This window comes from Ranitomeya imitator, chromosome 4, assembly GCF_032444005.1.
Source record: "Ranitomeya imitator isolate aRanImi1 chromosome 4, aRanImi1.pri, whole genome shotgun sequence".
Classification (NCBI taxonomy): Eukaryota; Metazoa; Chordata; class Amphibia; order Anura; family Dendrobatidae; genus Ranitomeya; species Ranitomeya imitator.
The window spans coordinates 7,930,851-8,000,641 of record NC_091285.1 but is presented as its reverse complement, the minus strand read 5'-3'; the positions used below and the strand labels follow the sequence as shown (position 1 = coordinate 8,000,641).

Here is a 69,791-nt window from a genome sequence, read left to right as displayed (position 1 = left end):
AGAGCCCCCCGCACCCTCACTATAAGAGCCCCCCGCACCCTCATTATAAGAGCCGCCCGCAGCCTCACTATAAGAGCCCCCCACACTATAAGAGCCCCCCACACCCTCACTATAAGAGCCCCCCGCACCCTCATTGTAAGAGCCGCCCGCACCCTCACTATAAGAGCCCCCCACCCCCTCACTATAAGAGCCCCCGCACCCTCACTATAAGAGCCACCCGCACCCTCACTATAAGATCCCCCCACCCCCTCACTATAAGAGCCCCCCGCACCCTCACTATAAGAGCCGCCCGCAGCCTCACTATAAGAGCCCCCCACCCCCTCACTATAAGAGCCGCCCGCACCCTCACTATAAGAGCCGCCCGCAGCCTCACTATAAGAGCCCCCCACACCCTCACTATAAGAGCCCCCCGCACCCTCACTATAAGAGCCGCCCGCACCCTCACTATAAGAGCCCCCCGCACCCTCACTATAAGAGCCGCCCGCACCCTCACTATAAGAGCCCCCCGCACCCTCACTATAAGAGCCGCCCGCACCCTCACTATAAGAGCCGCCCGCAGCCTCACTATAAGAGCCCCCCGCACCCTCACTATAAGAGCCCCCCACACCCTCACTATAAGAGCCCCCCGCACCCTCACTGTAAGAGCCCCCCGCACCCTCACTATAAGAGCCACCCACACCCTCACTATAAGAGCCACCCACACCCTCACTATAAGAGCCCCCCGCACCCTCACTGTAAGAGCCCCCCGCACCCTCACTATAAGAGCCGCCCGCACCCTCACTATAAGAGCCGCCCACACCCTCACTATAAGAGCCACCCGCACCCTCACTATAAGAGCGGCCACAGCCTCACTATAAGAGCCGCCCGCACCCTCACTATAAGAGCCCCCCACACCCTCACTATAAGAACCACCCTCACTATTAGAGCCCCCCACACCCTCACTATAAGAGCCACCCGCACCCTCACTATAAGAGCCCCCCACACCCTCACTATAAGAGCCCCCTCACTATAAGAGCCCCCCGCACCCTCACTATAAGAGCCCCCCGCACCCTCACTATAAGAGCCCCCTCACTATGAGAGCCCCCCGCACCCTCACTATAAGAGCCGCCCGCACCCTCACTATAAGAGCCGCCCACAGCCTCACTATAAGAGCCCCCCACACCCTCACTATAAGAGCCCCCCGCACCCTCACTATAAGAGCCGCCCACAGCCTCACTATAAGAGCCCCCCACACCCTCACTATAAGAGCCCCCCGCACCCTCACTATAAGAGCCGCCCACAGCCTCACTATAAGAGCCGCCCGCAGCCTCACTATAAGAGCCCCCCGCACCCTCATTATAAGAGCCCCCTACAGCCTCACTATAAGAGCCACCCACACCCTCACTATGAGAGCCCCCTACAGCCTGACTATAAGAGCCACCCACACCCTCACTATGAGAGCCCCCTCACTATAAGAGCCCCCCGCACCCTCACTATAAGAGCCACCCGCACCCTCACTATAAGAGCCCCCCGCACCCTCACTATAAGAGCCCCCCGCACCCTCACTATAAGAGCCCCCCGCACCCTCACTATAAGAGCCACCCGCAGCCTCACTATAAGAGCCCCCCGCACCCTCACTATAAGAGCCCCCCACCCCCTCACTATAAGAGCCCCCCACCCCCTCACTATAAGAGCCCCCCGCACCCTCACTATAAGAGCCACCCACACCCTCACTATAAGAGCCCCCCGCACCCTCACTATAAGAGCCCCCTCACTATAAGAGCCCCCCGCACCCTCACTATAAGAGCCCCCCGCACCCTCACTATAAGAGCCCCCTCACTATGAGAGCCCCCCGCACCCTCACTATAAGAGCCGCCCGCACCCTCACTATAAGAGCCGCCCACAGCCTCACTATAAGAGCCCCCCACACCCTCACTATAAGAGCCCCCCGCACCCTCACTATAAGAGCCGCCCACAGCCTCACTATAAGAGCCCCCCACACCCTCACTATAAGAGCCCCCCGCACCCTCACTATAAGAGCCGCCCGCAGCCTCACTATAAGAGCCCCCCGCACCCTCATTATAAGAGCCCCCTACAGCCTCACTATAAGAGCCACCCACACCCTCACTATGAGAGCCCCCTACAGCCTGACTATAAGAGCCACCCACACCCTCACTATGAGAGCCCCCTCACTATAAGAGCCCCCCGCACCCTCACTATAAGAGCCACCCGCACCCTCACTATAAGAGCCCCCCACACCCTCACTATAAGAGCCCCCCGCACCCTCACTATAAGAGCCCCCCGCACCCTCACTATAAGAGCCGCCCACACCCTCACTATAAGAGCCGCCCACAGCCTCACTATAAGAGCCCCCTACAGCCTCACTATAAGAGCCCCCCACACCCTCACTATAAGAGCCCCATACACCCTCACTATGAGAGCCCCCTCACTATAAGAGCCCCCTACCCCCTCACTATAAGAGCCACCCGCACCCTCACTATAAGAGCCACCCGCACCCTCACTATAAGAGCCACCCGCACCCTCACTATAAGAGCCCCCCCGCACCCTCACTATAAGAGCCCCCCACACACTCACTATAAGAGCCCCCCGCACCCTCACTATAAGAGCCGCCCACACCCTCACTATAAGAGCCCCCCGCACCCTCACTATAAGAGCCCCCTACAGCCTCACTATAAGAGCCGCCCACACCCTCACTATAAGAGCCCCCTACAGCCTCACTATAAGAGCCGCCCACACCCTCACTATAAGAGCCCCCTACACCCTCACTATGAGAGCCCCCTCACTATAAGAGCCCCCTACCCCCTCACTATAAGAGCCACCCGCACCCTCACTATAAGAGCCCCCCCGCACCCTCACTATAAAAGCCCCCCACACCCTCACTATGAGAGCCCCCTACAGCCTCACTATAAGAGCCCCCCACAGCCTCACTATAAGAGCCCCCTACCCCCTCACTATAAGAGCCCCCCGCACCCTCACTATGAGAGCCCCCTACAGCCTCACTATAAGAGCCCCCCCGCACCCTCACTATAAGAGCCCCCCACACCCTCACTATGAGAGCCCCCTACAGCCTCACTATAAGAGCCCCCCACAGCCTCACTATAAGAGCCCCCTACCCCCTCACTATAAGAGCCCCCCGCACCCTCACTATGAGAGCCCCCTACACCCTCACTATAAGAGCCGCCCCGCACCCTCACTATAAGAGCCGCCCCGCACCCTCACTATAAGAGCCCCCCGCACACTCACTATAAGAGCCCCCTACCCCCTCACTATAAGAGCCCCCCCACAGCCTCACTATAAGAGCCCCCCGCACCCTCACTATAAGAGCCGCCCACACCCTCACTATAAGAGCCCCCCGCACCCTCACTATAAGAGCCGCCCGCACCCTCACTATGAGAGCCCCCTACAGCCTCACTATAAGAGCCCCCGCACCCTCACTATAAGAGCCGCCCACACCCTCACTATAAGAGCCCCCCGCACCCTCACTATAAGAGCCGCCCGCACCCTCACTATAAGAGCCGCCCGCACCCTCACTATAAGAGCCCCCCGCACCCTCATTATAAGAGCCGCCCGCAGCCTCACTATAAGAGCCCCCCACACTATAAGAGCCCCCCACACCCTCATTATAAGAGCCGCCCGCAGCCTCACTATAAGAGCCCCCGCACCCTCACTATAAGAGCCCCCCACACTATAAGAGCCCCCCACACCCTCACTATAAGAGCCACCCACACCCTCACTATAAGAGCCCCCCGCACCCTCACTATAAGAGCAGCCCGCAGCCTCACTATAAGAGCCCCCCACCCCCTCACTATAAGAGCCCCCCGCACCCTCACTATAAGAGCCACCCGCAGCCTCACTATAAGAGCCCCCCGCACCCTCACTATAAGAGCCCCCCACCCCCTCACTATAAGAGCCCCCCGCACCCTCACTATAAGAGCCGCCCGCAGCCTCACTATAAGAGCCCCCCACTCCCTCACTATAAGAGCCGCCCGCACCCTCACTATAAGAGCCGCCCGCAGCCTCACTATAAGAGCCCCCCACACCCTCACTATAAGAGCCGCCCGCACCCTCACTATAAGAGCCCCCCACACCCTCACTATAAGAGCCGCCCGCACCCTCACTATAAGAGCCCCCCGCACCCTCACTATAAGAGCCGCCCGCACCCTCACTATAAGAGCCCCCCACACACTCACTATAAGAGCCGCCCGCACCCTCACTATAAGAGCCCCCCCCCGCACCCTCACTATAAGAGCCCCCCGCACCCTCACTATAAGAGCCGCCCGCACCCTCACTATAAGAGCCGCCCGCAGCCTCACTATAAGAGCCCCCCGCACCCTCACTGTAAGAGCCCCCCCGCACCCTCACTATAAGAGCCCCCCACACCCTCACTATAAGAGCCGCCCGCACCCTCACTATAAGAGCCCCCCGCACCCTCACTATAAGAGCCGCCCGCACCCTCACTATAAGAGCCCCCCGCACCCTCACTATAAGAGCCGCCCGCAGCCTCACTATAAGAGCCCCCCACACACTCACTATAAGAGCCGCCCGCACCCTCACTATAAGAGCCCCCCGCACCCTCACTATAAGAGCCGCCCGCACCCTCACTATAAGAGCCCCCCGCACCCTCACTATAAGAGCCGCCCGCACCCTCACTATAAGAGCCCCCCACACACTCACTATAAGAGCCGCCCGCACCCTCACTATAAGAGCCCCCCCCCGCACCCTCACTATAAGAGCCGCCCGCACCCTCACTATAAGAGCCGCCCGCAGCCTCACTATAAGAGCCCCCCGCACCCTCACTGTAAGAGCCCCCCGCACCCTCACTATAAGAGCCACCCACACCCTCACTATAAGAGCCCCCCGCACCCTCACTGTAAGAGCCCCCTGCACCCTCACTATAAGAGCCACCCACACCCTCACTATAAGAGCCTCCCGCAGCCTCACTATAAGAGCCCCCCACACCCTCACTATAAGAGCCCCCCACACCCTCACTATGAGAGCCCCCTACAGCCTCACTATAAGAGCCCCCCACAGCCTCACTATAAGAGCCCCCTACCCCCTCACTATAAGAGCCCCCCGCACCCTCACTGTGAGAGCCCCCTACAGCCTCACTATAAGAGCCCCCTACCCCCTCACTATAAGAGCCCCCCGCACCCTCACTATAAGAGCCGCCCGCACCCTCACTATAAGAGCCCCCCACACACTCACTATAAGAGCCGCCCACACCCTCACTATAAGAGCCCCCCCGCACCCTCACTATAAGAGCCCCCCCGCACACTCACTATAAGAGCCGCCCACACCCTCACTATAAGAGCCCCCCGCACCCTCACTATAAGAGCCGCCCGCACCCTCACTATAAGAGCCCCCCACACACTCACTATAAGAGCCGCCCGCACCCTCACTATAAGAGCCCCCCGCAGCCTCACTATAAGAGCCCCCTCACTATAAGAGCCACCCACACCCTCATTATAAGAGCCCCCCGCACCCTCACTATAAGAGCCCCGCAGCCTCACTATAAGAGCCCCCTCACTATAAGAGCCCCCCGCACCCTCATTATAAGAGCCGCCCGCAGCCTCACTATAAGAGCCCCCCGCACCCTCACTATAAGAGCCCCCCACCCCCTCACTATAAGAGCCCCCCGCACCCTCACTATAAGAGCCGCCCGCAGCCTCACTATAAGAGCCCCCCACCCCCTCACTATAAGAGCCGCCCGCACCCTCACTATAAGAGCCGCCCGCAGCCTCACTATAAGAGCCCCCCACCCCCTCACTATAAGAGCCGCCCGCAGCCTCACTATAAGAGCCCCCCACACACTCACTATAAGAGCCGCCCGCACCCTCACTATAAGAGCCGCCCGCACCCTCACTATAAGAGCCCCCCCCCCCGCACCCTCACTATAAGAGCCCCCCGCACCCTCACTATAAGAGCCGCCCGCACCCTCACTATAAGAGCCCCCCGCACCCTCACTGTAAGAGCCCCCCGCACCCTCACTATAAGAGCCACCCGCACCCTCACTATAAGAGCCACCCACACCCTCACTATAAGAGCCCCCCGCACCCTCACTGTAAGAGCCCCCCACACCCTCACTATAAGAGCCCCCCGCACCCTCACTATAAGAGCCACCCTCACTATAAGAGCCCCCCGCACCCTCACTATAAGAGCCACCCTCACTATAAGAGCCTCCCGCAGCCTCACTATAAGAGCCACCCTCACTATAAGAGCCCCCCGCACCCTCACTATAAGAGCCCCCCGCACCCTCACTATAAGAGCCACCCTCACTATAAGAGCCCCCCGCACCCTCACTATAAGAGCCACCCACACCCTCACTATAAGAGCCACCCACACCCTCACTATAAGAGCCCCCCACACCCTCACTGTAAGAGCCCCCCGCACCCTCACTATAAGAGCCCCCCGCACCCTCACTATAAGAGCCACCCACACACTCACTATAAGAGCCACCCTCACTATAAGAGCCCCCCGCACCCTCACTATAAGAGCCACCCTCACTATAAGAGCCTCCCGCAGCCTCACTATAAGAGCCACCCTCACTATAAGAGCCCCCCGCACCCTCACTATAAGAGCCCCCCGCACCCTCACTATAAGAGCCCCCCGCACCCTCACTATAAGAGCCACCCACACCCTCACTATAAGAGCCACCCACACCCTCACTATAAGAGCCCCCCGCACCCTCACTGTAAGAGCCCCCCGCACCCTCACTATAAGAGCCCCCCGCACCCTCACTATAAGAGCCACCCACACACTCACTATAAGAGCCCCCTACAGCCTCACTATAAGAGCCGCCCACACCCTCACTATAAGAGCCCCCTACCCCCTCACTATAAGAGCCACCCGCACCCTCACTATAAGAGCCCCCCCCGCACCCTCACTATAAGAGCCCCCCACACCCTCACTATGAGAGCCCCCTACAGCCTCACTATAAGAACCCCCACAGCCTCACTATAAGAGCCCACTACCCCCTCACTATAAGAGCCCCCCGCACCCTCACTATGAGAGCCCCCTACAGCCTCACTATAAGAGCCCCCCCACACCCTCACTATGAGAGCCCCCTACACCCTCACTATAAGAGCCGCCCCGCACCCTCACTATAAGAGCCGCCCCGCACCCTCACTATAAGAGCCCCCCCGCACCCTCACTATGAGAGCCCCCTACAGCCTCACTATAAGAGCCCCCGCACCCTCACTATAAGAGCCGCCCACACCCTCACTATAAGAGCCCCCCGCACCCTCACTATAAGAGCCGCCCGCACCCTCACTATAAGAGCCGCCCGCACCCTCACTATAAGAGCCCCCCGCACCCTCATTATAAGAGCCGCCCGCAGCCTCACTATAAGAGCCCCCGCACCCTCACTATAAGAGCCCCCCACACTATAAGAGCCCCCCACACCCTCACTATAAGAGCCGCCCACACCCTCACTATAAGAGCCCCCCGCACCCTCACTATAAGAGCCGCCCGCACCCTCACTATAAGAGCCGCCCGCACCCTCACTATAAGAGCCGCCCGCACCCTCACTATAAGAGCCCCCGCACCCTCACTATAAGAGCCGCCCGCACCCTCACTATAAGAGCCGCCCGCACCCTCACTATAAGAGCCCCCCGCACCCTCATTATAAGAGCCGCCCGCAGCCTCACTATAAGAGCCCCCGCACCCTCACTATAAGAGCCCCCCACACTATAAGAGCCCCCCACACCCTCACTATAAGAGCCGCCCGCAGCCTCACTATAAGAGCAGCCCGCAGCCTCACTATAAGAGCCCCCCACACCCTCACTATAAGAGCCACCCGCACCCTCACTATAAGAGCCCCCCACACCCTCACTATAAGAGCCCCCCGCACCCTCACTATAAGAGCCCCCCGCACCCTCACTATAAGAGCCGCCCACACCCTCACTATAAGAGCCGCCCACAGCCTCACTATAAGAGCCCCCTACAGCCTCACTATAAGAGCCGCCCACACCCTCACTATAAGAGCCCCCTACACCCTCACTATGAGAGCCCCCTCACTATAAGAGCCCCCTACCCCCTCACTATAAGAGCCACCCGCACCCTCACTATAAGAGCCACCCGCACCCTCACTATAAGAGCCACCCGCACCCTCACTATAAGAGCCCCCCACACCCTCACTATAAGAGCCCCCCGCACCCTCACTATAAGAGCCCCCCGCACCCTCACTATAAGAGCCGCCCACAGCCTCACTATAAGAGCCCCCTACAGCCTCACTATAAGAGCCCCCTACAGCCTCACTATAAGAGCCGCCCACACCCTCACTATAAGAGCCCCCTACACCCTCACTATGAGAGCCCCCTCACTATAAGAGCCCCCTACCCCCTCACTATAAGAGCCACCCGCACCCTCACTATAAGAGCCACCCGCACCCTCACTATAAGAGCCACCCGCACCCTCACTATAAGAGCCCCCCACACCCTCACTATAAGAGCCCCCCGCACCCTCACTATAAGAGCCCCCCACACCCTCACTATAAGAGCCGCCCACAGCCTCACTATAAGAGCCCCCTACAGCCTCACTATAAGAGCCGCCCACACCCTCACTATAAGAGCCCCCTACACCCTCACTATGAGAGCCCCCTCACTATAAGAGCCCCCTACCCCCTCACTATAAGAGCCACCCGCACCCTCACTATAAGAGCCCCCCCGCACCCTCACTATAAGAGCCCCCCACACCCTCACTATGAGAGCCCCCTACAGCCTCACTATAAGAGCCCCCCACAGCCTCACTATAAGAGCCCCCTACCCCCTCACTATAAGAGCCCCCCGCACCCTCACTATGAGAGCCCCCTACACCCTCACTATAAGAGCCGCCCCGCACCCTCACTATAAGAGCCGCCCCGCACCCTCACTATAAGAGCCCCCCGCACACTCACTATAAGAGCCCCCTACCCCCTCACTATAAGAGCCCCCCCACAGCCTCACTATAAGAGCCCCCCGCACCCTCACTATGAGAGCCCCCTACAGCCTCACTATAAGAGCCCCCTACCCCCTCACTATAAGAGCCCCCCCGCACCCTCACTATGAGAGCCCCCTACAGCCTCACTATAAGAGCCCCCCGCACCCTCACTATAAGAGCCGCCCGCACCCTCACTATAAGAGCCGCCCGCACCCTCACTATAAGAGCCCCCCGCACCCTCATTATAAGAGCCGCCCGCAGCCTCACTATAAGAGCCCCCGCACCCTCACTATAAGAGCCCCCCACACTATAAGAGCCCCCCACACCCTCACTATAAGAGCCGCCCGCAGCCTCACTATAAGAGCAGCCCACACCCTCACTATAAGAGCCCCCCGCACCCTCACTATAAGAGCAGCCCGCAGCCTCACTATAAGAGCCCCCCACCCCCTCACTATAAGAGCCCCCCGCACCCTCACTATAAGAGCCACCCGCAGCCTCACTATAAGAGCCGCCCGCACCCTCACTATAAGAGCCGCCCGCAGCCTCACTATAAGAGCCCCCCACACCCTCACTATAAGAGCCCCCCGCACCCTCACTATAAGAGCCGCCCGCACCCTCACTATAAGAGCCCCCCGCACCCTCACTATAAGAGCCGCCCGCACCCTCACTATAAGAGCCCCCCACACACTCACTATAAGAGCCGCCCGCACCCTCACTATAAGAGCCGCCCGCACCCTCACTATAAGAGCCCCCCGCACCCTCACTGTAAGAGCCCCCCGCACCCTCACTATAAGAGCCACCCACACCCTCACTATAAGAGCCACCCACACCCTCACTATAAGAGCCCCCCGCACCCTCACTGTAAGAGCCCCCCACACCCTCACTATAAGAGCCCCCCGCACCCTCACTATAAGAGCCACCCTCACTATAAGAGCCCCCCGCACCCTCACTATAAGAGCCACCCTCACTATAAGAGCCTCCCGCAGCCTCACTATAAGAGCCACCCTCACTATAAGAGCCCCCCGCACCCTCACTATAAGAGCCCCCCGCACCCTCACTATAAGAGCCACCCTCACTATAAGAGCCCCCCGCACCCTCACTATAAGAGCCACCCACACCCTCACTATAAGAGCCACCCACACCCTCACTATAAGAGCCCCCCGCACCCTCACTGTAAGAGCCCCCCGCACCCTCACTATAAGAGCCACCCTCACTATAAGAGCCCCCCGCACCCTCACTATAAGAGCCACCCACACACTCACTATAAGAGCCCCCCACACCCTCACTATAAGAGCCACCCACACACTCACTATAAGAGCCTCCCGCAGCCTCACTATAAGAGCCTCCCGCAGCCTCACTATAAGAGCCGCCCGCACCCTCACTATAAGAGCCCCCCACACCCTCACTATAAGAGCCCCCCACACCCTCACTATAAGAGCCACCCACACACTCACTATAAGAGCCCCCCGCACCCTCACTATAAGAACCACCCACACACTCACTATAAGAGCCTCCCGCAGCCTCACTATAAGAGCCTCCCGCAGCCTCACTATAAGAGCCGCCCGCACCCTCACTATAAGAGCCCCCCACACCCTCACTATAAGAGCCCCCCACACCCTCACTATGAGAGCCCCCTACAGCCTCACTATAAGAGCCCCCCACAGCCTCACTATAAGAGCCCCCTACCCCCTCACTATAAGAGCCCCCCGCACCCTCACTATGAGAGCCCCCTACAGCCTCACTATAAGAGCCCCCTACCCCCTCACTATAAGAGCCCCCCGCACCCTCACTATGAGAGCCCCCTACAGCCTCACTATAAGAGCCCCCGCACCCTCACTATAAGAGCCGCCCCGCACCCTCACTATAAGAGCCCCCCCGCACACTCACTATAAGAGCCGCCCACACCCTCACTATAAGAGCCGCCCGCACCCTCACTATAAGAGCCCCCCACACACTCACTATAAGAGCCGCCCGCACCCTCACTATAAGAGCCCCCCGCACCCTCACTATAAGAGCCCCCCGCACCCTCATTATAAGAGCCGCCCGCAGCCTCACTATAAGAGCCCCCCACACTATAAGAGCCCCCCACACCCTCACTATAAGAGCCCCCCGCACCCTCATTGTAAGAGCCGCCCGCACCCTCACTATAAGAGCCCCCCACCCCCTCACTATAAGAGCCCCCGCACCCTCACTATAAGAGCCACCCGCACCCTCACTATAAGATCCCCCCACCCCCTCACTATAAGAGCCCCCCGCACCCTCACTATAAGAGCCGCCCGCAGCCTCACTATAAGAGCCCCCCACCCCCTCACTATAAGAGCCGCCCGCACCCTCACTATAAGAGCCGCCCGCAGCCTCACTATAAGAGCCCCCCACACCCTCACTATAAGAGCCCCCCGCACCCTCACTATAAGAGCCGCCCGCACCCTCACTATAAGAGCCCCCCGCACCCTCACTATAAGAGCCGCCCGCACCCTCACTATAAGAGCCCCCCGCACCCTCACTATAAGAGCCGCCCGCACCCTCACTATAAGAGCCGCCCGCAGCCTCACTATAAGAGCCCCCCGCACCCTCACTATAAGAGCCCCCCACACCCTCACTATAAGAGCCCCCCGCACCCTCACTGTAAGAGCCCCCCGCACCCTCACTATAAGAGCCACCCACACCCTCACTATAAGAGCCACCCACACCCTCACTATAAGAGCCCCCCGCACCCTCACTGTAAGAGCCCCCCGCACCCTCACTATAAGAGCCGCCCGCACCCTCACTATAAGAGCCGCCCACACCCTCACTATAAGAGCCACCCGCACCCTCACTATAAGAGCGGCCACAGCCTCACTATAAGAGCCGCCCGCACCCTCACTATAAGAGCCCCCCACACCCTCACTATAAGAACCACCCTCACTATTAGAGCCCCCCACACCCTCACTATAAGAGCCACCCGCACCCTCACTATAAGAGCCCCCCACACCCTCACTATAAGAGCCCCCTCACTATAAGAGCCCCCCGCACCCTCACTATAAGAGCCCCCCGCACCCTCACTATAAGAGCCCCCTCACTATGAGAGCCCCCCCGCACCCTCACTATAAGAGCCGCCCGCACCCTCACTATAAGAGCCGCCCACAGCCTCACTATAAGAGCCCCCCACACCCTCACTATAAGAGCCCCCCGCACCCTCACTATAAGAGCCGCCCACAGCCTCACTATAAGAGCCCCCCACACCCTCACTATAAGAGCCCCCCGCACCCTCACTATAAGAGCCGCCCACAGCCTCACTATAAGAGCCGCCCGCAGCCTCACTATAAGAGCCCCCCGCACCCTCATTATAAGAGCCCCCTACAGCCTCACTATAAGAGCCACCCACACCCTCACTATGAGAGCCCCCTACAGCCTGACTATAAGAGCCACCCACACCCTCACTATGAGAGCCCCCTCACTATAAGAGCCCCCCGCACCCTCACTATAAGAGCCACCCGCACCCTCACTATAAGAGCCCCCCACACCCTCACTATAAGAGCCCCCCGCACCCTCACTATAAGAGCCCCCCGCACCCTCACTATAAGAGCCGCCCACACCCTCACTATAAGAGCCGCCCACAGCCTCACTATAAGAGCCCCCTACAGCCTCACTATAAGAGCCCCCCACACCCTCACTATAAGAGCCCCATACACCCTCACTATGAGAGCCCCCTCACTATAAGAGCCCCCTACCCCCTCACTATAAGAGCCACCCGCACCCTCACTATAAGAGCCACCCGCACCCTCACTATAAGAGCCACCCGCACCCTCACTATAAGAGCCCCCCCGCACCCTCACTATAAGAGCCCCCCACACACTCACTATAAGAGCCCCCCGCACCCTCACTATAAGAGCCGCCCACACCCTCACTATAAGAGCCGCCCACAGCCTCACTATAAGAGCCCCCTACAGCCTCACTATAAGAGCCGCCCACACCCTCACTATAAGAGCCCCCTACACCCTCACTATGAGAGCCCCCTCACTATAAGAGCCCCCTACCCCCTCACTATAAGAGCCACCCGCACCCTCACTATAAGAGCCCCCCCGCACCCTCACTATAAAAGCCCCCCACACCCTCACTATGAGAGCCCCCTACAGCCTCACTATAAGAGCCCCCCACAGCCTCACTATAAGAGCCCCCTACCCCCTCACTATAAGAGCCCCCCGCACCCTCACTATGAGAGCCCCCTACAGCCTCACTATAATAGCCCCCCCGCACCCTCACTATGAGAGCCCCCTACACCCTCACTATAAGAGCCGCCCCGTACCCTCACTATAAGAGCCGCCCCGCACCCTCACTATAAGAGCCCCCCCGCACACTCACTATAAGAGCCCCCTACCCCCTCACTATAAGAGCCCCCCCACAGCCTCACTATAAGAGCCCCCCGCACCCTCACTATAAGAGCCGCCCACACCCTCACTATAAGAGCCCCCCGCACCCTCACTATAAGAGCCGCCCGCACCCTCACTATGAGAGCCCCCTACAGCCTCACTATAAGAGCCCCCGCACCCTCACTATAAGAGCCGCCCACACCCTCACTATAAGAGCCCCCCGCACCCTCACTATAAGAGCCGCCCGCACCCTCACTATAAGAGCCGCCCGCACCCTCACTATAAGAGCCCCCCGCACCCTCATTATAAGAGCCGCCCGCAGCCTCACTATAAGAGCCCCCCACACTATAAGAGCCCCCCACACCCTCATTATAAGAGCCGCCCGCAGCCTCACTATAAGAGCCCCCGCACCCTCACTATAAGAGCCCCCCACACTATAAGAGCCCCCCACACCCTCACTATAAGAGCCACCCACACCCTCACTATAAGAGCCCCCCGCACCCTCACTATAAGAGCAGCCCGCAGCCTCACTATAAGAGCCCCCCACCCCCTCACTATAAGAGCCCCCCGCACCCTCACTATAAGAGCCACCCGCAGCCTCACTATAAGAGCCCCCCGCACCCTCACTATAAGAGCCCCCCACCCCCTCACTATAAGAGCCCCCCGCACCCTCACTATAAGAGCCGCCCGCAGCCTCACTATAAGAGCCCCCCACCCCCTCACTATAAGAGCCGCCCGCACCCTCACTATAAGAGCCGCCCGCAGCCTCACTATAAGAGCCCCCCACACCCTCACTATAAGAGCCGCCCGCACCCTCACTATAAGAGCCCCCCACACCCTCACTATAAGAGCCGCCCGCACCCTCACTATAAGAGCCCCCCGCACCCTCACTATAAGAGCCGCCCGCACCCTCACTATAAGAGCCCCCCACACACTCACTATAAGAGCCGCCCGCACCCTCACTATAAGAGCCCCCCCCCGCACCCTCACTATAAGAGCCCCCCGCACCCTCACTATAAGAGCCGCCCGCACCCTCACTATAAGAGCCGCCCGCAGCCTCACTATAAGAGCCCCCCGCACCCTCACTGTAAGAGCCCCCCCGCACCCTCACTATAAGAGCCCCCCACACCCTCACTATAAGAGCCGCCCGCACCCTCACTATAAGAGCCCCCCGCACCCTCACTATAAGAGCCGCCCGCACCCTCACTATAAGAGCCCCCCGCACCCTCACTATAAGAGCCCCCCGCAGCCTCACTATAAGAGCCCCCCACACCCTCACTATAAGAGCCGCCCGCACCCTCACTATAAGAGCCCCCCGCACCCTCACTATAAGAGCCGCCCGCACCCTCACTATAAGAGCCCCCCGCACCCTCACTATAAGAGCCGCCCGCACCCTCACTATAAGAGCCCCCCACACACTCACTATAAGAGCCGCCCGCACCCTCACTATAAGAGCCCCCCCGCACCCTCACTATAAGAGCCGCCCGCACCCTCACTATAAGAGCCGCCCGCACCCTCACTATAAGAGCCGCCCGCAGCCTCACTATAAGAGCCCCCCGCACCCTCACTGTAAGAGCCCCCCGCACCCTCACTATAAGAGCCACCCACACCCTCACTATAAGAGCCCCCCGCACCCTCACTGTAAGAGCCCCCTGCACCCTCACTATAAGAGCCACCCACACCCTCACTATAAGAGCCTCCCGCAGCCTCACTATAAGAGCCACCCACACCCTCACTATAAGAGCCCCCCACACCCTCACTATGAGAGCCCCCTACAGCCTCACTATAAGAGCCCCCCACACCCTCACTATAAGAGCCTCCCGCAGCCTCACTATAAGAGCCCCCCACACCCTCACTATAAGAGCCCCCCACACCCTCACTATGAGAGCCCCCTACAGCCTCACTATAAGAGCCCCCCACAGCCTCACTATAAGAGCCCCCTACCCCCTCACTATAAGAGCCCCCCGCACCCTCACTGTGAGAGCCCCCTACAGCCTCACTATAAGAGCCCCCTACCCCCTCACTATAAGAGCCCCCCGCACCCTCACTATAAGAGCCGCCCGCACCCTCACTATAAGAGCCCCCCACACACTCACTATAAGAGCCGCCCACACCCTCACTATAAGAGCCCCCCCGCACCCTCACTATAAGAGCCCCCCCGCACACTCACTATAAGAGCCGCCCACACCCTCACTATAAGAGCCCCCCCGCACCCTCACTATAAGAGCCGCCCGCACCCTCACTATAAGAGCCCCCCACACACTCACTATAAGAGCCGCCCGCACCCTCACTATAAGAGCCCCCCGCAGCCTCACTATAAGAGCCCCCTCACTATAAGAGCCACCCACACCCTCATTATAAGAGCCCCCCGCACCCTCACTATAAGAGCCCCGCAGCCTCACTATAAGAGCCCCCTCACTATAAGAGCCCCCCCGCACCCTCATTATAAGAGCCGCCCGCAGCCTCACTATAAGAGCCCCCCACACTATCAGAGCCCCCCACACCCTCACTATAAGAGCCCCCCGCACCCTCATTATAAGAGCCGCCCGCAGCCTCACTATAAGAGCCCCCCGCACCCTCACTATAAGAGCCCCCCACCCCCTCACTATAAGAGCCCCCCGCACCCTCACTATAAGAGCCGCCCGCAGCCTCACTATAAGAGCCCCCCACCCCCTCACTATAAGAGCCGCCCGCACCCTCACTATAAGAGCCGCCCGCAGCCTCACTATAAGAGCCCCCCACCCCCTCACTATAAGAGCCGCCCGCACCCTCACTATAAGAGCCGCCCGCAGCCTCACTATAAGAGCCCCCCACACCCTCACTATAAGAGCCCCCCGCACCCTCACTATAAGAGCCGCCCGCACCCTCACTATAAGAGCCGCCCGCACCCTCACTATAAGAGCCGCCCGCACCCTCACTATAAGAGCCCCCCACACACTCACTATAAGAGCCGCCCGCACCCTCACTATAAGAGCCGCCCGCACCCTCACTATAAGAGCCCCCCCCCCGCACCCTCACTATAAGAGCCCCCCGCACCCTCACTATAAGAGCCGCCCGCACCCTCACTATAAGAGCCCCCCGCACCCTCACTGTAAGAGCCCCCCGCACCCTCACTATAAGAGCCACCCGCACCCTCACTATAAGAGCCACCCACACCCTCACTATAAGAGCCCCCCGCACCCTCACTGTAAGAGCCCCCCACACCCTCACTATAAGAGCCCCCCGCACCCTCACTATAAGAGCCACCCTCACTATAAGAGCCCCCCGCACCCTCACTATAAGAGCCACCCTCACTATAAGAGCCTCCCGCAGCCTCACTATAAGAGCCACCCTCACTATAAGAGCCCCCGCACCCTCACTATAAGAGCCCCCCGCACCCTCACTATAAGAGCCACCCTCACTATAAGAGCCCCCCGCACCCTCACTATAAGAGCCACCCACACCCTCACTATAAGAGCCACCCACACCCTCACTATAAGAGCCCCCCGCACCCTCACTGTAAGAGCCCCCCGCACCCTCACTATAAGAGCCCCCCGCACCCTCACTATAAGAGCCACCCTCACTATAAGAGCCCCCCGCACCCTCACTATAAGAGCCACCCACACACTCACTATAAGAGCCCCCTACAGCCTCACTATAAGAGCCGCCCACACCCTCACTATAAGAGCCCCCTACCCCCTCACTATAAGAGCCACCCGCACCCTCACTATAAGAGCCCCCCCCGCACCCTCACTATAAGAGCCCCCCACACCCTCACTATGAGAGCCCCCTACAGCCTCACTATAAGAACCCCCACAGCCTCACTATAAGAGCCCACTACCCCCTCACTATAAGAGCCCCCCGCACCCTCACTATGAGAGCCCCCTACAGCCTCACTATAAGAGCCCCCCCGCACCCTCACTATGAGAGCCCCCTACACCCTCACTATAAGAGCCGCCCCGCACCCTCACTATAAGAGCCGCCCCGCACCCTCACTATAAGAGCCCCCCCGCACCCTCACTATGAGAGCCCCCTACAGCCTCACTATAAGAGCCCCCGCACCCTCACTATAAGAGCCGCCCACACCCTCACTATAAGAGCCCCCCGCACCCTCACTATAAGAGCCGCCCGCACCCTCACTATAAGAGCCGCCCGCACCCTCACTATAAGAGCCCCCCGCACCCTCATTATAAGAGCCGCCCGCAGCCTCACTATAAGAGCCCCCGCACCCTCACTATAAGAGCCCCCCACACTATAAGAGCCCCCCACACCCTCACTATAAGAGCCGCCCACACCCTCACTATAAGAGCCCCCCGCACCCTCACTATAAGAGCCGCCCGCACCCTCACTATAAGAGCCGCCCGCACCCTCACTATAAGAGCCGCCCGCACCCTCACTATAAGAGCCCCCCGCACCCTCACTATAAGAGCCGCCCGCACCCTCACTATAAGAGCCGCCCGCACCCTCACTATAAGAGCCCCCCGCACCCTCATTATAAGAGCCGCCCGCAGCCTCACTATAAGAGCCCCCGCACCCTCACTATAAGAGCCCCCCACACTATAAGAGCCCCCCACACCCTCACTATAAGAGCCGCCCGCAGCCTCACTATAAGAGCAGCCCGCAGCCTCACTATAAGAGCCCCCCACACCCTCACTATAAGAGCCACCCGCACCCTCACTATAAGAGCCCCCCACACCCTCACTATAAGAGCCCCCCGCACCCTCACTATAAGAGCCCCCCGCACCCTCACTATAAGAGCCGCCCACACCCTCACTATAAGAGCCGCCCACAGCCTCACTATAAGAGCCCCCTACAGCCTCACTATAAGAGCCGCCCACACCCTCACTATAAGAGCCCCCTACACCCTCACTATGAGAGCCCCCTCACTATAAGAGCCCCCTACCCCCTCACTATAAGAGCCACCCGCACCCTCACTATAAGAGCCACCCGCACCCTCACTATAAGAGCCCCCCACACCCTCACTATAAGAGCCCCCCGCACCCTCACTATAAGAGCCCCCCGCACCCTCACTATAAGAGCCGCCCACAGCCTCACTATAAGAGCCCCCTACAGCCTCACTATAAGAGCCCCCTACAGCCTCACTATAAGAGCCGCCCACACCCTCACTATAAGAGCCCCCTACACCCTCACTATGAGAGCCCCCTCACTATAAGAGCCCCCTACCCCCTCACTATAAGAGCCACCCGCACCCTCACTATAAGAGCCACCCGCACCCTCACTATAAGAGCCACCCGCACCCTCACTATAAGAGCCCCCCACACCCTCACTATAAGAGCCCCCCGCACCCTCACTATAAGAGCCCCCCACACCCTCACTATAAGAGCCGCCCACAGCCTCACTATAAGAGCCCCCTACAGCCTCACTATAAGAGCCGCCCACACCCTCACTATAAGAGCCCCCTACACCCTCACTATGAGAGCCCCCTCACTATAAGAGCCCCCTACCCCCTCACTATAAGAGCCACCCGCACCCTCACTATAAGAGCCCCCCCCACCCTCACTATAAGAGCCCCCCACACCCTCACTATGAGAGCCCCCTACAGCCTCACTATAAGAGCCCCCCACAGCCTCACTATAAGAGCCCCCTACCCCCTCACTATAAGAGCCCCCCGCACCCTCACTATGAGAGCCCCCTACACCCTCACTATAAGAGCCGCCCCGCACCCTCACTATAAGAGCCGCCCCGCACACTCACTATAAGAGCCCCCTACCCCCTCACTATAAGAGCCCCCCCACAGCCTCACTATAAGAGCCCCCCGCACCCTCACTATGAGAGCCCCCTACAGCCTCACTATAAGAGCCCCCTACCCCCTCACTATAAGAGCCCCCCCGCACCCTCACTATGAGAGCCCCCTACAGCCTCACTATAAGAGCCCCTGCACCCTCACTATAAGAGCCCCCCGCACCCTCACTATAAGAGCCGCCCGCACCCTCACTATAAGAGCCGCCCGCACCCTCACTATAAGAGCCCCCCGCACCCTCATTATAAGAGCCGCCCGCAGCCTCACTATAAGAGCCCCCGCACCCTCACTATAAGAGCCCCCCACACTATAAGAGCCCCCCACACCCTCACTATAAGAGCCGCCCGCAGCCTCACTATAAGAGCAGCCCACACCCTCACTATAAGAGCCCCCCGCACCCTCACTATAAGAGCAGCCCGCAGCCTCACTATAAGAGCCCCCCACCCCCTCACTATAAGAGCCCCCCGCACCCTCACTATAAGAGCCACCCGCAGCCTCACTATAAGAGCCGCCCGCACCCTCACTATAAGAGCCGCCCGCAGCCTCACTATAAGAGCCCCCCACACCCTCACTATAAGAGCCCCCCGCACCCTCACTATAAGAGCCGCCCGCACCCTCACTATAAGAGCCCCCCGCACCCTCACTATAAGAGCCGCCCGCACCCTCACTATAAGAGCCCCCCACACACTCACTATAAGAGCCGCCCGCACCCTCACTATAAGAGCCGCCCGCACCCTCACTATAAGAGCCCCCCGCACCCTCACTGTAAGAGCCCCCCGCACCCTCACTATAAGAGCCACCCACACCCTCACTATAAGAGCCACCCACACCCTCACTATAAGAGCCCCCCGCACCCTCACTGTAAGAGCCCCCCACACCCTCACTATAAGAGCCCCCCGCACCCTCACTATAAGAGCCACCCTCACTATAAGAGCCCCCCGCACCCTCACTATAAGAGCCACCCTCACTATAAGAGCCTCCCGCAGCCTCACTATAAGAGCCACCCTCACTATAAGAGCCCCCCGCACCCTCACTATAAGAGCCCCCCGCACCCTCACTATAAGAGCCACCCTCACTATAAGAGCCCCCCGCACCCTCACTATAAGAGCCACCCACACCCTCACTATAAGAGCCACCCACACCCTCACTATAAGAGCCCCCCGCACCCTCACTGTAAGAGCCCCCCGCACCCTCACTATAAGAGCCCCCCGCACCCTCACTATAAGAGCCACCCTCACTATAAGAGCCCCCCGCACCCTCACTATAAGAGCCACCCACACACTCACTATAAGAGCCCCCCACACCCTCACTATAAGAGCCACCCACACACTCACTATAAGAGCCTCCCGCAGCCTCACTATAAGAGCCTCCCGCAGCCTCACTATAAGAGCCGCCCGCACCCTCACTATAAGAGCCCCCCACACCCTCACTATAAGAGCCCCCCACACCCTCACTATAAGAGCCACCCACACACTCACTATAAGAGCCCCCCGCACCCTCACTATAAGAGCCACCCACACACTCACTATAAGAGCCTCCCGCAGCCTCACTATAAGAGCCTCCCGCAGCCTCACTATAAGAGCCGCCCGCACCCTCACTATAAGAGCCCCCCACACCCTCACTATAAGAGCCCCCCACACCCTCACTATGAGAGCCCCCTACAGCCTCACTATAAGAGCCCCCCACAGCCTCACTATAAGAGCCCCCTACCCCCTCACTATAAGAGCCCCCCGCACCCTCACTATGAGAGCCCCCTACAGCCTCACTATAAGAGCCCCCTACCCCCTCACTATAAGAGCCCCCCGCACCCTCACTATGAGAGCCCCCTACAGCCTCACTATAAGAGCCGCCCCGCACCCTCACTATAAGAGCCCCCCCGCACACTCACTATAAGAGCCGCCCACACCCTCACTATAAGAGCCCCCCCGCACCCTCACTATAAGAGCCGCCCGCACCCTCACTATAAGAGCCCCCCACACACTCACTATAAGAGCCGCCCGCACCCTCACTATAAGAGCCCCCCGCACCCTCACTATAAGAGCCCCCCGCACCCTCATTATAAGAGCCGCCCGCAGCCTCACTATAAGAGCCCCCCACACTATAAGAGCCCCCCACACCCTCACTATAAGAGCCCCCCGCACCTTCATTGTAAGAGCCGCCCGCAGCCTCACTATAAGAGCAGCCCGCAGCCTCACTATAAGAGCCCCCCACCCCCTCACTATAAGAGCCCCCGCACCCTCACTATAAGAGCCACCCGCACCCTCACTATAAGATCCCCCCACCCCCTCACTATAAGAGCCCCCCGCACCCTCACTATAAGAGCCGCCCGCAGCCTCACTATAAGAGCCCCCCACCCCCTCACTATAAGAGCCGCCGCACCCTCACTATAAGAGCCGCCCGCAGCCTCACTATAAGAGCCCCCCACACCCTCACTATAAGAGCCCCCCGCACCCTCACTATAAGAGCCGCCCGCACCCTCACTATAAGAGCCCCCCGCACCCTCACTATAAGAGCCCCCCGCACCCTCACTATAAGAGCCGCCCGCACCCTCACTATAAGAGCCGCCCGCAGCCTCACTATAAGAGCCCCCGCACCCTCACTATAAGAGCCCCCCACACCCTCACTATAAGAGCCCCCCGCACCCTCACTGTAAGAGCCCCCCGCACCCTCACTATAAGAGCCACCCACACCCTCACTATAAGAGCCACCCACACCCTCACTATAAGAGCCCCCCGCACCCTCACTGTAAGAGCCCCCCGCACCCTCACTATAAGAGCCGCCCGCACCCTCACTATAAGAGCCGCCCACACCCTCACTATAAGAGCCACCCGCACCCTCACTATAAGAGCCCCCCGCACCCTCACTATAAGAGCCCCCCACACCCTCACTATAAGAGCCCCCCGCACCCTCACTGTAAGAGCCCCCCGCACCCTCACTATAAGAGCCACCCACACCCTCACTATAAGAGCCACCCACACCCTCACTATAAGAGCCCCCCGCACCCTCACTGTAAGAGCCCCCCGCACCCTCACTATAAGAGCCGCCCACACCCTCACTATAAGAGCCGCCCACACCCTCACTATAAGAGCCACCCGCACCCTCACTATAAGAGCGGCCACAGCCTCACTATAAGAGCCGCCCGCACCCTCACTATAAGAGCCCCCCACACCCTCACTATAAGAACCACCCTCACTATTAGAGCCCCCCACACCCTCACTATAAGAGCCACCCGCACCCTCACTATAAGAGCCCCCCACACCCTCACTATAAGAGCCCCCCGCACCCTCATTATAAGAGCCCCCCGCACCCTCACTATAAGAGCCCCCCGCACCCTCACTATAAGAGCCCCCCGCACCCTCACTATAAGAGCCGCCCTCACTATAAGAGCCCCCCACACCCTCACTATAAGAGCCCCCCGCACCCTCACTATGAGAGCCCCCTACAGCCTCACTATAAGAGCCCCCTACCCCCTCACTATAAGAGCCACCCTCACTATAAGAGCCCCCCACACCCTCACTATAAGAGCCCCCCGCACCCTCACTATGAGAGCCCCCTACAGCCTCACTATAAGAGCCCCCTACCCCCTCACTATAAGAGCCCCCCACACCCTCACTATAAGAGCCCCCCGCACCCTCACTATGAGAGCCCCCTACAGCCTCACTATAAGAGCCCCCCACACCCTCACTATAGGAGCCCCCCGCACCCTCACTATAAGCTGCTTCTCCGCAGGATTCTGTTCTGTGCTCTTCGGCTGTGGCAGAGAGAATCCGCGGATCGTGCGCGGTATGTGGCGTCCGGCTTTCTCGGTGATCGGCGCCTTTCTCGCACACAGGTGTCTGGGTCCCGGGTTAGTAGCGCAGTAGCTGTTCCCTGTAATACCGGCTGCGGGGAGGGAGCGGGATGTGATCTCACCGAGCACAGGAGGTCGCTGCCGGCTCAAGCTCCAGTCTTATGAATAGAACTTTGGGAAAAACCAACTGATCAATAAATATAACATGGACGAAAAAAAAAAATACTGCAGCATCGTCACTATGAGGAAAATACTAAAACCCTATGTGTCATTTGTCTATACCTATGGTAGATTTTTTTAGTCATATTTGTCTATACCTATGGTAGATTTTTTACAGTGTGCGGGAAATCAGCGATTCCGCAGAATTAATGAACATGTTGCTTTTTTTCCCGCGATTTGTTTTTTTTCGCGGAAAAAAATCACAACATTTGCACAAGTTTTGCGGATTACATTGAAATGATTGGGAACCATATGTAAGCGTTTTTTTCACGTTTTCATCGCATTTTTATAGAAAAAAAACCGCGAAAGATACGGAACGTGTGCACATAGCCTTACAACTCCCTTCTCTGTGTACCTGAACTGAGAGAGGGAGGGGGATGTTTTGAGTGAGATAATATTAAGGTTCTCATTTCGTTTTCGGGTGAGCGCACAGACAGCGTTGCACGGCGAAATTAACGCGAAATTAGCCATTTTCGGCACGCCTAGCGATGTGCCGTTCTTTTGTGGCGCGCCTCGGACGCTGCTTGCAGCTAGCGGGGACATTTAACGCGACCCCTAAAAAGACATTGCGTTAGCGCAATCCACTAGCGCTTAGCGCTAAACGGATTGCCCTGACGCAATGAGAACCTATCCGCCTAATATTGTCTACCTTGAGATAGTTTATAAACCTTCCTCTCACACATCCAGTACCCAGCAACCACAGAATGCAGAGTAACCATGATAACACTGTAGGCATAGGTATGGCAGAAAATGGCGCATAACGACTGAATCCCTAAAAAGATCTTAATGAAACTTGGAAGATAACGTTGTTGTACTAACATGAACATATTCCAATAAAAAAAACGGAGCTCAAAACCGTTATTCAGTTTCCAAAAAATTTGACCCCTACATTCATGTATTGCAACTTTATGTCAAATAAATACATATGTAAATAAATTGGTTACTCTGCTTCAAATGGAGTGAAGTGGAAAGGAAAACTAAATTAAGAAAATGAAACGGTAAAAAAAAATCTAAAATAGGCAGAGATGAATACGACTAAAATATCTACCATAGGCACAGGTAAATTTGCCACATAGGGTTTTAGTATGCAGCTCACTATGAGAATATTCAGCCATCGATTCTACGTGGGATCTCGGCCATCAATCACTCAGACGCCGCCCCGCACTCCTCTCCGCTGCTATTTCTGTAGATCTTCAGACCTCACAGCTCCCACCCGACTGTGGACACCGATTCACTGACCCCCTACAATCCTACATCCGCCGATCTGCGCATCATCCTGCACTGGAGAGCTAGAATTCCCGAGGGAGATCGTCCTTCTGCTCCCGGCACTTAGGGCATTGTACGTGTTTGGGGTCAGGCCTGCTGGGATCTCCAGGATTCTGCTCTAGTCACATCTCCTTTCACCCCTTCATGGATTCATTCATTAGAGCAGATCGGGGAGCGCTGGATGTATCAGTCCATCCCGCAAAGAGGAAAGTGTCTCCCACAGAATCCTATAGAAAAGACTCTGCTGCATCTAATCCTGTTACAATCTCCCCAGAATAATAATGGCGGCCGATCGCCGTGTTTGGGGGCAGACAGCTGGGAGGACCCGGTATTATCCAGCAGAGGGGCCGGTAATATCCGACGGACAAAGAACAGAGATTGAGCGGGAAATTCAAAACCACCAACGGATCTGTAATCAGCCAATGAGCGAGAGAGATCCGCAGGCGCCGACCAATCCCAGATACAGGATTATCCGCCTCCATTAACTCCTCAGTGTCCGTGTGTGCTGACCCCCCACTACACACTCGCTGTACAGAAGCGGCGACTTCCCCACCCGGGACCGGCAGCGTCACATCAGGCTCCGGGCAGAACATAGGATCAGCGCGGACACCGCAGGGAATCAGCACCGGATAATAAGCGGTGAGTGCGGAGCCTCCGCCTGTGCGGATGGAGGGAGGAGAAGCGCTGACCGGGATTAACCCCTCACCCGCCACACTGTCAGTGCAGATTGAGTGTCGCTCGCAGAACTCAGCCTCAGAATAATCTGCAGATGGCGGGAAATGAGCCCTGATGGGAGGAGGACTTCGTGCAGTGATTGGGGCAGATAATGGCGATTTCCCCATAGATCCAGGAAGCGGCTCGTCAGCGGTGCCAGGACCGTAAACCCTGCGGCGTGGAAGGCTGTGAATTCAGTGAGATGTGTCGGGAGGAGCCGGATCCCCCAGGAGCTTTGTCCCCTGTATACACTGCACTTATCCCCCCTGTGTGATCTCAGTAACATGAAGCCGGATCAGTCACTTCAGCCCTGAATCTGCTCTGTGGTGACCGCAGATCTCCTGTGCTCGGTCTGATTGATGGTCACATCCCGCAGCAGAACATTAGCGGCTCATTCCTTTGCCGGCGGAGGTTGTTTGTTCTCCGGCTTTGTATCATATCTGGCTAAAGCGACTTCCCCATTTCTATCTGTCCCCATCACAGCTGTGGGAGCTTCTGTGCGGCTCCTCGACCACTGGAGCAGCGCTTTCTTTAGCTTTGGACTCCTGTCCTCTCAGCTCTGGGTCCTAGTGCCGCTGCTCCAGGGTTCCACTCATAATGGCAGATTATTTCCCGGTGACGTTTCCCTCAGTCTCTCCCTGTGATCCGATCTCCGCACTACCGACCACTATTGCAGTACATGACGTACATTGTTTGCCTTTGTTGTTCTTTTAGGGTTGATTTTTTTCATTGTGGACACGGGGAAGGCAGTGTTCTATTCCATCAAGTTATGCACGATAAAACTGCACTCGTGTTACCCAAAAGTGTTGCAGATTAGTGGGAAATAGAGTCAGCACAGGATTTATGGGGGCTTCATCTGTACTTGCTGCAAAAGTGCAGCATCCAAGGTGAAGCACGTTCAGTTCTGCCGCGCAGATCGCCTCCAGATGACACCAACACGCCACTTTCACAAAGTGCAAACACAGATTTACTGCCTGAGAAAAAAGAGAGTCGGTGAAACCCATCAATGGCCGGACAGATGGGCCAGGTCGCAGGCTATAATTATAGCAATTAACCTCTGCTCTTTGGTGATCGAGCAATCGCTTGATTTTGTTGGGGCTCATCGGATTCAACCACAAAACAGTGTGACCGATTCGAATATTTACAGCAAACAATATTATATAATAATGAAAGTAACGGATAATGGGGGTAGTAGTGAGGACCAGACGGCGTCCAGTAGAAGATCCTGCAGGTGATCGGGGCCGGCCCCTCCTCACCGAATTCCTGGGAGCGAAGATTCTGTCCAGCGATGTTCTAACGACTTCACGTTGCTCCGCTGCTTCCATCCTTGTAATTTGGTAACACAATTTATGGCTGATAGAAGACACAAGTGCAAACTACAAATCAACAGAATATTTCTGCATTTCCTTCTGCTCCAAGACAAATATCTGTTTTCACCCCTAATCTAGTCTGTTCAAAACAAACGTTTTCTATTGGGTGAGAAACTCATTTGAGCAATGAAGCGGTAATAAGCTCCGCCCTCTGCAGCTCATTGGCTGTTCCTCAAGACTCTTCTCCATCGGCAGCTTCAGATCCGTCCAACCACAGGAGAGGAGGGCGGAGCAGCGGACTATATAAGGAGACACAGCGCAGTCTCTTCTCCACACGATTTTCTGGCTTTAGTTATCTGACATTATCGCCATCATGTCCGGACGCGGCAAACAAGGAGGGAAGGTCCGTGCCAAGGCGAAGACCCGCTCATCCCGGGCAGGACTGCAGTTCCCGGTCGGTCGTGTGCACAGACTTCTCCGCAAGGGCAACTACGCTGAGAGAGTCGGCGCCGGTGCTCCGGTCTATCTGGCCGCTGTGCTGGAGTATCTGACCGCGGAGATCCTGGAATTAGCCGGCAATGCCGCCCGGGACAACAAGAAGACCCGCATCATCCCCCGACACCTGCAGCTGGCGGTGCGCAATGACGAGGAGCTGAACCGGCTGCTGGGTGGGGTGACTATCGCCCAGGGGGGCGTCCTGCCCAACATCCAGGCCGTGCTGCTGCCCAAGAAGACCGAGAGCAGCAAGAAGAGCAAGTGAGCGCTGCCGCCAATCTCCTCTGTCCACGCACCCAAAGGCTCTTCTCAGAGCCACCACATCTTCTCATAAGAGCTGATATCGGCCGATGGTCTCCATCAGTGTCCGCTCACACCTGTGCCCCCGCGGTATATAGATCCGGGTATACAGATCTGTACTGCGGTCACCAGACAGGTGATCTCACAGCGGTTACTATTCCCACAGGATGTGCGGCTCACACCGGGGATGGCGGGAACTTTCTCCGGGGAGGAGGCACCGAGCTCTCACCAGCATTAGTGGGGAAGCCGGTTATCATATTAGTCGCCTCACTGAGGGTCATGGCCTCGGTCACGGGTCTGAAGTTGTTTTCTTATTCGGCAAATTTTCTGTTTTTTATAGGTTTAACAAGAACAAATAAAATAGCATCAAGGTGGGCAGTCAATTTTGGCGCATTGAATAAATGATGTTGGGCCACTGATCTCACCCTGATATCCTGCGTCACACAAAGGTCCTGTTCCCCTGGCTCTGATGATGGATGTGGGGGTCACTGTCCGCGCAGTGTCGCATCTTCCGCAATGATCTGCAGGTGATGTTTCCGCAGCAGGAGGCTCCTCATTCACCAATATATAAATTACAAAAGCGGACACGTGCCCAGAAACACGGAGACCGACCTGTTCTGTAGACTTGTATATGGGATCTGTTATATCTTTAGAGGCCGCCATCCACCCCAGAGGTTAGTGCCCAGGACGCGCTCATCTCCGAGTCTACACACAGAGTCCATCCATCAATCCAACCACATTCCCTTCCACTGTTCGCAGCCTTCCTACAACACACACGGATCTGAGCAGGAAAATGTAAAGATCAGAATCTCCTTTACTTCACACCAGGACTGTAGTATCAGCAGCATAATAGGGTCTGACTGTGCAGAGATGTCTATGTGCGGATATTTCCCCCTACGCTGCGGGGAGATTCCTGTTCTCTATGAGAATAGCAGCAAATAAGTCCAGAAACCAGAGACTGAACGAATCCCCCAATGTATGAAGCCTGCAGTGGCGGTCACACAGCACAGCAGGTATTGGAGCCTTTCATGTAAGATGTGGGCGGCTCTGATAAGAGCCTTTTGGGGGTGAGGACAGAGGAGAACACAATTAACCTCCGAAGCCGTAGAGAGTGCGGCCCTGGCGCTTCAGCGCGTACACCACGTCCATGGCGGTGACGGTCTTCCTCTTGGCGTGCTCGGTGTAGGTGACGGCGTCACGGATCACGTTCTCCAGGAAGACTTTCAGGACGCCGCGAGTCTCCTCATAGATGAGGCCGGAGATGCGCTTGACGCCTCCTCTGCGAGCGAGACGGCGGATGGCAGGCTTGGTGATGCCCTGGATGTTATCCCGGAGAACCTTCCTGTGCCGCTTGGCGCCGCCTTTCCCGAGACCTTTCCCTCCTTTACCGCGACCAGACATCTTCCAGCAGCCAGCAGAACACGATGACTGACCGGCGCAGTCCTCCTTTATATAGAAGGTGAGCGGACCGGAGCGAGAACCGCAAAGATGACGTATTTCCGGGGCGAGATTTCTAACAGCTAGCTCCTCCCTTCTTCTCTGATTGGCTGATCACAGAACAGTTGGTGATTTTGAATCTCCCGCTTATTGTGCTGTTATTTCCCCGCTTCTCTATTCTTCTCATCTCGATGTTAGTAACTTGGGGTTTTCCCTTCATTGTTGTTTCTGTTGCGATTTTCCAGCTTCTGTCAAATGTTAGAGAGTAGAATTAAATCAGCACAAGACTCATCTGATCCCCGGCAGTCACTGCACTCAGTGCTCGGCGGCCATTACAGGTCACTACAACGCAGGGAGCTGCAGGCAACCAGTGCCCGGGCGGCTCCAGCCCCGGAGAAGATGGAAAACTCAAATATACGATAATTACATAACGATCCTCCCACCACAAATGTGACCTGTAGCGACCCATAGCAGGGCACAGGGAGGGATCTGCTCCGATCAGTGTCAGGCACAATAGATTCACTCAAGACATAATAATACTTAGTAGAAAGGGGAGGAAGAGGCCAGCACCGATCTGGGGGGAAATAAGATTATAAACGCAGAGATCACCGATCAGAACTTAAAGCCGCAATACAGCGGGCGGCACTAGGACCCAGCAGATTGTGATCGGTTCTGATCATCCGGAGCGCGAGAAGCGACTGAGCGGGAAATTCAAATCCACCAACGGATCAGTAAATTACCGCGAAACAATGGGGGGGAAAAAAAACAATCAATCACCGATGGGTGAGAACAGAGAATGTGCGCAGCGATCACTGTATGTCGCTCGTCACCTAAAATATCGGACACGGCAGTCGCCGCCTATAACGGATCACTGCGCTCCGTATACAGGGAATACGCGCAGATGACGGACCGTTCAGGACTCAGCTCGTCTGTGGGAGGATTTGGTGGCTCTGAAAAGAGCCTTTGTGTTGTGGTCTGTGCCGGCAGATCTAGGCTCTCTCCCCGCGGATCCGGCGGGCCAGCTGGATGTCTTTGGGCATGATGGTGACCCTCTTGGCATGGATGGCGCACAGGTTGGTGTCCTCGAACAGCCCCACCAGATAAGCCTCGCTGGCCTCCTGCAGCGCCATCACCGCCGAGCTCTGGAAGCGCAGATCGGTCTTGAAGTCCTGGGCGATCTCTCTCACCAGGCGCTGGAAGGGAAGCTTACGGATCAGCAGCTCGGTGGACTTCTGGTAGCGGCGGATCTCACGGAGAGCGACTGTCCCCGGGCGGTAACGATGCGGCTTCTTCACTCCGCCAGTGGCGGGAGCGCTCTTCCTGGCGGCCTTAGTGGCGAGCTGCTTGCGGGGAGCTTTCCCTCCGGTGGATTTCCGGGCGGTCTGCTTGGTTCTGGCCATAGCTCTGGATAGAAGAGATGTGATGAGCGGAGCGGCGGGAGCAGGGTATTTATCCCCGTGTGCGCGTCCTCATTGGTCTCCGGTGGACACGCCCCCTGCACCCCACTGGTTCTCTGATGGAAAAGAAAAGGCCAATAAGGGCTTGATGTGTTTGACCAATCATTAACAAAAGAGGCAGCTCCGCCTCCCGCCCAGTAATCCCGCCCCCTGCAGACCCCGCCTCCTCCAGATGCTTCTTTCCTCCGTTCACACTCATTTGCCGCTGCTGTAACACAAATAGGGTCACATCATCTGTTACCCGCGAGAACTGCAGCAGCTGATGTCACTGCGCTGTCCCCGTGTATAGCGCTGTACAGTGATCATCAGATCACACCCATCCCCCACCCTGACACTGCGCCCAGCATCCAGAACTGATCATATAGCTCTGCAGAGAGGAGGTGGTGGCACTGATCATACAGCTCTGCGGGGAGGAGGTGGTGGCTCTGATCATACAGCTCTGCGGGGAGGAGGTGGTGGCTCTGATCATACAGCTCTGCGGGGAGGAGGTGGTGGCACTGATCATATAGCTCTGCAGAGAGGAGGTGGTGGCACTGGTCATACAGCTCTGCGGGGAGGAGGAGGTGGCTCTGATCATACAGCTCTGCGGGGAGGAGGTGGCACTGATCATACAGCTCTGCGGGGAGGAGGTGGTGGCTCTGATCATACAGCTCTGCGGGGAGGAGGTGGCACTGATCATACAGCTCTGCGGGGAGGAGGTGGTGGCTCTGATCATACAGCTCTGCAGAGAGGAGGTGGTGGCACTGATCATACAGCTCTGCGGGGAGGAGGTGGTGGCTCTGATCATACAGCTCTGCGGGGAGGAGGTGGTGGCTCTGATCATACAGCTCTGCGGGGAGGAGGTGGTGGCTCTGATCATACAGCTCTGCAGAAAGGAGGTGGTGGCACTGATCATACAGCTCTGCAGGGAGGAGGTGGTGGCACTGATCATACAGCTCTGCGGGGAGGAGGTGGTGGCTCTGATCATACAGCTCTGCAGGGAGGAGGTGGTGGCTCTGATCATACAGCTGTGGGGGGAGGAGGTGGTGGCTCTGATCATACAGCTCTGCGGGGAGGAGGTGGTGGCTCTGATCATACAGCTCTGCGGGGAGGAGGTGGTGGCTCTGATCATACAGCTCTGCGGGGAGGAGGTGGTGGCTCTGATCATACAGCTCTGCAGGGAGGAGGTGGTGTCTCTGATCATACAGCTGTGGGGGGAGGAGGTGGTGGCACTGATCATACAGCTCTGCGGGGAGGAGGTGGTGGCACTGATCATACAGCTCTGCGGGGAGGAGGTGGTGGCACTGATCATACAGCTCTGCGGGGAGGAGGTGGTGGCTCTGATCATACAGCTCTGCGGGGAGGAGGAGGTGGTGGCTCTGATCATACAGCTCTGCGGGGAGGAGGTGGTGGCTCTGATCATACAGCTCTGCGGGGAGGAGGTGGTGGCACTGATCATACAGCTCTGCGGGGAGGAGGTGGTGGCTCTGATCATACAGCTCTGCGGGGAGGAGGAGGTGGTGGCTCTGATCATACAGCTGTGGGGGGAGGAGGTGGTGGCACTGATCATACAGCTCTGCGGGGAGGAGGTGGTGGCTCTGATCATACAGGTCTGCGGGGAAGAGGTGGTGGCTCTGATCATACAGCTCTGCAGGGAGGAGGTGGTGGCTCTGATCATACAGCTGTGGGGGGAGGAGGTGGTGGCTCTGATCATACAGCTCTGCGGGGAGGAGGTGGTGGCTCTGATCATACAGCTCTGCGGGGAGGAGGTGGTGGCTCTGATCATACAGCTCTGCAGGGAGGAGGTGGTGTCTCTGATCATACAGCTGTGGGGGGAGGAGGTGGTGGCACTGATCATACAGCTCTGCGGGGAGGAGGTGGTGGCACTGATCATACAGCTCTGCGGGGAGGAGGTGGTGGCACTGATCATACAGCTCTGCGGGGAGGAGGTGGTGGCTCTGATCATACAGCTCTGCGGGGAGGAGGAGGTGGTGGCTCTGATCATACAGCTGTGGGGGGAGGAGGTGGTGGCACTGATCATACAGCTCTGCGGGGAGGAGGTGGTGGCTCTGATCATACAGCTCTGCGGGGAGGAGGTGGTGGCACTGATCATACAGCTGTGGGGGGAGGAGGTGGTGGCACTGATCATACAGCTCTGCGGGGAGGAGGTGGTGGCTCTGATCATACAGCTCTGCGGGGAGGAGGTGGTGGCTCTGATCATACAGCTGTGGGGGGAGGAGGTGGTGGCACTGATCATACAGCTCTGCGGGGAGGAGGTGGTGGCACTGATCATACAGCTCTGCGGGGAGGAGGTGGTGGCACTGATCATACAGCTCTGCGGGGAGGAGGTGGTGGCACTGATCATACAGCTCTGCGGGGAGGAGGTGGTGGCTCTGATCATACAGCTCTGCGGGGAGGAGGTGGTGGCACTGATCATACAGCTCTGCGGGGAGGAGGTGGTGGCTCTGATCATACAGCTCTGCGGGGAGGTGGTGGCACTGATCATACAGCTCTGCGGGGAGGAGGTGGTGGCTCTGATCATACAGCTCTGCGGGGAGGAGGAGGTGGTGGCTCTGATCATACAGCTGTGGGGGGAGGAGGTGGTGGCACTGATCATACAGCTCTGCGGGGAGGAGGTGGTGGCTCTGATCATACAGCTGTGGGGGGAGGAGGTGGTGGCACTGATCATACAGCTCTGCGGGGAGGAGGTGGTGGCTCTGATCATACAGGTCTGCGGGGAAGAGGTGGTGGCTCTGATCATACAGCTCTGCAGGGAGGAGGTGGTGGCTTTGATCATACAGCTCTGCGGGGAGGAGGTGGTGGCACTGATCATACAGCTCTGCGGGGAGGAGGTGGTGGCACTGATCATACAGCTCTGCGGGGAGGAGGTGGTGGCACTGATCATACAGCTCTGCGGGGAGGAGGTGGTGGCACTGATCATACAGCTCTGCGGGGAGGAGGTGGTGGCTCTGATCATACAGCTCTGCGGGGAGGAGGTGGTGGCACTGATCATACAGCTCTGCGGGGAGGAGGTGGTGGCTCTGATCATACAGCTCTGCGGGGAGGAGGTGGTGGCACTGATCATACAGCTCTGCGGGGAGGAGGTGGTGGCTCTGATCATACAGCTCTGCGGGGAGGAGGAGGTGGTGGCTCTGATCATACAGCTGTGGGGGGAGGAGGTGGTGGCACTGATCATACAGCTCTGCGGGGAGGAGGTGGTGGCTCTGATCATACAGGTCTGCGGGGAAGAGGTGGTGGCTCTGATCATACAGCTCTGCAGGGAGGAGGTGGTGGCTCTGATCATACAGCTGTGGGGGGAGGAGGTGGTGGCTCTGATCATACAGCTCTGCGGGGAGGAGGTGGTGGCTCTGATCATACAGCTCTGCGGGGAGGAGGTGGTGGCTCTGATCATACAGCTCTGCAGGGAGGAGGTGGTGTCTCTGATCATACAGCTGTGGGGGGAGGAGGTGGTGGCACTGATCATACAGCTCTGCGGGGAGGAGGTGGTGGCACTGATCATACAGCTCTGCGGGGAGGAGGTGGTGGCACTGATCATACAGCTCTGCGGGGAGGAGGTGGTGGCTCTGATCATACAGCTCTGCGGGGAGGAGGAGGTGGTGGCTCTGATCATACAGCTGTGGGGGGAGGAGGTGGTGGCACTGATCATACAGCTCTGCGGGGAGGAGGTGGTGGCTCTGATCATACAGCTCTGCGGGGAGGAGGTGGTGGCACTGATCATACAGCTGTGGGGGGAGGAGGTGGTGGCACTGATCATACAGCTCTGCGGGGAGGAGGTGGTGGCTCTGATCATACAGCTCTGCGGGGAGGAGGTGGTGGCTCTGATCATACAGCTGTGGGGGGAGGAGGTGGTGGCACTGATCATACAGCTCTGCGGGGAGGAGGTGGTGGCACTGATCATACAGCTCTGCGGGGAGGAGGTGGTGGCACTGATCATACAGCTCTGCGGGGAGGAGGTGGTGGCACTGATCATACAGCTCTGCGGGGAGGAGGTGGTGGCTCTGATCATACAGCTCTGCGGGGAGGAGGTGGTGGCACTGATCATACAGCTCTGCGGGGAGGAGGTGGTGGCTCTGATCATACAGCTCTGCGGTGAGGAGGTGGTGGCACTGATCATACAGCTCTGCGGGGAGGAGGTGGTGGCTCTGATCATACAGCTCTGCGGGGAGGAGGAGGTGGTGGCTCTGATCATACAGCTGTGGGGGGAGGAGGTGGTGGCACTGATCATACAGCTCTGCGGGGAGGAGGTGGTGGCTCTGATCATACAGCTGTGGGGGGAGGAGGTGGTGGCACTGATCATACAGCTCTGCGGGGAGGAGGTGGTGGCTCTGATCATACAGGTCTGCGGGGAAGAGGTGGTGGCTCTGATCATACAGCTCTGCAGGGAGGAGGTGGTGGCTTTGATCAAACAGCTCTGCGGGGAGGAGGTGGTGGCACTGATCATACAGCTCTGCGGGGAGGAGGAGGTGGCTCTGATCATACAGCTCTGCGGGGAGAAGGTGGTGGCACTGATCATACAGCTCTGCGGGGAGGAGGTGGTGGCACTGATCATACAGCTCTGCGGGGAGGAGGTGGTGGCTCTGATCATACAGCTCTGCGGGGAGGAGGTGGTGGCTCTGATCATACAGCTCTGCGGGGAGGAGGTGGCTCTGATCATACAGCTCTGCGGGGAGGAGGTGGTGGCTCTGATCATACAGCTCTGCGGGGAGGAGGAGGTGGTGGCTCTGATCATACAGCTCTGCGGGGAGGAGGTGGTGGCTCTGATCATACAGCTCTGCGGGGAGGAGGTGGTGGCACTGATCATACAGCTCTGCGGGGAGGAGGTGGTGGCTCTGATCATACAGCTCTGCGGGGAGGAGGAGGTGGTGGCTCTGATCATACAGCTGTGGGGGGAGGAGGTGGTGGCACTGATCATACAGCTCTGCGGGGAGGAGGTGGTGGCTCTGATCATACAGGTCTGCGGGGAAGAGGTGGTGGCTCTGATCATACAGCTCTGCAGGGAGGAGGTGGTGGCTCTGATCATACAGCTGTGGGGGGAGGAGGTGGTGGCTCTGATCATACAGCTCTGCGGGGAGGAGGTGGTGGCTCTGATCATACAGCTCTGCGGGGAGGAGGTGGTGGCTCTGATCATACAGCTCTGCAGGGAGGAGGTGGTGTCTCTGATCATACAGCTGTGGGGGGAGGAGGTGGTGGCACTGATCATACAGCTCTGCGGGGAGGAGGTGGTGGCACTGATCATACAGCTCTGCGGGGAGGAGGTGGTGGCACTGATCATACAGCTCTGCGGGGAGGAGGTGGTGGCTCTGATCATACAGCTCTGCGGGGAGGAGGAGGTGGTGGCTCTGATCATACAGCTGTGGGGGGAGGAGGTGGTGGCACTGATCATACAGCTCTGCGGGGAGGAGGTGGTGGCTCTGATCATACAGCTCTGCGGGGAGGAGGTGGTGGCACTGATCATACAGCTGTGGGGGGAGGAGGTGGTGGCACTGATCATACAGCTCTGCGGGGAGGAGGTGGTGGCTCTGATCATACAGCTCTGCGGGGAGGAGGTGGTGGCTCTGATCATACAGCTGTGGGGGGAGGAGGTGGTGGCACTGATCATACAGCTCTGCGGGGAGGAGGTGGTGGCACTGATCATACAGCTCTGCGGGGAGGAGGTGGTGGCACTGATCATACAGCTCTGCGGGGAGGAGGTGGTGGCACTGATCATACAGCTCTGCGGGGAGGAGGTGGTGGCTCTGATCATACAGCTCTGCGGGGAGGAGGTGGTGGCACTGATCATACAGCTCTGCGGGGAGGAGGTGGTGGCTCTGATCATACAGCTCTGCGGGGAGGTGGTGGCACTGATCATACAGCTCTGCGGGGAGGAGGTGGTGGCTCTGATCATACAGCTCTGCGGGGAGGAGGAGGTGGTGGCTCTGATCATACAGCTGTGGGGGGAGGAGGTGGTGGCACTGATCATACAGCTCTGCGGGGAGGAGGTGGTGGCTCTGATCATACAGCTGTGGGGGGAGGAGGTGGTGGCACTGATCATACAGCTCTGCGGGGAGGAGGTGGTGGCTCTGATCATACAGGTCTGCGGGGAAGAGGTGGTGGCTCTGATCATACAGCTCTGCAGGGAGGAGGTGGTGGCTTTGATCATACAGCTCTGCGGGGAGGAGGTGGTGGCACTGATCATACAGCTCTGCGGGGAGGAGGTGGTGGCACTGATCATACAGCTCTGCGGGGAGGAGGTGGTGGCACTGATCATACAGCTCTGCGGGGAGGAGGTGGTGGCACTGATCATACAGCTCTGCGGGGAGGAGGTGGTGGCTCTGATCATACAGCTCTGCGGGGAGGAGGTGGTGGCACTGATCATACAGCTCTGCGGGGAGGAGGTGGTGGCTCTGATCATACAGCTCTGCGGGGAGGAGGTGGTGGCACTGATCATACAGCTCTGCGGGGAGGAGGTGGTGGCTCTGATCATACAGCTCTGCGGGGAGGAGGAGGTGGTGGCTCTGATCATACAGCTGTGGGGGGAGGAGGTGGTGGCACTGATCATACAGCTCTGCGGGGAGGAGGTGGTGGCTCTGATCATACAGGTCTGCGGGGAAGAGGTGGTGGCTCTGATCATACAGCTCTGCAGGGAGGAGGTGGTGGCTCTGATCATACAGCTGTGGGGGGAGGAGGTGGTGGCTCTGATCATACAGCTCTGCGGGGAGGAGGTGGTGGCTCTGATCATACAGCTCTGCGGGGAGGAGGTGGTGGCTCTGATCATACAGCTCTGCAGGGAGGAGGTGGTGTCTCTGATCATACAGCTGTGGGGGGAGGAGGTGGTGGCACTGATCATACAGCTCTGCGGGGAGGAGGTGGTGGCACTGATCATACAGCTCTGCGGGGAGGAGGTGGTGGCACTGATCATACAGCTCTGCGGGGAGGAGGTGGTGGCTCTGATCATACAGCTCTGCGGGGAGGAGGAGGTGGTGGCTCTGATCATACAGCTGTGGGGGGAGGAGGTGGTGGCACTGATCATACAGCTCTGCGGGGAGGAGGTGGTGGCTCTGATCATACAGCTCTGCGGGGAGGAGGTGGTGGCACTGATCATACAGCTGTGGGGGGAGGAGGTGGTGGCACTGATCATACAGCTCTGCGGGGAGGAGGTGGTGGCTCTGATCATACAGCTCTGCGGGGAGGAGGTGGTGGCTCTGATCATACAGCTGTGGGGGGAGGAGGTGGTGGCACTGATCATACAGCTCTGCGGGGAGGAGGTGGTGGCACTGATCATACAGCTCTGCGGGGAGGAGGTGGTGGCACTGATCATACAGCTCTGCGGGGAGGAGGTGGTGGCACTGATCATACAGCTCTGCGGGGAGGAGGTGGTGGCTCTGATCATACAGCTCTGCGGGGAGGAGGTGGTGGCACTGATCATACAGCTCTGCGGGGAGGAGGTGGTGGCTCTGATCATACAGCTCTGCGGTGAGGAGGTGGTGGCTCTGATCATACAGCTCTGCGGGGAGGAGGAGGTGGTGGCTCTGATCATACAGCTGTGGGGGGAGGAGGTGGTGGCACTGATCATACAGCTCTGCGGGGAGGAGGTGGTGGCTCTGATCATACAGCTGTGGGGGGAGGAGGTGGTGGCACTGATCATACAGCTCTGCGGGGAGGAGGTGGTGGCTCTGATCATACAGGTCTGCGGGGAAGAGGTGGTGGCTCTGATCATACAGCTCTGCAGGGAGGAGGTGGTGGCTTTGATCAAACAGCTCTGCGGGGAGGAGGTGGTGGCACTGATCATACAGCTCTGCGGGGAGGAGGAGGTGGCCCTGATCATACAGCTCTGCGGGGAGAAGGTGGTGGCACTGATCATACAGCTCTGCGGGGAGGAGGTGGTGGCACTGATCATACAGCTCTGCGGGGAGGAGGTGGTGGCTCTGATCATACAGCTCTGCGGGGAGGAGGTGGTGGCTCTGATCATACAGCTCTGCGGGGAGGAGGTGGCTCTGATCATACAGCTCTGCGGGGAGGAGGTGGTGGCTCTGATCATACAGCTCTGCGGGGAGGAGGTGGTGGCACTGATCATACAGCTCTGCGGGGAGGAGGTGGTGGCTCTGATAAGAGCCTTTGTGGTATGAGGACAGGGCGGCTCCTCTTATTTCTTAGCCGCGGGCTTCTTGGCTTTAGCCGCCTTCTTAGCAGGACTCTTGGCAGCTTTGGGTTTCGCCGCCTTCTTAGCCGGACTCTTCGTCACCTTCTTGGGCTTGGGAGCGGCCTTCGGCTTCTTGGGGCTCTTGGCTTTTTTGGCCGCAGCTGCTGCGGGCTTCTTGGCCTTTTTCGGGCTCTTCTAGGCCGCGGTCGGAGCCTTCTTGGGCTTCTTCGGAGATTTGGCGGCTTTCTTGGCAGCAGCGGGTTTCTTGGGTTTGGCCGCAGCCGCCGGCTTCTTCTTGGCCACTTTGTCCTTGGTCTCCTGCTTCTTGTTCAGCCTGAATGAGCCGGAGGCGCCGCTGCCCTTCACCTGGAGGAGGGCGCCCTTGGTGACCAGACCCCGGACGGCCAGCTTCAGGCGGCTGTTGTTCTTCTCCACATCGTACCCTCCGGCAGACAGAGCCTTCTTCAGGGCGGCCAGGGACACCCCGCTGCGCTCTTTGGAGGCGGACACGGCTTTCACGATCAGCTCGGAGACGCTGGGGCCGGAGGGTTTATTGCTTTTCTTGGCGGCGGATTTCTTCGGCTGCTTCTTGGATTTGGCGGCTGGTTCTGCGGGAGGGGGAGCGGCGGCTGGCGCGGTCTCTGCCATCATGTGCTGCGGAAACAAAACGAAAATATTTCCTGAATGGAAGGAGAACACTGAGGCCGGAGCTGGAGGCGCCTGTTATATGTACAGGCTTACTGCGCACTGATTGGCTGCTGAGCTGCACCGTCCTGAGCATCTATTGGCTGACACTGGACACAGGCCCCGCCTCCTCCCAGCTGAGTCCGGGTGAAGCTCCGCTCTCCCCTTGTGCTTCCCTGCCCGGGATAAAAGCCCTTTACCGGCTAACACCGGACAGCAGAGCGCGATTCCTCCATCGCTTCTCCTTCTCCAACATCTCCACCGGCCATTTGTAGCCGTCACTAGTAGAAAAGCCGAGAAATCGCGGAGAGGAAATCCCGGAATCATCGCCGCCGTCCTCCCGATCTGCACATCACTGTGTACCGGGGAGATAAATCTGCTGCGGGAGCTCGTTCCTCCTGTCCCCGGCTCTTGTCACTATCACAGGGATCTTTACTCCAATGTCTATCGTACAGGAAGCTGATTGTACGATGTGGGGACGAGCTGGAGCTGCTGAGAGCCCAGAAGGGTAACACAGGCGACGGCCTCCGCTGACTGCCCCCTCCCTGACCTGTGATATCACTGTACCCCGTATGTGCAGAGTATGGGGGACACGTGTTCCACATCAGTGGATGATCCACATCGGGGGCTGATTGCAATCACCTGCCTGATATCGAGTCTTACCCAGTGTGAAGCTGTGACCGCTGCGGGCTGTGATGGAGGGAAGAGCTCTGATAATAAGGCGACAGCTGCACCGTGCGACTCCCCAACCAAACACATGAACATCTCCGGGGAGAAAACTGAAATAATAATGGATTTATGTGACCCCCACTATTGTGCAAAAGGGGAATATTGGGAGAAAAGCGGAGACACAAAGTCCAGCGTCTACACAGAGAACACAGCTGTATATACTATATATAGTGCACAACATCACATCTGTACAGCCCAGATCAGCAGTGTAATAAGTGTCACTGATAATAGAGGAGAGGGTACAGTATATACAGCAGAGTGTGCAGTATATACAGCAGTGTGTACAGTATATACAGCAGAGTGTACAGTATATACAGCAGTGTACAGTATATACAGCAGTGTACAGTATATACATAACATAGTAACATAGTAACATAGTTAGTAAGGCCGAAAAAAGACATTTGTCCATCCAGTTCAGCCTATATTCCGTCATAATAAATCCCCAGATCTACGTCCTTTTACAGAACCTAATAATTGTATGATACAATATTGTTCTGCTCCAGGAAGACATCCAGGCCTCTCTTGAACCCCTCGACTGAGTTCGCCATCACCACCTCCTCAGGCAAGCAATTCCAGATTCTCACTGCCCTAACAGTAAAGAATCCTCTTCTATGTTGGTGGAAAAACCTTCTCTCCTCCAGACGCAAAGAATGCCCCCTTGTGCCCGTCACCTTCCTTGGTATAAACAGATCCTCAGCGAGATATTTGTATTGTCCCCTTATATACTTATACATGGTTATTAGATCGCCCCTCAGTCGTCTTTTTTCTAGACTAAATAATCCTAATTTCGCTAATCTATCTGGGTATTGTAGTTCTCCCATCCCCTTTATTAATTTTGTTGCCCTCCTTTGTACTCTCTCTAGTTCCATTATATCCTTCCTGAGCACCGGTGCCCAAAACTGGACACAGTACTCCATGTGCGGTCTAACTAGGGATTTGTACAGAGGCAGTATAATGCTCTCATCATGTGTATCCAGACCTCTTTTAATGCACCCCATGATCCTGTTTGCCTTGGCAGCTGCTGCCTGGCACTGGCTGCTCCAGGTAAGTTTATCATTAACTAGGATCCCCAAGTCCTTCTCCCTGTCAGATTTACCCAGTGGTTTCCCGTTCAGTGTGTAATGGTGATATTGATTCCCTCTTCCCATGTGTATAACCTTACATTTATCATTGTTAAACCTCATCTGCCACCTTTCAGCCCAAGTTTCCAACTTATCCAGATCCATCTGTAGCAGAATACTATCTTCTCTTGTATTAACTGCTTTACATAGTTTTGTATCATCTGCAAATATCGATATTTTACTGTGTAAACCTTCTACCAGATCATTAATGAATATGTTGAAGAGAACAGGTCCCAATACTGACCCCTGCGGTACCCCACTGGTCACAGCGACCCAGTTAGAGACTATACCATTTATAACCACCCTCTGCTTTCTATCACTAAGCCAGTTACTAACCCATTTACACACATTTTCCCCCAGACCAAGCATTCTCATTTTGTGTACCAACCTCTTGTGCGGCACGGTATCAAACGCTTTGGAAAAATCGAGATATACCACGTCCAATGACTCACCGTGGTCCAGTCTATAGCTTACCTCTTCATAAAAACTGATTAGATTGGTTTGACAGGAGCGATTTCTCATAAACCCATGCTGATATGGAGTTAAACAGTTATTCTCATTGAGATAATCCAGAATAAGATCCCTCAGAAACCCTTCAAATATTTTACCAACAATAGAGGTTAGACTTACTGGCCTATAATTTCCAGGTTCACTTTTAGAGCCCTTTTTGAATATTGGCACCACATTTGCTATGCGCCAGTCCTGCGGAACAGACCCTGTCACTATAGAGTCACTAAAAATAAGAAATAATGGTTTATCTATTACATTACTTAGTTCTCTTAGTACTCGTGGGTGTATGCCATCCGGACCCGGAGATTTATCTATTTTAATCTTATTTAGCCGGTTTCGCACCTCTTCTTGGGTTAGATTGGTGACCCTTAATATAGGGTTTTCATTGTTTCTTGGGATTTCACCTAGCATTTCATTTTCCACCGTGAATACCGTGGAGAAGAAGGTGTTTAATATGTTAGCTTTTTCCTCGTCATCTACAACCATTCTTTCCTCACTATTTTTTAAGGGGCCTACATTTTCAGTTTTTATTCTTTTACTATTGATATAGTTGAAGAACAGTTTGGGATTAGTTTTACTCTCCTTAGCAATGTGCTTCTCTGTTTCCTTTTTGGCAGCTTTAATTAGTTTTTTAGATAAAGTATTTTTCTCCCTATAGTTTTTTAGAGCTTCAATGGTGCCATCCTGCTTTAGTAGTGCAAATGCTTTCTTTTTACTGTTAATTGCCTGTCTTACTTCTTTGTTTAGCCACATTGGGTTTTTCCTATTTCTAGTCCTTTTATTCCCACAAGGTATAAACCGCTTACACTGCCTATTTAGGATGTTCTTAAACATTTCCCATTTATTATCTGTATTCTCATTTCTGAGGATATTGTCCCAGTCTACCAGATTAAGGGCATCTCTAAGCTGTTCAAACTTTGCCTTCCTAAAGTTCAATGTTTTTGTGACTCCCTGACAAGTCCCCCTAGTGAAAGACAGGTGAAACTGCACAATATTGTGGTCGCTATTTCCTAAATGCCCAACCACCTGCAGATTTGTTATTCTGTCAGGTCTATTAGATAGTATTAGGTCTAAAAGTGCTGCTCCTCTGGTTGGATTCTGCACCAATTGTGAAAGATAATTTTTCTTGGTTATTAGCAGAAACCTGTTGCCTTTATGGGTTTCACAGGTTTCTGTTTCCCAGTTAATATCCGGGTAGTTAAAGTCCCCCATAACCAGGACCTCATTATGGGTTGCAGCTTCATCTATCTGCTTTAGAAGTAGACTTTCCATGCTTTCTGTTATATTTGGGGGTTTGTAACAGACCCCAATGAGAATTTTGTTACCATTTTTCCCTCCATGAATTTCAACCCATATGGACTCGACATCTTCATTCCCTTCGCTAATATCCTCCCTTAAAGTGGACTTTAGACAAGACTTTACATAGAGACAAACCCCTCCTCCTCTCCGATTTTTACGATCCTTTCTAAACAGACTGTAACCCTGTAAGTTAACTGCCCAGTCATAGCTTTCATCTAACCATGTCTCGGTTATTCCCACTATGTCAAAGTTACCTGTAGATATTTCTGCTTCTAGTTCTTCCATCTTGTTTGTCAGGCTTCTGGCGTTTGCGAGCATGCAGTTTAGAGGATTTTGTTTTGTTCCAATCTCCTCACTGTGGATTGTTTTAGAAATGTTCTTACCTCCCTTCTGAGTATGTTTTCCTGGGTCGTCTTTGTACGAGTCTAATGTTTTTCTTCCCGTCCCCTCTTCTTCTAGTTTAACGCCCTCCTGATGAGTGTAGCGAGTCTTCTGGCGAATGTGTGTTTCCCAGGTTTGTTGAGGTGTAGTCCGTCTCTGGCGAGGAGTCCATCATACCAGTAATTCACACCGTGGTCAAGGAATCCAAATCCTTGTTGTCTGCACCATCGTCTTAGCCAGTTGTTTGCATCAAGGATCCTGTTCCATCTCCTGGTGCCATGCCCATCTACTGGAAGGATAGAAGAAAAAACTACCTGTGCATCCAGTTCCTTTACTTTCTTCCCCAACTCTTCAAAGTCCTTGCAGATTGTCGGTAGGTCCTTCCTTGCCGTGTCATTGGTGCCAACATGTATCAGAAGAAATGGGTGGACGTCCTTGGAGCTGAAGAGCTTTGGTATCCTATCGGTCACATCCTTGATCATCGCACCTGGAAGGCAGCATACTTCTCTTGCAGTTATGTCCGGTCTGCAGATGGCTGCTTCTGTGCCTCTCAGTAGTGAGTCTCCCACCACCACCACTCTTCGTTGCTTCTTGGCTGTACTTTTTGCTGTCACTTGTTGCTGTGTGCCCTTTTCTTTTTTGCTTGCTGGTATTGCTTCATTCTTAGGTGTGCCATCTTCATCCTCTACAAAGATTTGATATCGGTTCTTCAGTTGTGTGGTTGGTGATTTCTCCATGGTCTTCTTGCTTCTTTTGGTCACATGCTTCCACTCATCTGCTTTTGGAGGTTCTCTGACACTTTTTTCACCTTCTGTGACCAGTAGAGATGCTTCTGTTCTGTCTAGAAAGTCTTCATTCTCTTTGATGAGTTTCAAAGTTGCTATTCTTTCTTCCAGACCCCGCACCTTTTCTTCTAAAAGGGCCACTAGTCTACACTTCTGACAGGTGAAATTGGATTCTTCTTCTGGTCGATCTGTGAACATGTAGCACATGCTGCAGCTCACCATGTAGGTTGTCACATCTGCCATGTTGCTCCTAGATCCTGCTGACTTGCTGTGTGTTTTCCTTCTTGTGTAATCTACTCAGCCAAGCTCTCTTGCAATAATGTCCTACAGGCAAAAATTCGCGCGCCGTAAGGCGCGCGGTTTGGTGATGCTTTCGAAGCAGCTGGTCCCGGCTGTACCCAACGATCTTCTAGCTTAGGGAGACTTCGCTTCTCCCAGAAGGCACCTGGAATATGCAAATTAGCCTCCTGAAGCTTGAATCCCTGGTTTGGTGATGCTTTCGAAGCAGCTGGTCCCGGCTGTACCCAACGATCTTCTAGCTTAGGGAGACTTCGCTTCTCCCAGAAGGCACCTGGAATATGCAAATTAGCCTCCTGAAGCTTGAATCCCTGGTTTGGTGATGCTTTCGAAGCAGCTGGTCCCGGCTGTACCCAACGATCTTCTAGCTTAGGGAGACTTCGCTTCTCCCAGAAGGCACCTGGAATATGCAAATTAGCCTCCTGAAGCTTGAATCCCTGGTTTGGTGATGCTTTCGAAGCAGCTGGTCCCGGCTGTACCCAACGATCTTCTAGCTTAGGGAGACTTCGCTTCTCCCAGAAGGCACCTGGAATATGCAAATTAGCCTCCTGAAGCTTGAATCCCTGGTTTTCATACAGCAGAGTGTACAGTATATACAGCAGTGTGTACAGTATATACAGCAGAATGTACAATATATAGAGCAGTGTACAGTATATACAGCAGTGTACAGTATATACAGCAGAGTGTGCAGTATATAGAGCAGTGTACAGTATATACAGCAGAGTGTGCAGTATATACAGCAGTGTGTACAGTATATACAGCAGAGTGTACAGTATATACAGCAGTGTACAGTATATACAGCAGTGTACAGAATATACAGCAGAGTGTACAGTATATACAGCAGTGTGTACAGTATATACAGCAGAGTGTGCAGTATATAGAGCAGTGTACAGTATATACAGCAGTGTACAGTATATAGAGCAGAGTGTACAGTATATAGAGCAGAGTGTACAGTATATACAGCAGTGTGTACAGTATATACAGCAGAATGTACAATATATAGAGCAGTGTACAGTATATACAGCAGTGTACAGTATATAGAGCAGAGTGTACAGTATATAGAGCAGAGTGTACAGTATATACAGCAGTGTGCACAGTATATAGAGCAGAGTGTACAGTATATACAGCAGTGTGTACAGTATATAGAGCAGAGTGTACAGTATATACAGCAGAGTGTGCAGTATATAGAGCAGTGTACAGTATATACAGCAGAGTGTGCAGTATATACAGCAGTGTGTACAGTATATACAGCAGAGTGTACAGTATATACAGCAGTGTACAGTATATACAGCAGTGTACAGAATATACAGCAGAGTGTACAGTATATACAGCAGTGTGTACAGTATATACAGCAGAGTGTGCAGTATATAGAGCAGTGTACAGTATATACAGCAGAGTGTACAGTATATACAGCAGTGTACAGTATATACAGCAGAATGTACAGTATATAGAGCAGTGTGTACAGTATATACAGCAGTGTACAGTATATACAGCAGTGTGTACAGTATATACAGCAGTGTACAGTATATACAGCAGTGTGTACAGTATATACAGCAGTGTACAGTATATACAGCAGTGTACAGTATATACAGCAGAGTGTACAGTATATACAGCAGTGTGTACAGTATATACAGCAGAATGTACAGTATATAGAGCAGTGTACAGTATATACAGCAGAGTGTGCAGTATATAGAGCAGTGTACAGTATATACAGCAGAGTGTACAGTATATACAGCAGTGTACAGTATATACAGCAGAATGTACAGTATATAGAGCAGTGTGTACAGTATATACAGCAGTGTACAGTATATACAGCAGAGTGTACAGTATATAGAGCAGTGTGTACAGTATATACAGCAGAATGTACAGTATATACAGCAGAGTGTACAGTATATAGAGCAGTGTACAGTATATAGAGCAGAGTGTACAGTATATACAGCAGTGTGTACAGTATATAGAGCAGTGTACAGTATATAGAGCAGAGTGTACAGTATATACAGCAGAGTGTACAGTATATACAGCAGTGTGTACAGTATACAGCAGTGTGTACAGTATATACAGCAGAGTGTACAGTATGTAGAGCAGTGTGAACAGTATATACAGCGGTTTGTACAGTATATACAGCAGTGTGTACAGTATATAGAGCAGAGTGTACAGTATGTAGAGCAGTGTGTACAGTATATAGAGCAGTGTGTACAGTATATAGAGCAGAGTGTACAGTATGTAGAGTAGAGTGTACAGTATATACAGCAGAGTGTACAGTATGTAGAGCAGAGTGTACAGTATATAGAGCAGTGTGTACAGTATATAGAGCAGTGTGTACAGTATATAGAGCAGTGTGTACAGTATGTAGAGCAGAGTGTACAGTATATAGAGCAGAGTGTACAGTATGTAGAGCAGAGTGTACAGTATGTAGAGCAGAGTGTACAGTATATACAGCAGAATGTACAGTATATAGAGCAGTGTACAGTATATACAGCAGTGTGTACAGTATATACAGCAGTGTGTACAGTATATAGAGCAGTGTACAGTATATACAGCAGTGTGTACAGTATATACAGCAGAGTGTACAGTATATAGAGCAGAGTGTATAGTATATAGAGCAGTGTGTACAGTATATACAGCAGTGTGTACAATATATACAGCAGTGTGTACAGTATATAGAGCAGTGTACAGTATATACAGCAGTGTGTACAGTATATACAGCAGTGTGTACAGTATATAGAGCAGTGTACAGTATATAGAGCAGTGTGTACAGTATATAGAGCAGTGTGTACAGTATATACAGCAGAATGTACAGTATATAGAGCAGTGTACAGTATATAGAGCAGTGTGTACAGTATATAGAGCAGTGTACAGTATATAGAGCAGTGTACAGTATATACAGCAGTGTGTACAGTATATAGAGCAGTGTGTACAGTATATAGAACAGTGTGTACAGTATATAGAGCAGTCTCTCCTCTCTCTCTCTATTTTTCTCCTCTCTTTCATTCTTTCGCTCTCTCCTTTCTTTCTGTAAATCTTTCTCCCTTCCTTTCTTTCTCTCTCTTCGTCAGTCTCTCTCTCAGGGAGAGATGATCAATCCTTCATGTCTGCAGTGCACCTCTCCAGAATGAGGCTGATGTACGAGATTTTCTAGGCGCCGCCATCTGCACGTGCGGTGCTGCTGTAATCCCTTTCATCATCCTCGTTTTTCCTCTCCACGTTTCCATATCCAGCCAAGTGATCGCTGGGCCCAGTGTACTCATCAGCATTGCCGATACTTCGAGCTGTAGCAAAGGAGAAGACAGAAGTGGTGATAATCCGCCTCTATCTTCCCTCAAGTGTCTCCGCTATGGTGCGGGATGATATGTTATGGAAGTTTAATAATAATTGGGACCGGCAGGAGCGCCCAGCAGAATGGACCCCTGGAGACATAAAGAAGATGGATTTGGATAACATAAAACGTCCCCTGCCGAAAAACAGCGATTATGTACACGAGACTCCCCGGTCACTGCTGCAGAACATCAAAGCCACCTAATGGGGGGGGGGGGGGGGGTAGTGAATCCAACCTGTTTCTTTTCCTACAGTGCCCTACTGGGTGCAGTGCGGTGGTGTCTTCAATGTCTGACAGCTGCGGTGGTGTCTTCAATGTGTGACAACCGGGTAGATGTGTCATGTATTTATATATCCAGTGTGTGCAGTATATGGGGGGACACCGGTGTTGCTTCTGTTCCCTACAACTCCTGTCCTGTAGATGTATATACACAGTGTATATATTGTGTGCAGTGTATAGGGGACACAGCGCTGCCGGGGCCTGGGGGTGAAGCTGCCGCATCTGTGGATACTCTGGTAAAGAAAAGATCAGCTGGAAAACGGCAAGTAAGGAGTTAAACGGGAGAGGAAAGACGTCTATGTACGTCACTGAAGGCTGAGCGTAAAGGTTTCTCGCTCATTGTCTGATCACAGAATCCGTTGGTGAATTTGAATTCCCCGCTCATAATCCCCGGAGGATTGTTACCGGTCACTGATAGCGGCCGCCGTCCCCCCAACACTAACTACATGTAGACCTCACTGCGGAGTATCAGACAGTAATGAGGGGACATTTCCTGCGAGCTCTGCAGACGACACTGAGGATCTGAGACTCCATGTGGGATTGACCCTTTCATCTCCTGTTATTCTGAGGATATGTGCACCAACATATGAACTGGTGGCGGCAATGGTGTATGAACCATCAGCCTCATGTGAGGACCCGGAGATAGGCGGCGCCGGCTCTTGTGGTGACGGTGTGGGGGGCTCTGAGAAGAGCCTTTGGTTTTGTAGAGATCGGCGGCAGCGCTCACTTGCTCTTCTTGCTGCTCTCGGTCTTCTTGGGCAGCAGCACGGCCTGGATGTTGGGCAGCACGCCCCCCTGGGCGATGGTCACCCCACCCAGCAGCCGGTTCAGCTCCTCGTCATTGCGCACCGCCAGCTGCAGGTGTCGGGGGATGATGCGGGTCTTCTTGTTGTCCCGGGCGGCATTGCCGGCTAATTCCAGGATCTCCGCGGTCAGATACTCCAGCACAGCGGCCAGATAGACCGGAGCGCCGGCGCCGACTCTCTCAGCGTAGTTGCCCTTACGGAGAAGTCTGTGCACACGGCCAACCGGGAACTGCAGTCCTGCCCGGGATGAGCGGGTCTTCGCCTTAGCACGGACCTTCCCTCCTTGTTTGCCGCGTCCAGACATGATGGCGATAACGTCAGATAACTAAAGCCAGAAAATCGTGTGGAGAAGAGACTGCGCTGTGTCTCTTTATATAGTCCGCTGCTCCGCCTCCTCTCCTGTGGTTGGACGGATCTGAAGCTGCCAATGGGGAAGAGTCTTGAGGAACCACCAATGAGCTGCAGAGGGCGGAGCTTATTATGCTCCTTGCTCAAATGAGTTTCTCACCCAATAGAAAACGTTTGTTTTGAACAGACTAGATAAGGGGTGAAAACAGATATTTGTCCTGGAGCAGAAGGAAATGCAGAAATATTCTCTTCATTTGTAGTTTGCACTTGTTGGACTTGTGTCTTCTATCAGCCATAAATTGCACTGACAGTCTGGCGGGTGAGGGGTTAATCCCTGTCAGCGCTTCTCCTCCCTCCATCTGCACAGGCGGAGGCTCCTCACTCACCGCTTATTATCCGGTGCTGATTCCCTGCGGTGTCCGCGCTGATCCTATGTTCTGCCCGGAGCCTGATGTGACGCTGCCGGTCCCGGGTGGGGAAGTCGCCGCTTCTGTACAGCGAGTGTGTAGTGGGGGGTCAGCACACACGGACACTGAGGAGTTAATGGAGGCGGATATTCCTGTATCTGGGATTGGTCGGCGCCTGCGGATCTCTCTCGCTCATTGGCTGATTACAGATCCGTTGGTGGTTTTGAATTTCCCGCTCAATTTCTGGTCTTTGTCCGTCGGATATTACCGGCCCCTCTGCTGGATAATACCGGGTCCTCCCAGCTGTCTGCCCCCAAACACGGCGATCGGCCGCCATTATTACATCCTGGGAGTTTATAACAACCTTCAGAGGCGCCATCCATCCGAAACATTAGTGTCCAGGACGAGGTCATCACACAGGAGTCTCCGTACCCGGTGCACAGGGCGTCCGTCTAGCCAGCTGCCTCATACGCCACATTCCCTGGGAATATTCGCTGCCCTATTCACCCCACACGGATCTGATCAGGAGAATATTACTGTACAGCCCGCTCCCCTGGAAATCCGTGTTATATTTATTTTATAGATCAATATGAAGAGACCGCATTTGTGCTGTGATGGAGGCACCAGTGCTCGGGGATCTTACAGTCATTGTGATCGGAGATCTCTGCACTGCGGTGGTTTTATCTCACCTCATATTAACCCTATGAGATCTATGACATTCCTTATACATTATTACACCTGCTGCTAGAGGATCCTATCCTGCCATTATATTGGGATATTTCTCCCATGATTCGTTATTCCCCTCCTCATTCTCGGAGCTTCTACAAGTGAACAAAACAGAATTCATTCTTTCCCCCAACGATCCTATCCATGACAGTAAACGGCTGCCCACTCTCCCCAGTCCCACAAGCTCGCTGTCTCGGGGTAATCCTTGACACTGATCTTCCCTTCAAACCACATATCCAAGCCCTTCTCACTTCCCACTGCCTTCAACTCAATATTTCACGGATCCGTACATTCCTAAACCAAGAATCTGCAAAACCCCTAGTCCATGACCTCATCATCTCCCGCCGGGACTACTGCAACCTCCTGCTCTGTGGCCTCCCCTCTAACACTCTCGCAAAACACAAGCAGAATCCGATATCCGTCCTGGGACCACGTGTTATATGAAGACAAAGGACGGAAAAAAGCGGGAACTGTAAACGTATTACCATTGGCAACATTAGCTCCTCCCTCCCTCTGCTGATTGGCTGAACTCAGGACGGTTGGGGGGGGGGGTGAATTTCCTGCGCTTCTAAATGTAATGACGTCACTTACACTGTAAAAATAATCCGGATTAGTTTCTAGATCAACTCCACCGACCACAAACGGCTCCTGTTATCGGGGAAACGAGACCCCAGAATGCCGAGATCTGTGCAGCAAGGGGTTAAATAAGAGAAGTCACTGAATACCCAGCAACTCACTGAGAAATGCCCGGATTATTCCTGACAAGGTTCTCACCATCTCCCTCATCACCAGACGCAGAGCCCCGGGCGGTGCGAGCAGACACCTCGGGGAGACGGGAGAGGACACCGGAGCAGCCGCAGCTCTTATAGTGAGGGTGCGGGGGGCTCTTATAGTGAGGGTGCGGGGGGCTCTTATAATGAGGGTGCGGGGGGCTCTTATAGTGAGGGTGCGGGGGGCTCTTATAGTGAGGGTGCGGGGGGCTCTTATAGTGAGGGTGCGGGGGGCTCTTATAATGAGGGTGCGGGGGGCTCTTATAGTGAGGGTGCGGGGGGCTCTTATAGTGAGGGTGCGGGGGGCTCTTATAGTGAGGGTGCGGGGGGCTCTTATAGTGAGGGTGCGGGGGGCTCTTATAGTGAGGGTGCGGGGGGCTCTTATAGTGAGGCTGCGGGGGGCTCTTATAGTGAGGGGGTGGGGGGGCTCTTATAGTGAGGGTGCGGGGGCTCTTATAGTGAGGGTGCGGGGGGCTCTTATAGTGAGGGTGCGGGGGGCTCTTATAGTGAGGGTGCGGGGGGCTCTTATAGTGAGGGTGCGGGGGGGGCTCTTATAGTGAGGGTGCGGGGGGCCTCTTATAGTGAGGGTGCGGGGGGGCTCTTATAGTGAGGGTGCGGGGGGGCTCTTATAGTGAGGGTGCGGGGGGGGGCTCTTATAGTGAGGGTGCGGGGGGCCTCTTATAGTGAGGGTGCGGGGGGCTCTTATAGTGAGGGTGCGGGGGGCTCTTATAGTGAGGCTGCGGGGGGCTCTTATAGTGAGGCTGCGGGGGGCTCTTATAGTGAGGGTGCGGGGGGCTCTTATAATGAGGGTGCGGGGGGCTCTTATAGTGAGGGTGCGGGGGGCTCTTATAATGAGGGTGCGGGGGGCTCTTATAGTGAGGGTGCGGGTGGCTCTTATAGTGAGTGTGCGGGGGGCTCTTATAGTGAGGGTGCGGGGGGCTCTTATAGTGAGGCTGCGGGTGGCTCTTATAGTGAGGCTGCGGGGGGCTCTTATAGTGAGGGGGTGGGGGGGCTCTTATAGTGAGGCTGCGGGCGGCTCTTATAGTGAGGGTGTGGGGGGCTCTTATAGTGAGGGTGCGGGGGGCTCTTATAGTGAGGGTGCGGGGGGCTCTTATAGTGAGGGTGCGGGGGGGGCTCTTATAGTGAGGGTGCGGGGGGCCTCTTATAGTGAGGGTGCGGGGGGCCTCTTATAGTGAGGGTGCGGGGGGGCTCTTATAGTGAGGGTGCGGGGGGGCTCTTATAGTGAGGGTGCGGGGGGGGGCTCTTATAGTGAGGGTGCGGGGGGCCTCTTATAGTGAGGGTGCGGGGGGCTCTTATAGTGAGGGTGCGGGGGGCTCTTATAGTGAGGGTGCGGGGGCCTCTTATAGTGAGGGTGCGGGGGGCTCTTATAGTGAGGGTGCGGGGGGCTCTTATAGTGAGGGTGCGGGGGGCTCTTATAGTGAGGGTGCGGGGGGCTCTTATAGTGAGGGTGCGGGGGGCTCTTATAGTGAGGCTGCGGGGGGGCTCTTATAGTGAGGGTGCGGGGGGCTCTTATAGTGAGGGTGCGGGGGGCTCTTATAGTGAGGGTGCGGGGGGCTCTTATAGTGAGGCTGCGGGGGGCTCTTATAGTGAGGGTGCGGGGGGCTCTTATAATGAGGGTGCGGGGGGCTCTTATAATGAGGGTGCGGGGGGGCTCTTATAGTGAGGGTGCGGGGGCTCTTATAGTGAGGGTGCGGGGGGCTCTTATAGTGAGGGTGCGGGGGGCTCTTATAGTGAGGGTGTGGGCGGCTCTTATAATGAGGGTGCGGGGGCTCTTATAGTGAGGGTGCGGGGGGCTCTTATAGTGAGGGTGCGGGGGGCTCTTATAGTGAGGGTGCGGGGGCTCTTATAGTGAGGGTGTGGGCGGCTCTTATAGTGAGGGTGCGGGGGCTCTTATAGTGAGGGTGCGGGGGCTCTTATAGTGAGGGTGCGGGGGGCTCTTATAGTGAGGGTGCGGGGGGCTCTTATAGTGAGGGTGCGGGGGCTCTTATAGTGAGGGTGCGGGGGCTCTTATAGTGAGGGTGCGGGGGGCTCTTATAGTGAGGGTGCGGGGGGCTCTTATAGTGAGGGTGCGGGGGGCTCTTATAGTGAGGGTGCGGGGGGCTCTTATAATGAGGGTGCGGGGGGCTCTTATAATGAGGGTGCGGGGGGCTCTTATAGTGAGGGTGCGGGGGCTCTTATAGTGAGGGTGCGGGGGGCTCTTATAGTGAGGGTGCGGGGGGCTCTTATAGTGAGGGTGCGGGGGGCTCTTATAATGAGGGTGCGGGGGGCTCTTATAATGAGGGTGCGGGGGGCTCTTATAGTGAGGGTGCGGGGGCTCTTATAGTGAGGGTGCGGGGGGCTCTTATAGTGAGGGTGCGGGGGGCTCTTATAGTGAGGGTGTGGGCGGCTCTTATAATGAGGGTGCGGGGGCTCTTATAGTGAGGGTGCGGGGGGCTCTTATAGTGAGGGTGCGGGGGCTCTTATAGTGAGGGTGTGGGCGGCTCTTATAGTGAGGGTGTGGGCGGCTCTTATAGTGAGGGTGCGGGGGCTCTTATAGTGAGGGTGCGGGGGGCTCTTATAGTGAGGGTGCGGGGGGCTCTTATAGTGAGGGTGCGGGCGGCTCTTATAGTGAGGGTGCGGGCGGCTCTTATAGTGAGGGTGCGGGCGGCTCTTATAGTGAGGGTGCGGGCGGCTCTTATAGTGAGGGTGCGGGGGGCTCTTATAGTGAGGGTGCGGGGGGCTCTTATAGTGAGGGTGCGGGGGGCTCTTATAGTGAGGGTGCGGGGGGCTCTTATAGTGAGGGTGCGGGGGGCTCTTATAGTGAGGGTGCGGGGGGGCTCTTATAGTGAGGGTGCGGGGGGCTCTTATAGTGAGGGTGTGGGTGGCTCTTAGAAGAGCCTTTGGGGTGAGGAGCGGAGCACGGAGCGATCACTTGGCGCTGGTGTACTTGGTGACGGCCTTGGTGCCCTCGGACACGGCGTGCTTGGCCAGCTCTCCGGGCAGCAGCAGGCGCACGGCGGTCTGGATCTCCCGGGAGGTGATGGTGGAGCGCTTGTTGTAGTGAGCCAGGCGGGAGGCTTCCCCTGCGATGCGCTCGAAGATGTCGTTGACGAAGGAGTTCATGATGCCCATGGCCTTGGAGGAGATGCCGGTGTCGGGGTGGACCTGCTTCAGCACCTTGTACACGTAGATGGCGTAGCTCTCCTTCCTGCTCTTCCTCCGCTTCTTGCCGTCCTTCTTCGGGGTCTTGGTCACGGCTTTCTTGGAGCCCTTCTTGGGGGCTGGAGCAGACTTGGGATCGGCCATAATGAAAGCAAAAAGTTCTGTCACAAGTGAGAATAGAAATGATCCTGATTGTCCCAGAGCAGCGGAATTTATAGCCGGCCCATGCAAATGAGCACTGACGTCAGATCGCCGTGCTATTGGGGGAGAAAATCAGGTGATCAACATCAGAAGCTCCGCCCTCGGCAGTTCATTGGATATTCCATAAATGATCTCCTCCCCATGGACCGCGCCCCCAGATTGTGCTATAACCCCCATATACTGCTGCTTACCCCGTATACTGCGGTGTATGCCCATATAGCAATGTATACCCTCATATTGTGCTGTAAACCCCCATATACTGCGGTGTATGCCCATATAGCAATGTATACCCTCATATTGTGCTGTAAACCCCCATATACTGCGGTGTATGCCCATATAGCAATGTATACCCTCATATTGTACTGTAAACCCCCATATACTGCTGCTTACCCCCGTATACTGCGGTGTATGCCCATATAGCAATGTATACCCTCATATTGCGCTGTATACCTTACACATAATGCTGTGTATCGCATATAGCGCTGTAAACCCTCCGTCCATATGTGCTATATACTCCCCTTATAGCGCTACAAACACCATGTTGTACTGCACACCCTCCATATAGCGCTGGAATCCCCCATGTACCGTTTTTACCCGTGTATAGTGATGTATACCCCCGTTTAGTGCTGCATTCTTCCATATAGGAGCTTTTACCTCAGTAGATCCTGTGATCTACCTGATAACTTTGCTGTCGGTTGTGACTTTATTGCTATCGGGTCGGTGCGATTCTCTCACTGATCTTCTCACTGTCGCATGTGATCGGAGGACGCCGCATATTGCAAGAAGCAGAGGTGCAGTGATCGGGTCTCGGCCTCTCCCCTGTGCTCCTCACCCGGATCCCTCTCTCACAGCTGACCAGATTGTATGTTCAGAGCCCAGGACTGATCGCTGCGACATTTCCCCAACCAGAAACAACTGGTGAGAACCGTCAGTAACGGAGCGGGAATGTCCGAAGCCACAAATCACCTGCGAGGATGATGCGGCCACCGATCAGTCCGTGTACCGGCTCCCGCTATGTCCATGTTCTGCGGATCCTGCGCCACTAATCAGGGATCCAGTGAGGGATCAGGATACAAGAGCGGATCGTCCGACCCGACACCGACCGACGTCCATGCTCCCGTGTCCGCTCCAGTGATCCCGCCGTGTCTGCGGCTGCGCAGCCCGGGTCTCTAGAGACGGGACAAACAGCAGGTGGCGCAATAGAGGTGAAGGCTGAACGCTGAGGAGGGTGATGGTGAGATCCGGGGCTGAGCTCCTCCACAGCTCGGAGCCTTCACTACTGATCGGGTCAGTTCTCAGCGAGTCGCTGGGATCAGTGGCGCCTGGATTTAACCCTTTGCTCCCCAGATCTGATATTCTGGGGTCTCAGTCATCTGGTATAACATGATTCTCCAAATAACCTGAGACCTGAGTGGTCGGTGGAGATTACAGCGCGGAGTCCTGCCCTCCTGAGCCGCCGCACACGGGATCGTCCTCCGGGAGAGGCCGCCGTCCCCCCGATACTCCGGGACGTGCTAACTACAGCGGAGTATCAGACAGTAATGAGGGACATTTCCCCCGTATAGCGCTGTATATTCCCTGTAATCCCCAAATACAGCTGTAAACCTTCCATGTAGAAATAAATACCTCTATATAGAAACGTGTCCTTGTAAACAGCACTTTGTACCCCCATATAGTGCTGCATACTGGGATATAGCGGTATAGAGCAGTAAGTGTCCAGGGCTGGAATGTATATAGCTCGGTCTATATCCCATCCGTAGTTGCCCCCATATACCGCTGTATATCCGGACGCCCTTCTGCTTCAGCCGCTGATGGCTCATATTCGAGGTCACGGCTTTTTCTTAGAAGATGTGGGCGGCTCTGATAAGAGCCTTTGGGGTGAGGACAGAAGAGAACAATTAACCTCCGAAGCCGTAGAGAGTGCGGCCCTGGCGCTTCAGCGCGTACACCACGTCCATGGCGGTGACGGTCTTCCTCTTGGCGTGCTCCGTGTAGGTGACGGCGTCACGGATCACGTTCTCCAGGAAGACTTTCAGGACGCCGCGAGTCTCCTCATAGATGAGGCCGGAGATGCGCTTGACGCCTCCTCTGCGAGCGAGACGGCGGATGGCAGGCTTGGTGATGCCCTGGATGTTATCCCGGAGAACCTTCCTGTGCCGCTTGGCGCCGCCTTTCCCGAGACCTTTCCCTCCTTTACCGCGACCAGACATCTTCCAGCAGCCAGCAGAACACGATGACTGACCGGCGCAGAGTCCTTCCTTTATATAGAAGGTGAGCGGACCGGAGCGAGAACCGCAGAGATGACGTATTTCCGGGGCGAGATTTCTAACAGCTAGCTCCTCCCTTCTTCTCTGATTGGCTGATCACAGAACAGTTGGTGATTTTGAATCTCCCGCTTATTGTGCTGTTATTTCCCCGCTTCTCTATTCTTCTCATCTCGATGTTAGTAACTTGGGGTTTTCCCTTCATTGTTGTTTCTGTTGAGATTTTCCAGCTTCTGTCAAATGTTAGAGAGTAGAATTAAATCAGCACAAGACTCATCTGATCCCCGGCAGTCACTGCACTCAGTGCTCGGCGGCCATTACAGGTCACTACAACGCAGGGAGCTGCAGGCAACCAGTGCCCGGGCGGCTCCAGCCCCGGAGAAGATGGAAAACTCAAATATACGATAATTACATAACGATCCTCCCACCACAAATGTGACCTGTAGCGACCCATAGCAGGGCACAAGGAGGGATCTGCTCCGATCAGTGTCAGGCACAATAGATTCACTCAAGACATAATAATACTTAGTAGAAAGGGGAGGAAGAGGCCAGCACCGATCTGGGGGGAAATAAGATTATAAGCGCAGAGATCACCGATCAGAACTTAAAGCCGCAATACAGCGGGCGGCACTAGGACCCAGCAGATTGTGATCGGTTCTGATCATCCGGAGCGCGAGAAGCGACTGAGTGGGAAATTCAAATCCACCAACGGATCAGTAAATTACCGCGAAACAATGGGGGGGAAAAAAACAATCAATCACCGATGGGTGAGAACAGAGAATGTGCGCAGCGATCACTGTATGTCGCTCGTCACCTAAAATATCGGACACGGCAGTCGCCGCCTATAACGGATCACTGCGCTCCGTATACAGGGAATACGCGCAGAAGACGGACCGTTCAGGACTCAGCTCGTCTGTGGGAGGATTTGGTGGCTCTGAAAAGAGCCTTTGTGTTGTGGTCTGTGCCGGCAGATCTAGGCTCTCTCCCCGCGGATCCGGCGGGCCAGCTGGATGTCTTTGGGCATGATGGTGACCCTCTTGGCATGGATGGCGCACAGGTTGGTGTCCTCGAACAGCCCCACCAGATAAGCCTCGCTGGCCTCCTGCAGCGCCATCACCGCCGAGCTCTGGAAGCGCAGATCGGTCTTGAAGTCCTGGGCGATCTCTCTCACCAGGCGCTGGAAGGGAAGCTTACGGATCAGCAGCTCGGTGGACTTCTGGTAGCGGCGGATCTCACGGAGAGCGACTGTCCCCGGGCGGTAACGATGCGGCTTCTTCACTCCGCCAGTGGCGGGAGCGCTCTTCCTGGCGGCCTTAGTGGCCAGCTGCTTGCGGGGAGCTTTCCCTCCGGTGGATTTCCGGGCGGTCTGCTTGGTTCTGGCCATAGCTCTGGATAGAAAAGATGTGATGAGCGGAGCGGCGGGAGCAGGGTATTTATCCCCGTGTGCGCGTCCTCATTGGTCTCCGGTGGACACGCCCCCTGCACTCTATTGGTTCTTTCATGAAAAGAAAAGGCCAATAAGGGCTTGATGTGTTTGACCAATCATTGTCAAAGGAGGCAGTTCCGCCTCCCGCCCAGTAATCCCGCCCCCTACAGACCCCGCCTCCTCCAGATGCTTCTTTCTTCCGTTCACTCATTTGCCGCTGCTGTAACACAAATAGGGTCACATCATCTGTTACCCGCGAGAACTGCAGCAGCTGATGTCACTGCGCTGTCCCCGTGTATAGCGCTGTACAGTGATCATCAGATCACACCCATCCCCCCACCCTGACACTGCGCCCAGCATCCAGAACTGATCATACAGCTCTGCGGGGAGGAGGAGGTGGCTCTGATCATACAGCTCTGCGGGGAGGAGGTGGCACTGATCATACAGCTCTGCAGGGAGGAGGTGGTGGCTCTGATCAAACAGCTCTGCGGGGAGGAGGTGGTGGCACTGATCATACAGCTCTGCGGGGAGGAGGTGGTGGCACTGATCATACAGCTCTGCGGGGAGGAGGTGGTGGCTCTGATCATACAGCTCTGCGGGGAGGAGGTGGTGGCTCTGATCATACAGCTGTGGGGGGAGGAGGTGGTGGCACTGATCATACAGCTCTGCGGGGAAGAGGTGGTGGCTCTGATCATACAGCTCTGCAGGGAGGAGGTGGTGGCTTTGATCAAACAGCTCTGCGGGGAGGAGGTGGTGGCACTGATCATACAGCTCTGCGGGGAGGAGGTGGTGGCTCTGATCATACAGCTCTGCGGGGAGGAGGAGGTGGTGGCTCTGATCATACAGCTGTGGGGGGAGGAGGTGGTGGCACTGATCATACAGCTCTGCGGGGAGGAGGTGGTGGCTCTGATCATACAGCTCTGCGGGGAGGAGGAGGTGGTGGCTCTGATCATACAGCTGTGGGGGGAGGAGGTGGTGGCACTGATCATACAGCTCTGCGGGGAAGAGGTGGTGGCACTGATCATACAGCTCTGCGGGGAGGAGGTGGTGGCTCTGATCATACAGCTCTGCGGGGAGGAGGTGGTGGCTCTGATCATACAGCTCTGCTGGGAGGAGGTGGTGGCACTGATCATACAGCTCTGCGGGGAGGAGGTGGTGGCACTGATCATACAGCTCTGCGGGGAGGAGGTGGTGGCACTGATCATACAGCTCTGCGGGGAGGAGGTGGTGGCTCTGATCATACAGCTCTGCGGGGAGGAGGTGGTGGCTCTGATCATATAGCTCTGCGGGGAGGAGGTGGTGGCACTGATCATATAGCTCTGCGGGGAGGAGGTGGTGGCTCTGATCATACAGCTCTGCTGGGAGGAGGTGGTGGCACTGATCATATAGCTCTGCGGGGAGGAGGTGGTGGCTCTGATCATACAGCTCTGCTGGGAGGAGGAGGTGGCTCTGATCATACAGCTCTGCGGGGAGGAGGTGGTGGCTCTGATCATACAGCTCTGCGGGGAGGAGGTGGTGGCACTGATCATACAGCTCTGCGGGGAGGAGGTGGTGGCTCTGATAAGAGCCTTTGTGGTATGAGGACAGGGCGGCTCCTCTTATTTCTTAGCCGCGGGCTTCTTGGCTTTAGCCGCCTTCTTAGCCGGACTCTTGGCAGCTTTGGGTTTCGCCGCCTTCTTAGCCGGACTCTTCCTCACCTTCTTGGGCTTGGGAGCGGCCTTCGGCTTCTTGGGGCTCTTGGCTTTTTTGGCCGCAGCTGCTGCGGGCTTCTTGGCCTTTTTCGGGCTCTTCTTGGCCGCGGTCGGAGCCTTCTTGGGCTTCTTCGGAGATTTGGCGGCTTTCTTGGCAGCAGCGGGTTTCTTGGGTTTGGCCGCAGCCGCCGGCTTCTTCTTGGCCACTTTGTCCTTGGTCTCCTGCTTCTTGTTCAGCCTGAATGAGCCGGAGGCGCCGCTGCCCTTCACCTGGAGGAGGGCGCCCTTGGTGACCAGACCCCGGACGGCCAGCTTCAGGCGGCTGTTGTTCTTCTCCACATCGTACCCTCCGGCAGACAGAGCCTTCTTCAGGGCGGCCAGGGACACCCCGCTGCGCTCTTTGGAGGCGGACACGGCTTTCACGATCAGCTCGGAGACGCTGGGGCCGGAGGGTTTATTGCTTTTCTTGGCGGCGGATTTCTTCGGCTGCTTCTTGGATTTGGCGGCCGGTTCTGCGGGAGGGGGAGCGGCGGCTGGCGCGGTCTCTGCCATCATGTGCTGCGGAAACAAAACGAAAATATTTCCTGAATGGAAGGAAAACACTGAGGCCGGAGCTGGAGGCGCCTGTTATATGTACAGGCTTACTGCGCACTGATTGGCTGCTGAGCTGCACCGTCCTGAGCATCTATTGGCTGACACTGGACACAGGCCCCGCCTCCTCCCAGCTGAGTCCGGGTGAAGCTCCGCTCTCCCCTTGTGCTTCCCTGCCCGGGATAAAAGCCCTTTACCGGCTAACACCGGACAGCAGAGCGCGATTCCTCCATCGCTTCTCCTTCTCCAACATCTCCACCGGCCATTTGTAGCCGTCACTAGTAGAAAAGCCGAGAAATCGCGGAGAGGAAATCCCGGAATCATCGCCGCCGTCCTCCCGATCTGCACATCACTGTGTACCGGGGAGATAAATCTGCTGCGGGAGCTCGTTCCTCCTGTCCCCGGCTCTTGTCACTATCACAGGGATCTTTACTCCAATGTCTATCGTACAGGAAGCTGATTGTACGATGTGGGGACGAGCTGGAGCTGCTGAGAGCCCAGAAGGGTAACACAGGCGACGGCCTCCGCTGACTGCCCCGTCCCTGACCTGTGATATCACTGTACCCCGTATGTGCAGAGTATTGGGGGACACGTGTTCCACATCAGTGGATGATCCACATCGGGGGCTGATTGCAATCACCTGCCTGATATCGAGTCTTACCCAGTGTGAAGCTGTGACCGCTGCGGGCTGTGATGGAGGGAAGAGCTCTGATAATAAGGCGACAGCAGCACCGGGCGACTCCCCAACCAAACACATGAACATCTCCGGGGAGAAAACTGAAATAATAATGGATTTATGTGACCCCCACTATTGTGCAAAAGGGGAATATTGGGAGAAAAGCGGAGACACAAAGTCCAGCGTCTACACAGAGAACAGCTGTATACTATATATAGTGCACAACATCACATCTGTACAGCCCAGATCAGCAGTGTAATAAGTGTCACTGATAATAGAGGAGAGGGTACAGTATATACAGCAGAGTGTGCAGTATATACAGCAGTGTACAGTATATACAGCAGAGTGTACAGTATATACAGCAGTGTACAGTATATACAGCAGTGTACAGTATATACAGCAGAGTGTGCAGTATATAGAGCAGTGTACAGTATATACAGCAGAGTGTACAGTATATACAGCAGTGTACAGTATATACAGCAGAATGTACAGTATATAGAGCAGTGTGTACAGTATATACAGCAGTGTACAGTATATACAGCAGAGTGTACAGTATATAGAGCAGTGTGTACAGTATATACAGCAGAATGTACAGTATATACAGCAGAGTGTACAGTATATAGAGCAGTGTACAGTATATAGAGCAGAGTGTACAGTATATACAGCAGTGTGTACAGTATATACAGCAGAGTGTACAGTATATACAGCAGTGTGTACAGTATATAGAGCAGTGTACAGTATATAGAGCAGAGTGTACAGTATATACAGCAGAGTGTACAGTATATACAGCAGTGTGTACAGTATACAGCAGTGTGTACAGTATATACAGCAGAGTGTACAGTATATAGAGCAGTGTGTACAGTATATACAGCAGAATGTACAGTATATACAGCAGAGTGTACAGTATATAGAGCAGTGTACAGTATATAGAGCAGAGTGTACAGTATATACAGCAGTGTGTACAGTATATACAGCAGAGGGTACAGTATATACAGCAGTGTGTACAGTATATAGAGCAGTGTACAGTATATAGAGCAGAGTGTACAGTATATACAGCAGAGTGTACAGTATATACAGCAGTGTGTACAGTATACAGCAGTGTGTACAGTATATACAGCAGAGTGTACAGTATATAGAGCAGAGTGTATAGTATATAAAGCAGTGTGTACAGTATATACAGCAGTGTGTACAGTATATACAGCAGTGTGTACAGTATATAGAGCAGTGTACAGTATATACAGCAGTGTGTACAGTATATACAGCAGTGTGTACAGTATATAGAGCAGAGTGTACAGTATGTAGAGCAGAGTGTACAGTATATACAGCAGTGTGTACAGTATATACAGCAGAATGTACAGTATATAGAGCAGAGTGTACAGTATATACAGCAGAGTGTACAGTATATACAGCAGTGTGTACAGTATATAGAGCAGTGTACAGTATATAGAGCAGTGTACAGTATATAGAGCAGTGTGTACAGTATATAGAGCAGCGTGTACAGTATATAGAGCAGAGTGTACAGTATATAGAGCAGTGTACAGTATATACAGCAGTGTGTACAGTATATACAGCAGTGTGTACAGTATATAGAGCAGAGTGTACAGTATATAGAGCAGTGTACAGTATATAGAGCAGTGTACAGTATATAGAGCAGTGTGTACAGTATATACAGCAGAATGTACAGTATATAGAGCAGAATGTATAGTATATACAGCAGAGTGTACAGTATATACAGCAGTGTGTACAGTATATAGAGCAGTGTATAGTATATAGAGCAGTGTGTACAGTATATACAGCAGTGTGTACAGTATATAGAGCAGTGTACAGTATATAGAGCAGTGTACAGTATATAGAGCAGTGTGTACAGTATATACAGCAGAATGTACAGTATATAGAGCAGTGTGTACAGTATATAGAGCAGAGTGTACAGTATATAGAGCAGTGTACAGTATATAGAGCAGTGTGTACAGTATATACAGCAGAATGTACAGTATATAGAGCAGAATGTATAGTATATACAGCAGAGTGTACAGTATATACAGCAGTGTGTACAGTATATAGAGCAGTGTACAGTATATAGAGCACTGTGTACAGTATATACAGCAGTGTGTACAGTATATAGAGCAGTGTACAGTATATAGAGCAGTGTACAGTATATAGAGCAGTGTGTACAGTATATACAGCAGAATGTACAGTATATAGAGCAGTGTGTACAGTATATAGAGCAGAGTGTACAGTATATAGAGCAGTGTACAGTATATAGAGCAGTGTACAGTATATAGAGCAGTGTGTACAGTATATACAGCAGAATGTACAGTATATACAGCAGTGTGTACAGTATATAGAGCAGAGTGTACAGTATATAGAGCAGTGTACAGTATATAGAGCAGTGTACAGTATATAGAGCAGTGTGTACAGTATATACAGCAGAATGTACAGTATATAGAGCAGTGTACAGTATATAGAGCAGTGTGTACAGTATATAGAGCAGTGTACAGTATATAGAGCAGTGTACAGTATATAGAGCAGTGTGTACAGTATATAGAGCAGTGTACAGTATATAGAGCAGTGTACAGTATATACAGCAGTGTGTACAGTATATAGAGCAGTGTACAGTATATAGAGCAGTGTACAGTATATAGAACAGTGTGTACAGTATATAGAGCAGTGTGTACAGTATATAGAGCAGTGTACAGTATATACAGCAGTGTGTACAGTATATAGAGCAGTGTACAGTATATAGAGCAGTGTACAGTATATAGAACAGTGTGTACAGTATATAGAGCAGTCTCTCTCTCTATTTTTCTCCTCTCTTTCATTCTTTCGCTCTCTCCTTTCTTTCTGTAAATCTTTCTCCCTTCCTTTCTTTCTCTCTCTTCGTCAGTCTCTCTCTCAGGGAGAGATGATCAATCCTTCATGTCTGCAGTGCACCTCTCCAGAATGAGGCTGATGTACGAGATTTTCTAGGCGCCGCCATCTGCACGTGCGGTGCTGCTGTAATCCCTTTCATCATCCTCGTTTTTCCTCTCCACGTTTCCATATCCAGCCAAGTGATCGCTGGGCCCAGTGTACTCATCAGCATTGCCGATACTTCGAGCTGTAGCAAAGGAGAAGACAGAAGTGGTGATAATCCGCCTCTATCTTCCCTCAAGTGTCTCCGCTATGGTGCGGGATGATATGTTATGGAAGTTTAATAATAATTGGGACCGGCAGGAGCGCCCAGCAGAATGGACCCCTGGAGACATAAAGAAGATGGATTTGGATAACATAAAACGTCCCCTGCCGAAAAACAGCGATTATGTACACGAGACTCCCCGGTCACTGCTGCAGAACATCAAAGCCACCTAATGGGGGGGGGGGGGGGGGGGTAGTGAATCCAACCTGTTTCTTTTCCTACAGTGCCCTACTGGGTGCAGTGCGGTGGTGTCTTCAATGTCTGACAGCTGCGGTGGTGTCTTCAATGTGTGACAGCCGGGTAGATGTGTCATGTATTTATATATCCAGTGTGTGCAGTATATGGGGGGACACCGGTGTTGCTTCTGTTCCCTACAACTCCTGTCCTGTAGATGTATATACACAGTGTATATATTGTGTGCAGTGTATAGGGGACACAGCGCTGCCGGGGCCTGGGGGTGAAGCTGCCGCATCTGTGGATACTCTGGTAAAGAAAAGATCAGCTGGAAAACGGCAAGTAAGGAGTTAAACGTGAGAGAAAAGACGTCTATGTACGTCACTGAAGGCTGAGCGTTACCGAGGTTTCTCGCTCATTGTCTGATCACAGAATCCGTTGGGGAATTTGAATTCCCCGCTCATAATCCCCGGAGGATTGTTACCGGTCACTGATAGCGGCCGCCGTCCCCCCAACACTAACTACATGTAGACCTCACTGCGGAGCATCAGACAGTAATGAGGGGACATTTCCTGCGAGCTCTGCAGACGACACTGAGGATCTGAGACTCCATGTGGGATTGACCCTTTCATCTCCTGTTATTCTGAGGATATGTGCACCAACATATGAACTGGTGGCGGCAATGGTGTATGAACCATCAGCCTCATGTGAGGACCCTGAGATAGGCGGCGCCGGCTCTTGTGGTGACGGTGTGGGGGGCTCTGAGAAGAGCCTTTGGTTTTGTAGAGATCGGCGGCAGCGCTCACTTGCTCTTCTTGCTGCTCTCGGTCTTCTTAGGCAGCAGCACGGCCTGGATGTTGGGCAGCACGCCCCCCTGGGCGATGGTCACCCCACCCAGCAGCCGGTTCAGCTCCTCGTCATTGCGCACCGCCAGCTGCAGGTGTCGGGGGATGATGCGGGTCTTCTTGTTGTCCCGGGCGGCATTGCCGGCTAATTCCAGGATCTCCGCGGTCAGATACTCCAGCACAGCGGCCAGATAGACCGGAGCGCCGGCGCCGACTCTCTCAGCGTAGTTGCCCTTACGGAGAAGTCTGTGCACACGGCCGACCGGGAACTGCAGTCCTGCCCGGGATGAGCGGGTCTTCGCCTTAGCACGGAACTTCCCTCCTTGTTTGCCGCGTCCAGACATGATGGCGATAACGTCAGATAACTAAAGCCAGAAAATCGTGTGGAGAAGAGACTGCGCTGTGTCTCTTTATATAGTCCGCTGCTCCGCCTCCTCTCCTGTGGTTGGACGGATCTGAAGCTGCCAATGGGGAAGAGTCTTGAGGAACCACCAATGAGCTGCAGAGGGCGGAGCTTATTATGCTCCTTGCTCAAATGAGTTTCTCACCCAATAGAAAACGTTTGTTTTGAACAGACTAGATAAGGGGTGAAAACAGATATTTGTCCTGGAGCAGAAGGAAATGCAGAAATATTCTCTTCATTTGTAGTTTGCACTTGTTGGACTTGTGTCTTCTATCAGCCATAAATTGCACTGACAGTCTGGCGGGTGAGGGGTTAATCCCTGTCAGCGCTTCTCCTCCCTCCATCTGCACAGGCGGAGGCTCCGCACTCACCGCTTATTATCCGGTGCTGATTCCCTGCGGTGTCCGCGCTGATCCTATGTTCTGCCCGGAGCCTGATGTGACGCTGCCGGTCCCGGGTGGGGAAGTCGCCGCTTCTGTACAGCGAGTGTGTAGTGGGGGATCAGCACACACGGACACTGAGGAGTTAATGGAGGCGGATATTCCTGTATCTGGGATTGGTCGGCGCCTGCGGATCTCTCTCGCTCATTGGCTGATTACAGATCCGTTGGTGGTTTTGAATTTCCCGCTCAATTTCTGGTCTTTGTCCGTCGGATATTACCGGCCCCTCTGCTGGATAATACCGGGTCCTCCCAGCTGTCTGCCCCCAAACACGGCGATCGGCCGCCATTATTACATCCTGGGAGGTTATAACAACCTTCAGAGGCGCCATCCATCCGAAACATTAGTGTCCAGGACGAGGTCATCACACAGGAGTCTCCGTACCCGGTGCACAGGGCGTCCGTCTAGCCAGCTGCCTCATACGCCACATTCCCTGGGAATATTCGCTGCCCTATTCACCCCACACGGATCTGATCAGGAGAATATTACTGTACAGCCCGCTCCCCTGGAAATCCGTGTTATATTTATTTTATAGATCAATATGAAGAGACCGCATTTGTGCTGTGATGGAGGCACCAGTGCTCGGGGATCTTACAGTCATTGTGATCGGAGATCTCTGCACTGCGGTGGTTTTATCTCACCTCATATTAACCCTATGAGATCTATGACATTCCTTATACATTATTACACCTGCTGCTAGAGGATCCTATCCTGCCATTATATTGGGATATTTCTCCCATGATTCGTTATTCCCCTCCTCATTCTCGGAGCTTCTACAAGTGAACAAAACAGAATTCATTCTTTCCCCCAACGATCCTATCCATGACAGTAAATGGCTGCCCACTCTCCCCAGTCCCACAAGCCCGCTGTCTCGGGGTAATCCTTGACACTGATCTTCCCTTCAAACCACATATCCAAGCCCTTCTCACTTCCCACTGCCTTCAACTCAATATTTCACGGATCCGTACATTCCTAAACCAAGAATCTGCAAAACCCCTAGTCCATGACCTCATCATCTCCCGCCGGGACTACTGCAACCTCCTGCTCTGTGGCCTCCCCTCTAACACTCTCGCAAAACACAAGCAGAATCCGATATCCGTCCTGGGACCACGTGTTATATGAAGACAAAGGACGGAAAAAAGCGGGAACTGTAAACGTATTACCATTGGCAACATTAGCTCCTCCCTCCCTCTGCTGATTGGCTGAACTCAGGACGGTTGGGGGGGGGGGTGAATTTCCTGCGCTTCTAAATGTAATGACGTCACTTACACTGTAAAAATAATCCGGATTAGTTTCTAGATCAACTCCACCGACCACAAACGGCTCCTGTTATCGGGGAAACGAGACCCCAGAATGCCGAGATCTGTGCAGCAAGGGGTTAAATAAGAGAAGTCACTGAATACCCAGCAACTCACTGAGAAATGCCCGGATTATTCCTGACAAGGTTCTCACCATCTCCCTCATCACCAGACGCAGAGCCCCGGGCGGTGCGAGCAGACACCTCGGGGAGACGGGAGAGGACACCGGAGCAGCCGCAGCTCTTATAGTGAGGGTGCGGGGGGCTCTTATAGTGAGGGTGCGGGGGGCTCTTATAATGAGGGTGCGGGGGGCTCTTATAGTGAGGGTGCGGGGGGCTCTTATAGTGAGGGTGCGGGGGGCTCTTATAGTGAGGGTGCGGGGGGCTCTTATAATGAGGGTGCGGGGGGCTCTTATAGTGAGGGTGCGGGGGGCTCTTATAATGAGGGTGCGGGGGGCTCTTATAGTGATGGTGCGGGGGCTCTTATAGTGAGGCTGCGGGCGGCTCTTATAGTGAGGGTGTGGGGGGCTCTTATAGTGAGGGTGCGGGCGGCTCTTATAGTGAGGGTGTGGGGGGCTCTTATAGTGAGGGTGCGGGGGCCTCTTATAGTGAGGGTGTGGGGGCTCTTATAGTGAGGGTGTGGGGGGCTCTTATAGTGAGGGTGCGGGGGGCTCTTATAGTGAGGGTGCGGGGGCTCTTATAGTGAGGGTGCGGGGGGCTCTTATAGTGAGGGTGCGGGGGGGCTCTTATAGTGAGGGTGCGGGGGGGCTCTTATAGTGAGGGTGCGGGGGGGCTCTTATAGTGAGGGTGCGGGGGGCTCTTATAATGAGGGTGCGGGGGGCTCTTATAGTGAGGGTGCGGGGGGCTCTTATAGTGAGGGTGCGGGGGGCTCTTATAGTGAGGGTGCGGGGGGCTCTTATAATGAGGGTGCGGGGGGCTCTTATAGTGAGGGTGCGGGGGGCTCTTATAGTGAGGGTGCGGGGGGCTCTTATAATGAGGGTGCGGGGGGCTCTTATAGTGATGGTGCGGGGGCTCTTATAGTGAGGGTGCGGGCGGCTCTTATAGTGAGGGTGCGGGGGGCTCTTATAGTGAGGGTGCGGGGGCCTCTTATAGTGAGGGTGCGGGGGGCTCTTATAGTGAGGGTGCGGGGGCCTCTTATAGTGAGGGTGTGGGGGCTCTTATAGTGAGGGTGCGGGGGGCTCTTATAGTGAGGGTGCGGGGGGCTCTTATAGTGAGGGTGCGGGGGCTCTTATAGTGAGGGTGCGGGGGGCTCTTATAGTGAGGGTGCGGGGGGGCTCTTATAGTGAGGGTGCGGGGGGCTCTTATAGTGAGGGTGCGGGGGGCTCTTATAGTGAGGGTGCGGGGGGCTCTTATAGTGAGGGTGCGGGGGGCTCTTATAGTGAGGGTGCGGGGGGCTCTTATAGTGAGGGTGCGGGGGGCTCTTATAATGAGGGTGCGGGGGGCTCTTATAGTGATGGTGCGGGGGCTCTTATAGTGAGGGTGCGGGCGGCTCTTATAGTGAGGGTGCGGGGGGCTCTTATAGTGAGGGTGCGGGGGCCTCTTATAGTGAGGGTGTGGGGGCTCTTATAGTGAGGGTGCGGGGGCCTCTTATAGTGAGGGTGTGGGGGCTCTTATAGTGAGGGTGTGGGGGGCTCTTATAGTGAGGGTGCGGGGGGCTCTTATAGTGAGGGTGCGGGGGCCTCTTATAGTGAGGGTGCGGGGGGCTCTTATAGTGAGGGTGCGGGGGGCTCTTATAGTGAGGGTGCGGGGGGCTCTTATAGTGAGGGTGCGGGGGGCTCTTATAATGAGGGTGCGGGGGGCTCTTATAATGAGGGTGCGGGGGGGCTCTTATAGTGAGGGTGCGGGGGCTCTTATAGTGAGGGTGCGGGGGGCTCTTATAGTGAGGGTGCGGGGGGCTCTTATAGTGAGGGTGTGGGCGGCTCTTATAGTGAGGGTGCGGGGGCTCTTATAGTGAGGGTGCGGGGGGCTCTTATAGTGAGGGTGCGGGGGCTCTTATAGTGAGGGTGTGGGCGGCTCTTATAGTGAGGGTGTGGGCGGCTCTTATAGTGAGGGTGTGGGCGGCTCTTATAGTGAGGGTGCGGGCGGCTCTTATAGTGAGGGTGCGGGGGGCTCTTATAGTGAGGGTGCGGGGGGCTCTTATAGTGAGGGTGCGGGGGGCTCTTATAGTGAGGGTGTGGGTGGCTCTTAGAAGAGCCTTTGGGGTGAGGAGCGGAGCACGGAGCGATCACTTGGCGCTGGTGTACTTGGTGACGGCCTTGGTGCCCTCGGACACGGCGTGCTTGGCCAGCTCTCCGGGCAGCAGCAGGCGCACGGCGGTCTGGATCTCCCGGGAGGTGATGGTGGAGCGCTTGTTGTAGTGAGCCAGGCGGGAGGCTTCCCCTGCGATGCGCTCGAAGATGTCGTTGACGAAGGAGTTCATGATGCCCATGGCCTTGGAGGAGATGCCGGTGTCGGGGTGGACCTGCTTCAGCACCTTGTACACGTAGATGGCGTAGCTCTCCTTCCTGCTCTTCCTCCGCTTCTTGCCGTCCTTCTTCGGGGTCTTGGTCACGGCTTTCTTGGAGCCCTTCTTGGGGGCTGGAGCAGACTTGGGATCGGCCATAATGAAAGCAAAAAGTTCTGTCACAAGTGAGAATAGAAATGATCCTGATTGTCCCAGAGCAGCGGAATTTATAGCCGGCCCATGCAAATGAGCACTGACGTCAGATCGCCGTGCTATTGGGGGAGAAAATCAGGTGATCAACATCAGAAGCTCCGCCCTCGGCAGTTCATTGGATATTCCATAAATGATCTCCTCCCCATGGACCGCGCCCCCAGATTGTGCTATAACCCCCATATACTGCTGCTTACCCCGT

General features: G+C 55.0%; 10 protein-coding genes and 1 pseudogene across 10 annotated transcripts; 1 reads left to right on the top strand and 10 right to left on the bottom strand.

Annotated features, from left to right (window-relative positions):
- Positions 1-26,639: 26,639 nt before the first annotated feature.
- On the top strand, positions 26,640-27,482 carry LOC138674990 (histone H2A type 1-like). Its single transcript, XM_069762890.1, has one exon. It carries the CDS (start codon positions 26,678-26,680, stop codon positions 27,062-27,064), a length of 387 nt encoding a protein of 128 aa, XP_069618991.1. The 5' UTR covers positions 26,640-26,677; the 3' UTR covers positions 27,065-27,482.
- Positions 27,483-28,017: 535 nt separating this feature from the next.
- On the bottom strand, positions 28,018-28,501 carry LOC138675000 (histone H4). The gene has a single exon (XM_069762900.1). The coding sequence runs from the start codon at positions 28,498-28,500 to the stop codon at positions 28,189-28,191; it is 312 nt and encodes a 103-aa protein (XP_069619001.1). The 5' UTR covers position 28,501; the 3' UTR covers positions 28,018-28,188.
- A 984-nt stretch (positions 28,502-29,485) lies between these two features.
- LOC138674988 (histone H3) lies at positions 29,486-29,936 on the bottom strand. The gene has a single exon (XM_069762888.1). The coding sequence runs from the start codon at positions 29,934-29,936 to the stop codon at positions 29,526-29,528; it is 411 nt and encodes a 136-aa protein (XP_069618989.1). The 3' UTR covers positions 29,486-29,525.
- Positions 29,937-38,104: 8,168 nt separating this feature from the next.
- On the bottom strand, positions 38,105-38,806 carry LOC138674984 (histone H1B-like; annotated as a pseudogene).
- A 9,411-nt stretch (positions 38,807-48,217) lies between these two features.
- LOC138674992 (histone H2A type 1-like) lies at positions 48,218-48,661 on the bottom strand. The gene has a single exon (XM_069762891.1). The coding sequence runs from the start codon at positions 48,621-48,623 to the stop codon at positions 48,237-48,239; it is 387 nt and encodes a 128-aa protein (XP_069618992.1). The 5' UTR covers positions 48,624-48,661; the 3' UTR covers positions 48,218-48,236.
- A 4,837-nt stretch (positions 48,662-53,498) lies between these two features.
- LOC138674995 (histone H2B 1.2-like) lies at positions 53,499-53,876 on the bottom strand. Its single transcript, XM_069762895.1, has one exon. It carries the CDS (start codon positions 53,874-53,876, stop codon positions 53,499-53,501), a length of 378 nt encoding a protein of 125 aa, XP_069618996.1.
- Positions 53,877-55,791: 1,915 nt separating this feature from the next.
- On the bottom strand, positions 55,792-56,150 carry LOC138675001 (histone H4). The gene has a single exon (XM_069762902.1). It carries the CDS (start codon positions 56,141-56,143, stop codon positions 55,832-55,834), a length of 312 nt encoding a protein of 103 aa, XP_069619003.1. The 5' UTR covers positions 56,144-56,150; the 3' UTR covers positions 55,792-55,831.
- A 970-nt stretch (positions 56,151-57,120) lies between these two features.
- Positions 57,121-57,581, bottom strand: LOC138674989 (histone H3). Its single transcript, XM_069762889.1, has one exon. The coding sequence runs from the start codon at positions 57,579-57,581 to the stop codon at positions 57,171-57,173; it is 411 nt and encodes a 136-aa protein (XP_069618990.1). The 3' UTR covers positions 57,121-57,170.
- Positions 57,582-59,168: 1,587 nt separating this feature from the next.
- On the bottom strand, positions 59,169-59,912 carry LOC138674985 (histone H1B-like). The gene has a single exon (XM_069762883.1). It carries the CDS (start codon positions 59,867-59,869, stop codon positions 59,222-59,224), a length of 648 nt encoding a protein of 215 aa, XP_069618984.1. The 5' UTR covers positions 59,870-59,912; the 3' UTR covers positions 59,169-59,221.
- A 4,820-nt stretch (positions 59,913-64,732) lies between these two features.
- LOC138674993 (histone H2A type 1-like) lies at positions 64,733-65,157 on the bottom strand. Its single transcript, XM_069762892.1, has one exon. It carries the CDS (start codon positions 65,117-65,119, stop codon positions 64,733-64,735), a length of 387 nt encoding a protein of 128 aa, XP_069618993.1. The 5' UTR covers positions 65,120-65,157.
- Positions 65,158-69,160: 4,003 nt separating this feature from the next.
- LOC138674994 (histone H2B 1.2-like) lies at positions 69,161-69,538 on the bottom strand. The gene has a single exon (XM_069762893.1). The coding sequence runs from the start codon at positions 69,536-69,538 to the stop codon at positions 69,161-69,163; it is 378 nt and encodes a 125-aa protein (XP_069618994.1).
- Between the last annotated feature and the right edge of the window lie 253 nt (positions 69,539-69,791).

Excerpts from the sequence above, each read along its gene's own strand:
- LOC138674990 (XM_069762890.1), top strand. The coding sequence starts at position 26,678 with ATGTCCGGACGCGGCAAACAAGGAGGGAAGGTCCGTGCCAAGGCGAAG.
- LOC138675000 (XM_069762900.1), bottom strand. The coding sequence starts at position 28,500 with ATGTCTGGTCGCGGTAAAGGAGGGAAAGGTCTCGGGAAAGGCGGCGCC.
- LOC138674988 (XM_069762888.1), bottom strand. The coding sequence starts at position 29,936 with ATGGCCAGAACCAAGCAGACCGCCCGGAAATCCACCGGAGGGAAAGCT.
- LOC138674992 (XM_069762891.1), bottom strand. The coding sequence starts at position 48,623 with ATGTCTGGACGCGGCAAACAAGGAGGGAAGGTCCGTGCTAAGGCGAAG.
- LOC138674995 (XM_069762895.1), bottom strand. The coding sequence starts at position 53,876 with ATGGCCGATCCCAAGTCTGCTCCAGCCCCCAAGAAGGGCTCCAAGAAA.
- LOC138675001 (XM_069762902.1), bottom strand. The coding sequence starts at position 56,143 with ATGTCTGGTCGCGGTAAAGGAGGGAAAGGTCTCGGGAAAGGCGGCGCC.
- LOC138674989 (XM_069762889.1), bottom strand. The coding sequence starts at position 57,581 with ATGGCCAGAACCAAGCAGACCGCCCGGAAATCCACCGGAGGGAAAGCT.
- LOC138674985 (XM_069762883.1), bottom strand. The coding sequence starts at position 59,869 with ATGATGGCAGAGACCGCGCCAGCCGCCGCTCCCCCTCCCGCAGAACCG.
- LOC138674993 (XM_069762892.1), bottom strand. The coding sequence starts at position 65,119 with ATGTCTGGACGCGGCAAACAAGGAGGGAAGTTCCGTGCTAAGGCGAAG.
- LOC138674994 (XM_069762893.1), bottom strand. The coding sequence starts at position 69,538 with ATGGCCGATCCCAAGTCTGCTCCAGCCCCCAAGAAGGGCTCCAAGAAA.